Source organism: Pipistrellus kuhlii, unplaced genomic scaffold, assembly GCF_014108245.1.
Source record: "Pipistrellus kuhlii isolate mPipKuh1 unplaced genomic scaffold, mPipKuh1.p scaffold_m20_p_6, whole genome shotgun sequence".
In the NCBI taxonomy this organism is placed as follows: Eukaryota; Metazoa; Chordata; class Mammalia; order Chiroptera; family Vespertilionidae; genus Pipistrellus; species Pipistrellus kuhlii.
In genome coordinates, this window is record NW_023425562.1 from 3,252,901 (window position 1) to 3,324,989 (window position 72,089).

The window sequence follows — 72,089 nt, forward strand, 5'->3', positions numbered from 1 at the left end:
GGCCCCGGAGATACGGGGAATGAAGCTCCATGCCGCCTGCGGCCCCTCCCACGCCTCAAACTAAGCTGGCGAGTCTTCTCGGGACTGAGTTTTTGAGAAGGTTGGCGGGACAGGGTGCTCATTTCTGAAAGCAAGTCAGAACCAGAGCTGTCCTTCAAGAGATGAGCCAATGGCCACCAAGGGCCCGTGGGGCACATCCCACAGCCTCGCTTCACAATCTTCCAATTCCGAAAAGTAGAAATTAAACTTATCAAAGACAATAAAAACTCCCACCCCTCACTGATGTGTACTGGGCAGCTCTCCCTGGGCTCCCTGATTCCTCCCGTCCTCCCACTGCTGGACCTGAGTGTGGGGTGGGGCGGGGGAGAGGGAGGACTCCACAGACATTGTATCCTCAGGGCAAGTCTGTCTCGGTGGCGGTATATGGCGAGTGGAGCCCAAAAGCGAGTGAGACTCAGACCTCAGGGAGGAAAGCAGAGGAAAGGACCTGGTCTGGTTACCTTGAGGGGAGAGGAGGCAGGGCACTGTCTGATGCCTACAACCCAGAGAGCGCAGAGCGTGGACCTCTCAGAGACTGAATGATGTGTTAACATGGGAGCCATGCAGAACAGCCTGGCACAGTCTAAGCGCTCCCCCAGGTCTGACCCATCTCTCCACAGCCCACTCACGCTCCCCAGCCCTCCTCCCTCCGACAGCTCCCTCGTCCTGACCCCCAGTTCCTCTCCTCAGGCCCAGGCCCAGGCCCAGGGCTGGCCGCCAGTGTCAATTCACTGATCTCTCTCAAACCCTCTCCTCCCTTTCCCCTCAACCCCAGACAACCCCCACCTCGGCTCACAAAATCACATGACCTGTCCACTAAGATGAGATGCCACCATTTGTGCTGAAACGTACACAAATATTTTGTAACGAATCCTTTTACAAAGGGGGAGGAGGGAAGAGGGGCCTTGATCAGTAAAAAAAAAAATATTTATTTTTAACGCTGTCTATATTTCTTTGAAGTTCTTTTTTCAAAGTTGGCCTTGATACAACATAGTGTACTCATCAAAATCAGCTTCCATTGCTTTTCAAAGTATATTTTTGAACTACATAGGGATAAAGTGTGAAATAAACTATAAATCAATTCTTTTTAAAAAAATATATTTTATTGATTTTTGTACAGAGAGGAAGGGAGAGAGATAGAGAGTTAGAGACATCGATGAGAGAGAGTCATGGATCAGCTACCTCTTGCACACCCCCTACTGGGGATATGCCCGCAACCAAGGTACATGCCCTTGACCGGAATCGAACCCGGGTCCTTTCAGTCCCCAAGCCGACGCTCTGTCCATTGAGCCAAACCGGTTTCGGCTCAATTCTTATTATAATATATTTTTACTTAAATAAGATCTGCAGAAACACGCCATTAGAAACACGCCGATGAATGACTATTAGACAGTTGCGCAGAACATGCCCAGAGATGGTTTCCAGGGTCACGTCTGCCTTAGAAGATGCTGTTGATATCCCCCCGGAGTGCTCCGAATGAATATATTCCTAGAACTACAATTTTTAAAAAATGTTTGCTTTACTAATTAATTAATTTGACGTGTATTTAACGAGCACCTACTGTGTGCAAGCACTGTTCTTGACCTTGGGTGAGCAAGACACAGAGGGCCCTTGCTCAAGGGAGGTGCCTGAGGAAGTGTTAAAAGATTGGGTAGGACAAGTGCCCACCACCTGAGATTTATATCAAGCTGACTCCTGTCTGAAAGAGGAGCTTAATCTCAAGGTAAGTGCAAAATGAAATTTCAGCAGCCTTCTGCAAAGGATGAAAAACTACCAACGCAAAAACCGTGTGTCAAGATCTGCTCATGGATTATGAAATGTCACCGTCTAACTGGGCCTCGGGGCAAGAAGCTCACTCTCCTGTGAGCCAGCCCGATCTAGATCATGCTGGTTTGCGGCGGCTTTGGTCTGCTGCTTTCCCCTTCCCTGGCTGCCTCTGCCTAGGCTTCCCTCCGTCTGTTCTCACGTCGCTACACTTAGCACACCTGTGCCTTCTCAGGCCTTCGCACTCGGGGGCTCCTCCCCTCCTAGGTGCTCTGTTACCTGCCTGCACTCTTCCGTCCTGTAACTATCAACCATTACTTTCTCCCTAGCCCATCAGACCCTCTCTAATCAGGTCAAATCGTACTCTTTAAAAACAGTCGCCTCTTCTTTAGACATCTAGTCACAATTATAATGCTCAATCGGTGAGAGTAGTGACTGGATCTATGTTTGCTTCTCAGCAAGGACTGGACATGTTCATGTATGCAGCGACCTGCCCTTTCTGGCCCACCCCTGTGTCCCTACACCATCCATCCTGAGTCCTGGCACACAGCAGGCACCTCATCAGTATTGTGAATGAGTGAGCAAATGAATACATGAACGACTTCTGAGGATTTGGGGCAGGTAATTCTTTGCTTTTGCTTTTTCTGTCTTTAACGTTATTTTGAATGACTAATAAAATGATGTCTTAGGTCAATTGGCCGGGTGTAAGGTCCGCACTTGCTCCCAAGCACGAAGGCACGTGCTGGGACATGAGTTAAAATGTGAAGTGGGTTTGCCAAGGATTCCCAGTGCGGGCTTTGCACAAAAATGGACAACGAAGCTGGTGGATTCTAACTTAGAACCCAGAGAGAGGCCACTGAATCCATGGGAACTTATAAAACTGCGGTGGCACACCCCACTGAGAAAAGAGATCGTGAGGGGTGGCAGGGACAACTGAGTCATCGTTAGAGAAAAAGTGAAACTGGTCCCCTGCTTCACACACATGCACAGTGCTTTCCCGATGGGTCAGCCTCCCATGTGAAGAAAGAGACAAAGTCAATGGCAGACAAGATAGAATAACATCCATGGGACCCAGATGTAGACAGAGGTTTCTGAAATAAAACTAAAAAAGCATTTACCAGAAAAAGAACAAAAAGATTCATTTAGTTACGTTGAAGTCCAGGCTTTCTATTCAACAAAGAACACCAGGAATAAAGCGAATAGGTGATAGATGGGGAGAATAGCTTAGTTATGACTAAACGGAGATGGAGATAATATCTGTAATTTCCAGGAACTCCTCCACCTCAGTAAGAACATGACAGGAACCTCAAAAGGAAAAAACAACAGGTTGGAAGTGCGGCCAGGCATTCAGGAATTGTAACGCCTACAAAGCATATTTTTAAAAATCAGAGAAGCACATACTAAAAATCATAAAATATCCCTTTGAACCTGTTTGACTGACAAAAAAAATAAAAAAAATACAATAGAAAGCTCTTTCTTTTTTGTCAAAGTCACTCCCTGATTAAACCTAACTCTCCACCCTCCCAGCCGCCTCCCATTTAGGACTGAATGTGGCTGGAGATAAAGATCAGCAGTCTCACTTGACAGCCATGGTCAATGTCTTCAGTAGATCCCCATGCTGCCCCGCAGTCATCCTGTTCGCCAAACCCACTCACTTCCCCATTCTCCTGGGCCCTGTCTTCATCCCTCCCACCCTCTGCTCAGACCTCCCGTGCATCCTCCTCTGCACTCACTCGCGTTACTGACGTAGCTTTCTGTTTCACAGAGAAAACAGAAACGACCACGGAGAACTGCTGTGAGCTTCCCCACTACCCACCTGCTCGCCTCTGTCCCATGTCCACAGGCTTCTCTTCGATGCCCCGGAAGAACTGCCTCTGCCTGCGGCCAAGGGCAACTGCTCCACGTGGCCTTCATTCCCATCCCCCCCCCCCACCTGCTCAAGGACATGCTCTCTCAGCTCTGCTCCTTCCTTCCTACATCATCAATTGGATCCACCTCTGTCTCCGCCAGTCGCATATAAACCAAACTAAACTTAGAAAGAAAAACACCAGAAATCGCTATCTCTCTCTGTCCCGTTTCTCTCCCCAGCTACGACACCCCGTTTCTCTGTTCACCTTTACAGAAAAATATTCTGGGGAGAGCTGGTCTATAGGTACTGTCTTCAGTTTCTGTCCTATTTCGCTGCGGAACCCTTTTTGGTCAGGTCCCCTCTCCTCCCACCTCCCTGAAGGCAGTCTTAGAGAGTTTGCCGAAGTGCCCACATGGCTGAGTCTGGTGGCCATTCCTCACCATCTTGTCTTAATGGCAGAGGCCTGGGCACCATCCTGGAAACACATGCTCCATTCGTTTCCGGTTTTCCTTCTCTGCCTCAGCAATTGTTTCCTCCTCCTTCCTTTAGCTCTTGCTAGTGCACTGCCCCAGGACTCGGTAGTTGAGTCTCAATTCAGGTTCCATCTATCCCTCGCTCCCTATTGATTTCATCTGGTCTTCAGGCTCCCACCGGCAATTCTAAAGCTCTACCCCAGGCCTCTCCCCTGACCTCCAGGCTCCTACCGACCACCTTATGTGTCTAGTGGGCATTGCATAGTTAACCTTCCCAGTTCTAAGCTCCTGATCTTCACCAACAATGCCCGCCAGCGCCTTTTCCCTTCCAGTTAATGGCAGCTCCATCCTTCCAGTCATTTAGGCCAAAATACCTGCAGACTTCCTTGGCTCTTCTCGAAATCCAACCTGTCAGTAAACCATCTAAGCTTCACCTTTGAAATATACGTGGAACCCACTCCCTTTCCACCATCTTCATCCAGTCCAGCACACGGTCATCTCTCACTGAGTTATTAAAAACAAGCAAACAAACTCGTCATTGCTTTCAGCTGCCAACACCACGTACTTCAGTCAATTTTCAACCCAGAAACCAGTTTGTCCCTGGTAATAAATAAGTTGGAGCATGACATTTCTCTACCCAAACTCCATCAGAGTTATTCCAAAAATATATAAGGCTTTATTATATAATAAAATATGCCCTTGTCACTGCCTCTCCTCTCACTGAGACCAAACCCGGAGTATTTCCAGGGGTCCCAGGGCCTTCCTCCACCTGCATCTCGCTGACCCCAGTTTTACCTCCCTCCCCCTCACACTGGCCACAGCATCAGCTCTTTCCCTCCCTCCCCCTCACACTGGCCACAGCATCAGCTCTTTCCCTCCCTCCCCCTCACACTGGCCACAGCACATCCATCAGCCCTTTCCCTTCCCTGGAACGTGCTGGGCTCTCTCCTCAGACCCCTGCTCCCACGGGCACCCCTCTCCTCAGGCAGCTGGTGCTCCTCTCCTCCTCACGTCTGGCTCCCGCGGCTCCTTCTGGAGAGGCCCTTCCGGAGGTCCTGATTCAAATGGCCATCATCTGCCTTCCTCTCTGAGGCCCTGCACTGAGAGCCTGCGGGGCGGGCTTTGGAAGGGCGCGACCTCGGTCCTCTGGGCTAGGCCTTGGCTTCCTGCACCAGGAGGCTGGGGGAGGCCTTCCTGTGGAGCAGCGGGGCTGCCTTTGTCTTACTCCCGGCCCCACGACGGTATAGGGCTCAAGAGCTCTCTTGGAGGAACCCCCTCCGAACCGCCCTCCCCGCCCCCCCAGTCTCCCAGGTCGTCTCTCCAGCCCCACACGGTGGCTGGAAGGTGAAAGGTCCACCACCGTCTCCCTTTCCAGGAGGAGGCCTCCGCCGTGGTCCTGCTGGATCCTCGCAGTAGCCTGGGCCTTGTGTCTTCAAATGCTCCCCGGGGCCAGGGGAGGGGGCAGGGGAGTTCTTCCACAGACATAAACGCACCTTCCCCTGGCGCCCTCCTCTCTGCAAAGTCAGCCTCTCTGCTTCTGGGGGCGCTGCTGCGTCCTGGTGGCCCCAACAGTCAGATTCTGTTTTACCAGCTCTTCTGCTGGTAGGGGCATCGGCAAAGCTCTCCATCCTACCCTCTCTCTCTTGACTTTTACTTGTTTTTCTCTCTGAATCTGTCCCTCTGCATTACAGTGTAATTCTCATGAGGTCTCACCTTGGCGTCTCCTGTTAGTGCCCACAGCCATGCCTGTCACCGAGGAGCCTCGGTCAATGTTTGCTGAGTACAATCACAGGCTAATTATTAACCAGTCAGGGGCTGCTCTGGGATCCCCATAGGTAAGACAGGAATTCACTCCAGGCCCCTGAGAAGAAGCCCCGCTAGAGAGGCTGCGACCCTCCAGGACAGCTGGAAGGGGAGCATTCGAGTTCTACAAGGGGAGGGAGATAATGGTCACACAGCCACGCTGAGTCAAATCGGAGCGCCCCTCTAAGAAAGAGCTAGGTTAGGGAACATGTGTTTGTCAGTAACAGGTGTCCTCCTAACCTTAACTTCAACATTAAAACACCAATATAAAATTAATATTAATCAATATTTTCTATAGTGATAATTATTTATATGTATATTTATATTATACTAGAGGCCCGATGCACAAAATTCGTGTATGGGTACGGTCCCTAGGCCTGGCTGGTGGTCAGGGCCATCTTCCCACTGCCACTGCCCCTGGCTCCCCATTTGCCATTGGGCGATCGGAGCCTGCCCGCTGAGGGAAGCGTTCTCCCACAGATGGCACTAGTAAAGGCACCTTTCCCTGGAGCCCTCCTCTCTGCAACGTCAGCCTCTCTACTTCGGTGGGTGACAACGAACATGCCTTTTACTTAAGTGTGGTTGCCTTGTGTGTCATACCCTCCAATGTATGGCATGCTTAAAAACAACGTTCAGAGTCAGAATCCGGCTACATAAGAAGACAGAGTGGGGGGTTCTGCTCTGCGTGGTGAGAGGCAGGATGGTCTTGAACTTGGGTCACTCTACACAGTGGCCGTAGACCTGCGGCCCGAGGCCACCTGTTCCTAGCTCTCATTGGCTGATTGTGTTGTTTCCTGTTAGACTCTGCAGGTTCCTCTCAGGGCCCCGAACAGTCAGATTCTGTTTTACCAGCTCTTCTGCACAGAGTTCTATGTGCAGTCTTGTCGAAAGGCAGGTTTTGGGAGGTGGGGCCTAAACTCCCTTTCCTCGCAAGCTCTGAGGTGATGTGGACCACACTGAGCAGCAAAGAGCCGGTGGTACAGAGACCTCACCAACACCTGCAGAACCTTACCCTCAGTTTCCTGTTTCGTGCATCTGCGGGGTGGAACCCAAGAATTAAGCATTTCTAACAAGTTCCCAGGTGGGGCTGTGGCTACCAGTCGAGGAATCATATTTCAAGAATTTCAGTGTGGATCTCACATAGGTAAGAGGTATCGCAAATAGGTAGAACAGCAAGCGATCCCTCTTGTAGAATACCTCCTATCGACAAAATGCCTTCCTGAGTTTGGGTTTTACGTTTTTATAAGTGACCTTTGTAAATGCCATCCACCCCGAATTCCAAAATGTTCTGTGTACTTTATAGCAGAGGCGAAGTTAGAGTTCCACCGTGCGTTAGAGTTCCTTTTCTTGAACTGTAGCTGGCAGGAAACAAGTCTGCATGAGTTCTTAGAGTGAAATCAAGGTAAAACTTTGACGTTCTTTTTAAATTAATAATTCAGTGTTACTATATTTAAAGGTCCCTAAACATGGGCAAATAAAAAGACTGCAAATAGGTAACTGTTGCACAGTAACAACTACATTTTTTAAAAGTTTAAGACCCTGTATTGTCTCAGGCCAAATATACAGAAGAAAACCATCCTTGTTCATTGTTTTCCCTCTAAAGTTATGAAATACACAACTTTCAACTCTACAGGTTGGTTTTGTTTAAGGACATTTTATTTCTTTCAAAAAACTTACTGTGAGAAGTAGAGATTTTTAAATAATTTGATCTATCTTTGCAAATTGTGCATTATAAATCTACTTTACACATTTGTTTTTATAATATTTCTTATATACTTAAATTAGTCTATGTATTTGAAAATGTCATTATTGCCGAAACCGGTTTGGCTCAGTGGTAGAGCTTCGGTCTGCGGACTGAAGGGTCCCGGGTTTGATTCCGGTCAAGGGAATGTACATGGGTTGCGGGCACATCCCCGGTAGGGGGTGTGCAAGAGGCAGCTGGTCGGTGTTTCTCTCTCATCGACGTTTCTAGATCTCTATCCCTCTCTCCTCCTCTCTGTAAAAAAATCAATAAAAATATATTTTTTTTAAAAAGAAAATGTCATTATTTTATTGTTAGTAGGAATTTGAGGTCAGAGTGTGTGTTTTTTGTGTGTTTTTTTTAATGCAACATTATCCTTCTCAAAGGGTTTTTTTTTAAAAAAATGGTATTTGCTCAATTTTATTGGGCCTTCCATAGTATAAGAGTCTATCCATTCTTAGTGATGCTTTCTCCTGCTGTAGTTCTATTTTCTTTCTCCTACATAATTAGAAAGACAAATGTAATGTCTGGCCAAATGCCAAGTTCCTTTAGATTTATTAGAAAAGCAGATAAAAGAGACCAGAGATATGAAGTGACATACATTGTTTACCTGACTGCCTCACCTAACTGGTGATTTTTAACGAGTAAAGGACTTTACAACTAACGCACTACAGACAGGCAGTCAGCTTTTCCTTTCTAGGATAATAAAAAACCTCAACTCCAAAATATCTATTGTGTACATTTTCCAAATAGCATAGCACATTCCATTTTTAAAAAGTAGGTATATGCCTACATATCAGTGTTATAAAATATTTTAATAAACTCAGGAGGAATTAAAAACTCAGTAAAGTTAAGACAGTATTTAACGAAGCTCATGTATAATAATTATATGAATTTTCATCTATTTTTATGTTTCCATGGAATTTTTTACATGAATCAAGAAAAAGAAAATTTAATTTTACCTAACTATAGAGTTAGTTATAGAAAAATAATTGATAATGATTCAATTATTGACAATTACTTTATATGGAATAATACATAAAATACAATGGTTTAATAAACTAAATTTGTAAACAGTCCAGTGGAGTTTCAGAATTTTCATCAATCATACAATTAACATTTCATCTTGAGGGTAAACAGAGAATGACTATGAATTTCCTACATAAATCAAAAAACAGTCACAGTTTCTCTGTGAGATAAATTTCGCTGATATTTGAGAACATTTTTAGTAGCCAACACTTCTTAGTACAAATTCATTTGCCACACTTTCTAATAATTCTGGCAATACTTCCAGTGACCAAGCAATCTTTCTTTGGCCTTTAACTGTACTTTATGTTCAGCTATAAGTTTTCTCTTCCATATTGAAGCAAAGTTAAGAAATAAGAAGACATAAACAAACACATATAAGTTAATGTTTGGTTAGCAAATTTTAACCATTCAGAAAACAGTCTCACCTACATTAAAGAGCATTACTTATCATGATAATATGATATATTTCCAAAATTTTAATATTACATTTTAGAATTTCAAAACTGGCATCACTGTCAGAGTAACATGTATGTCAGACTACAGAAATTGTATTTCCCTCCAAAATTATTTTCCTCCCAGTGACTATAAAATCATAGAGTATGGACAGCTTATGAAATAAGATCTTACTTATTAAAACTACTTTTTTATTCTGCTCTAATATCCAATTTCATGCCAAGAAACACCTTTAATTAGGAACTGCTGAGAGTAAGGAAACTAATCACAAACATTTTACAAACTAACCACTCAGTTATTAATAGTTACCTAGTTTAGAGTTTTATGAAAAACCAGTTTTTATTGACTGAGAAATGTCTGTGTGATGTATGCTGTTATTGCTTATAAATGTATGGTTTGGCACAGAAAATTTTTAAAATACTACTTAAATACATGGTTTCTTTCTAAATTAATAATATATAGTATCCTATTAAAATATTAGGCATTTAAAATATGTTATTAACGTACATGTTCACTCATCTATCATTCAATGAATGTCTGGTAGGTATTGCTTTAACGGATCTCCGTTTTTAACATGCAATCACCGGACATGCCTTCTTCCTGGTTTCCCTCTCCCTAGAGGTCATTGCCAATGGAGCTGTGCATCGTGCTCCAACAGGAATGAATGGCCGCTCGGTCCACAGCATATCGGTGGGTCCCAGCTGCAGGCCTAATGCTGCAGGGCTTGTCCCACACAGGCCTGACAGGGGGCCTGTGGTCCACACGGGAGGGCGCCTTCTTGCCAAGGTGTTTGTATTCTTAGAGGCAACTAGACGTCCTGACGAGCAGGCAGAATGGATGTGTGCGTCTAAGCCCACCTCCGGCCTCAAGGCTGCAAGTCTTTCAGGAAACCCTCTCATGTGATCCCTGTCAACTCGCTGGGAGCTTGTTCTGCTCCAAGCCCTCCCCCTAACCCGTGGTCTGCAAACTGTGGCTCTCGAGCCACATGTGGCTCTTTGGCCCCTTGAGTGTGGCTCTTCCACAAAACACCACGGCCTGGGCGAGTCTATTTGGAAGAAGTGGAGTTAGAAGAAGTTTAAGTTAAAAAATGTGGCTCTCAAAAGAAATTCCAATCACTGTGCTGTTGATATTTGGCTCTGTGGACTAATGAGTTTGCCAACCACTGCCCTCACCCCAGAAGCTGTGGAAGCGGGAAGGCACTCACAGGGCAGAGACCAAGGCCCGGACCCTGCAAGTAAGTGCACAGCGCAGGCAGCCACTGTGCCCCAGTGAAGGCTGCACCCAACACCCACCCCCCTCCACCTCCAGCCCCGGGCCCAGCAGCAGCGCGCTGGCACCAAAGACAACATCTCGGAAAGCAGAAGTCTCCCCAGGTTTGATAGAAAGTGTTTAATTGTCATCTAAAATAAAAACTCATTTTTATTGGACTCCGCGGTACCCAGCTCTCTCTCCCACACCCTCCAAGGACACAGGGAAGGAAAGATGCTGCGGGGGATGTACAGGCCACGGGAGACAGCGGCCCGGGAAACGGTGACGTCTAGAGAACGCGGAGGGAGGGAGGCTGTCAGACAAGGGGGGAGGGAGCGTGGCACGTGTAGTAAGTTCTCAATCATGGATCGGAGTTATCCTGATAGACACATGGATGCATCGGCAGGTGCAGGGTCACGTTCACATCCAGCGAACGCCTCCTCGGCACCCTTGGGGGCACCCGGGCCGGGCCCCTCACTTCCTTACACACGTCTTGGCCAGCGTGCGGAACTTGGGCTCCAGGTGGTCCAGGAAGTCCAGCCCCTCCTCCTCCTGCCGGTCGCTGCAGCAGCCCACGGAGCCGGCCGCCGAGCCCCTGCCCTCATAGTGGTAGGCGCGCACCTGGTCCTCGCAGAGCCTGTGTTCCTCGTCTTGTCCGCACAGGTACACCTTCTGCGGCGGGAAGAGCACAGATTATTATTTTTTAAAGACACCTGAACATATTAGCGTAAAAAAGAATGTCTTGGATTTACCTTTCACTGTTTAATTTTTAATCAGAGTGTGTCCTCTAATGGATTCCTACATATAAAAAATGCACATGGTTGGTCTGTATTACAGTCATTCTCAAAATATAGCAAATACATCAATGCTGCCAGGGAAGACATTGAGGAAAACTAAGACTGCACATTATCACAATCCGACCTACTAGCTCCGTCTGAACTTCACATTTGTATCATTGAGATGGGTCTCCGTAACTTTGAGTATTCTATTAAACTGGCTAATGTTAACCAGCTGATTAATCTGGACATAAAACAAAAAACTGAAAACCCCAAACAAAAGTTTATCCGACTGATGTTGACAGCCAGGACTTTATAACCATGCGAAGGACTCAGCACGCCAAGAAATGGTCACCATTTACGATGTGGGCACTGCTCTCCAACAAACGCCTCGCTCGGTGGCCTTCCTTGTGACGTTTAGGGGAGATGCTATCAGTCTTTGTACACTTCCTACACGTGTCTGCACAAGTCACTCCTAGATGAAAGTTTTGCAAACGTCATTTTAAAAAAGCGAGCTTCATGAAATCCTTTTTTCCTTTGGGATTGGACTTGACATCCACGTCTCTAATAACTCGACATCTAAGAGACGATGAATTCAGGGTGGGCGAAGAGTAAAACTTTGGGGACGTCCTGATTGACAAGCTGTGTGAACTTCACATAACGTGAACCGAAGACACGGCACTCACCTCGCCAAGCCGGGGCTGGGTAAAGCTGTGCCAGTCGGTGTACGTGTATCTGCCAGCCTCCAGCACGCCCTGCCCCGCCCCCTTGACAGAGTCCAAGGTCTGGTGTCCGCCTCCGCCTTTGACCATCTCAAAGCTCTGCTGTGTTTTGACTCCCTGGCCCCCGAGAGTGCCCACAGACATGCTGGTGTCGCAGACGTTGGAGGTCTGTGTGGGGAGTCTGATGTTTGCCTCCTACAAACAGAGGGAGGGTTAGAACATGAGTGACTCTGATGGAAGCTAACAGCTCACACTCATGGCTCTCCCACCCCAGGCAAGCCACTTCCTCCTGGGCCTCTCAGCTCCCCATACATTAAGCCAAGACCATCACGGACCCCCTGGCGCAGGGGTTAGGGGTGAGGGGTGGCCCCCAATATGTTTATGTTGAAGCCCTAACTCTTAGTGCCTCAGAACAGGATCCTAGCTGAAGGCGGGGCTACTCGGGTGTCACTATGGTAGTTAAATTGAGATGAGGCCATCCTCCATGAGGGCGGGGCCCTCCTAAGGTAAAATCTGGACAGAGACATGCACACACACAAGGAGAATGGCGGTGAAAGGCCCAAGACAGCAATTCTCAGACTCCGTCAGAGGGAACGTGTCCCTGCCAGCACCCTAACTGCTAATCAGAACTGTGAGACCATAAATTCCTAACGTGTTTGTCACTCAATTTGTGATACTTGGTTATGGCAGCCCCAGGAAGTGAATGCAGTAGAACTATGGGGTTTAAATGACTTAATACATGCAAGGCTCGTGGTGCTCGCTTAGCATAGCAAGCGCCCAATAAACAACATTTGTCGTATTATTGCTACTAGAGGCCCGGTGCATGACATTTGTGCACAGGGGGAGGGGGTGTCCCTCAGCCTGCACCCTCTCCAATATGGGATCCCTCTCACAATCCAGGACTGCTGGCTCCCAACTGCTCACCTGCCTGCCTTCTTGATTGCCCCTAACTGCTTCTACCTGCCAGCCCGATCACCCCCTAACCACTCCCCTGCCAGCCTGATTGATGCCTAACTGCTCTCCTGCCAGCCTGATTGCCCCTAAGTGCCCTCCCCTGCAGGCCTGGCCACCCCTAACTGGCCTCCCATGCAAGCTTGATCGCCCCCAAAAGCCCTCCCTTGCAGGCCTAGTCCCTCCCAACTGCCCTCCCCTGCTGGCCATCTTGTGGTGGCCATCTTGTGTCCACACGGGGGCAGAATCTTTGACCACATGGGGGCAGCCATCTTGTGTGTTGGGGTGATGGTCAATGTGCATATCACTCTTTTATTAGGAAGGATTGTTATGTAATCCGCTGTCATCAGTGTATCACCGTACAAGTGAAAGCCCTGAAATATGGCTCACCATTACTTCCTCTCCAGGCCCCTCAGTATTTGACACAATTAAGTTTTGCTGGGCTACGTCTTCTGGAATGCATTTCTTCACTGTTCTCTTAGTAGCAACACAGAAACATGTAAACAGAGCACCTGAAAAATAAAAATATTTAGGTAAGTAATATCATTTCTCAGGCTGACATATATTAAATCATTTGAATCATACAACTGTTCAAAATTCTCTTTCCAGAACTTAAATAAAACACACACCAACCTATCAGGGTTTTTATTTCATAAACTGAGATACCCTTGGGTCATAAAATTAAAACAGAATATTAACAAATGCAGATAGATTGTGTATAGTTAAATAGATTGTTAATAGAAAAGGACAAAAGGGAGGTGGGAGGTGGGAGGGAGGGCAGCATGGGCAGAAATTTCCATTGCTTTTATAGCTCTAAAAATAGTTGGCAGAATGCAATGTCTTAGCATCTTTGCATGTATTAGTCTTCCTCAGTGGCTCACCATATGACCATTTCCACTCATTCCACTCATTGGAGTATGCTACATCGCTTCACTAAGAACACTCATAATTCGCTTTTCAGGAATTCTTTTTGTGCACTCACTACTGCGTAAACTTAGTTGGTTAAAAGAGTAATATTATATATGAGAGGGAATCTTAACATTAATTGTATCCAACCTCTTGTTTTACATCTGGAAAAAAGAGCTCAAAGAAGAAGAAATGGCTTACCCAGTGTCTCACTAGAAGAACTGTGGCTATCCCTCTGAAAATCATTCTAATCTGCTTTTATTGACACATTTTTTTTCTTCCGTGACTCAGAACCCTAACTTATCTAGTACATACAAGATTATAAAAAGGGTACATTTAGCAAAGGCTATGCATGTCACCGATATAAAGAACTGCATGTATTTCCTAAATAGTAAGAAAACGTGCAGCTAACACAATCTAGGTAAGTGTACTCACATAACAACAGTGCGGAACCCAACACCATGGCAAGAATTGCCCATTTCCCGAGGATCACATTGGGGAGCTTGGCATCTCGGTCCCGCACTTTACTGGTCATTCTGCAGTCAGACGGAGTCGTGCAGTCACACACTCTGACTGACAGCACGTGCTTTGCAGCAAGACCGTGTCTATCTTTTATGGTGATGGGCACATTGTAATAGTTATAATCCATGTGTTGTTTGGCACGAAGAACGGCAGTTTTACCTATTGGGGGGAAAGAAGACAGAATATCTGTTAATGTGACCGCAGTATTATTCTGACTTGGAGTTCTTACGGCGGGGAAGAGGAATAGGAGGCACAGAATTTAGCTTAGACAAAAAATTCTAGTGATTCCTCTTTCTTTCTTAAAAATGATTTGAATTCTTGAAAAAAAGGATACTTGATATTGTTTATGCTTATATTAGAACAATCCATACTTAACATGTTATTCAACTATTATATTAAGATTAATTTATGTTTTCTTACAATATATCCAAAACAAAATATATCCTAAACTTCATAAATACATTACTTATTGCTTTAAGGAAAGCAAGGTATTATTCTTTGGGGGGGGGGGGGGGAAGTGGATCAATTAAAAAAAAAAACCTCCCTAAAATGAATATTTATATATTTATTTATTATCATGATATTATGTAAAAGTTAAGACCAGCCGTCATCTTAAGTTTCTGTTGATGACAAGATTTAGCATAATTACACACCATCTTTTGATCCTAAGGTCCAATGTTTGCTGGCGGAATTATCCAGAAGGAATACAAAAGGTGGGCCATTCTCAGGCCCATCTGCATCATTCGGTGAGAGAACAGCAAAATCCTGAGCATGCTGACAAATGGTCACGTCCTTGTCAACCTGTGGGGGGTGGTCATTGTTGTCTTCCAAAAGAACCACCAGTGTTCCAGTGCAAGATCTGCCGCCTGAGGAGAGTAAAAACAAGGCATGTCCACTAAACAATGTGTTTCCCACCATCTCTGTGACACACGCATGGCTGCTTTCTACTAACTGCCTCAACTTGGGTATGGCAGTCACATTCCCCTCTCATTTCTCACTGGCTGGTCACTGACTCGCTAAACTGTGAGCATCGGTCATTTTCAGAGCTCAGTCATATTCCCCAGGACAGCCTGGTGAGATGCCTGGTGTGTCCTGGCTAACATATAACTTAATACTAACACACCAAACAGAATTCACTTAATATTTTTATACATCTGAGCATACCTGGGATTTCCATGAGGCTGGGACATAGATTTCTACATTTTAGATTTGCCATGTAGTTTTTTGTGTTAACACTATAGACAAATTTAACATATTATATCTCTGTTCTCCATGTTTTCCAGATCTCCAAAGAGTACTTCATTCACCAAGCTTCTGTATTTGTGTGAAATCTACTTTTATCTTTTAATCTAGGTAGCTCTTAACTGATTTACACTTCTGATGATATCCATACTTTCTTTTATACCATGGAACCTACTATGAGAATATACTAATCTTTTCATTGATATCATGTGAATTTTTTAAAAATCTTCACCCAAGGACATGCTTGGAGAGAGGCAGAGGGGGTGGATCCAGAGGGAGGGAGAGAGAGAAACATTGATGTGAGGAGAAGAGAAAGAAAGTCCACGTGCTTCTGTATGTGCCCCAACAGGATTGAACCTGAAACCTAGCTATGAGCCCTGACAGGGAATTGAACAGTCAACCATTCTGTGCACTGGACAACACTCAATATACCGAACCACTCCAGCCAGACAATATCATGTGAGAGTTTGACCTTGACTTATAAATTCTAGTTTCTATTGTAACTTGTCTAGCTTGTGGAATATATGAGTAGATATAAATTCTTGTTTGACAGCATAATTATGGTTTTGAACCATTCAGATTTCACTTTTACTTATCCAGGAGCAGAAATTCACCCAAGATAATGGAATGATGGCAACATTAGTTCTGTCTCTCAATTCATGGTCTCCTCGTTCTTTGGTAGTTTTTTGTTTGTTTTGTTTTGTTTTGTTTTCCTATATTGAAGAAACTACATTAAAAGTAGGTGAGCCTGTCTCAACCTATGACTGATCAATGTTATGGCTAGACAGCCACCATGGTTCTTATTAGGATTGCAAAATGCCCTCAGGAAACTCGGAAAAAAACAAGTCTTTTACTTGTTTTTAAAAAAACAAGAAATTCCATGGTTCACAGGGGTGGGTGGGGTGGGTGGGGTGGGGTTGGTTGGGGAAGGAAAGCCTGAGGTCAGGGTGAGGGGGATCTGAGGGGCTCCCAGGCTCATTCTTTAGTGATAAATTTAAAACGTAAGTGCAGGGATGTAAAGAATGAGGAGTGGGGAAGCCGCCTGGCAGGCAACATATTGATTCAAGGCAACCATGTTTGAAGTAAACCTCAAGTCAGGGACCTGCACTATGCAAAGCAAAGCCAACAGCCAGTGAGCACACTAACTACCCAGCACTGCCCCATGTTCAAGATGGCTCACATCTGGAGCATATGTTGACTAGGTTTTGAGAGGCTACTTTATGACATTTGAAAAACATTTCTTCACAAGACAGGTAGGTTCTAGAATTAACCTTGGCAAATGACTGCAAATTACAGCAAAAGACTTATTCAAGATTCATTGCTTGATCATTTCTTTGGGAAATAGGACAAACATTTTATTCCTCATTTAGGACAAACCTACCCTGAACCCAACTGTTTTCGGTGGTTGGAACCTTTTCACCATGATCATAGTAATCTTTTCAATACCTGTCATAGTAATCTAGTCTGGACGTGGTGGCTCAGTGATTGAGGGTTGACCTATGAAACAAGAGGTGACGGTTCGATTCATGGTTCACATGCCCAGGTTGTGGGCTCCATCCTCAGCGAGGGGTATGTAGGAGGCAGCCAATCAATGATTCTCTCTCATTACCTCATTATTGATGTTTCTATCTCTCCCTCTCCCTTCCTCTCTTAAATCAGTATGTATATTTTTTAAAGACGTAGTAATCCAAATGTATATTCCTAAAAAAAATAAAAAAATAAAAAAATAAAAAAAGTGGAAGTCCTGGAGGAAGCCAGAGGTCAGAGATCAGTAATATGGAATTTGAACTTTGGACTCCCACCTCTGGTTTTGCGTTACTGGGGCCTAAATTGGGTGGTCTCCAAAAAAAACAATGCAACCATAATGCAAACAATTTTTGCAATAAATTTTGGCCTGGAAATAAGCAAATTTAACCCTAAAATTTTCTTTCAATTATATCCCATGTTTATATGTTATTTCTAGAAAGTTGCACCTACCTGCATCAGTTGCAACCACGGAAACATTGTACTGGTCATTTTTCACAAACTTTGATTCTCTGTCTAGCACTTTCACAGTTCTCAGGTCGCCAGTGTTTTCGTTAATTTCAAACCAGTTATCTTCATCTCCTAACTTCTTGTACCTATTTTAAGAAATCAAATGTATCAATAAATGCTCACACCGAAAATGGACATCATCTCAATACCTGTCATTTTGAAAAATACATAGAACTTTCCTAAATTTGAAATCAACTGACATCCCAATTAAAAATAAGGAACTTTCTGAAAAAAAAAAAAAAAAAAAAAAAAAAAAAAAAAGCATTACCTTAAGCCTTCCCCACTGCGTGTTTCCGGATCCATTGCTTTGTACCCCAGCAGCTCCTGGCCGGCGGGGAGGCCATCTTTGCTCTGAATGACCTTCACCGGCGGCTGGCACTCGGGGCCCTCGTCGCTGTCTTTGACTTTAACGGTGACGGTGGTAGTGCACATGGTAGGAGGTTGTGAGTTCGGTACGCTGGAGAACTGTGCCTCGTTAACCACACCGATTTGCAGAGTGACTTGGCGATTGACTTCATAGTTCAATGGCTGTTAGATAAGCATACTTAATTAGTCAGCATATAACACTACAGAGAGAAGGCTTCTAACCATGATTCCAAGTTTTAACACAAAAAGGAGCATCATTTTTATGCATACAATGGTACCAAAAAGAAGGTGCTAGTGTGGTTGAAGACTAATAATTAGCTTCCTATAATGATAAATGCTATCAATGTAAAATTTCTGTTTTTAAAACTTTACTAATTTTCCTATTCACTTTTCTTTGGGAAGATCCTGCCTTTGTGTATGTGTGTGTGTGTGTGTGTGTGTGTGTGTGTGTGTGTGTGTGTGTGAAGTTTAAATATTAATAGGAATACAGAATAAATGTTTGACTAAATTCAAATAGATTACCATTTATGTTATTACTTATCAACTGGCATAACAGTGGTAACCAAAACAGCAAAAGTCCCTTCAAGCTCAGTGCAAGAAATAGATAGACTGCTGGCATATGAGATTGGCTATAATGGTGCAGTTATCTGAGTATATGAGTTAAAAGACATAATCATATTATTTAGCAGCACCTTTCAAAGGACATTATATTTGGTTTGCTTAGTTCCTAAACAAAATGCTTGGTCTTGAACTGAATAATTAGAAAGAATCCAAAACAATAGTTAAATAATTAGAAACTGGACTTTAAAGAAAACAATAGACAGAAATCTAGAAGTTCCCCCTTCAAAAAACAAAAACAAAAACAAAACAAAAAAACAGAGAGAGAGAGAAAGAGAGAGAGAGAGAGAGAGAGAGAGAGAGAGAGAGAGAGAGAGAGAGAGAGAGAGAGAGAGAGAGAGAGAGAGAGAAAGAGAGAGAGAATAGGTGGTATAATCATTAAAGGTCCTTTTCTAAAAATCTTATGAGGAATCACAATTTGTACATAAAGCTTCAAACACAATAGAGTCTCTAAGAAATGAATGAGGAAGTCTATAACAGGTTAGCAAGACCTAATAGTCCAGTCTATTCTGGACTTAGAATAGAACCAGGTTCGGTTAAAGTAATCATTGTAGGTGCCAGTAATTATAATTAAATCTTTAAAACCCTAAAGCACTGGCCATCCCAAATATAGGGGGATTAGTGGGAATGGCTGCTTTATATTCAGTAGATTGTCTTATAAAATGCACTACGGAGAGCCAACAAAATAACATGAGCATAAAGGGAATTGGAAAGGCAAGAGGTTTGATTTCAAAGAGTGATTCTCTCTGTCTATTGTTCTAGAAAATGAGGGTTTTGGACAAGGGTGTGTCTGAGAATGCTTCTCAAGCTAATCTCCAATTAGTAATGCAGTATCTCTCTGCCTTGGCTTGCCTCACCTATGGAACAATGAGTTTTGTGCCTGCCATGCCTTTCCTCTAATAGAGAAAATAATAATAATAAAAACAGCAGTAATAATTTTTAAACCAATGTAATCATTTCAACATTGCATTGACATTCTCTGGTCACATACACACAGGAATGTATACACATACATATACATATATATATAAATGCCTATACATCAGCTAGGATACCAATTAGAAACCAATTAAAGCATTGCTAGATTATTATTTTTTGTTTGTTTACCTTGACAACACACAAGACTGCCTCATTTGTATTTGGGTCCGTGCTGATTTTGAAGTTGCCATTCTCGTTTCCCTGCAGGATTGTGTACACAGCCTTGGAGTGAGCAGTATTTGGCAGATCCAGGTCATGAACCGCCATTCGTAAAATCTCAACGTCAATTCTGTTTTCTTCTACTTCTGCAAAATACTAAACAAATTGCCTGCTGTCATTATAGATTTGTAGCTTTAACAATATGATTTTCTCCTCTAAAACTTATATTTAAAGTAAAAGAAAGCAAAGTAATATGGAAATGTACACTATCTTATTTACCCTTGAAAGACTAACTTATATCTTAACTCTCCTACTTCTCTGAGGCAATTTTCCTACTCACATTTGTGTCTATTCTGAATCTGCAACATTTACAGTGTACCCCCCTTCAGATATAGCAAGCACTTAAGAAATGCTTTATGGTTATACATTTTAGCCTTTAATATTTATAGATAATTATAACCTACATGCATTTCTTATTTTACTGGGCGATCTGTTTATTATGTCAATTATTTAAAAATTTACTTTTGATGCACTGGCACACATTTTAAGGAAATAGTTTTTCTTTTTTTTTCTTTTTTTACTTTTTAAAAAATTAAATCAGAGTTTCTTCCCACCTCCAAAAAATAAGTAAGGCTAAGGGAGCATATAAAATAAAAGACTAAAACAGTAGTAAATCAGAATCTTCTAGAGATGCAGGATGAACTCAGAGAAGGATGTCAGCCTCAGAGCCTTAGGAACAAAACAGATTTTGAGTCTAAGTCCAGTTTTCCTCTCACTTGGTTTACACCAATGAGATCAGGAGCAAGTCACTTAACTGGCCTTCCAGTCCCTCATAAGAAATATGGAGGAAGTCCTATCCTTACAAGTTATAGCAATCAGTGTAAACAGTTGTATGGACGGCCCATCACTGCAGGTGTTCACTTCTCTGATTTGTACTCTGATATTTATGAATGGAAAGATGAAGGCCACTTTCTAAAAGGATAAGAAAGAAGGAGTAGTTCCTGGAATCTTCCTCCTGCCTATGCTTTCTGTCTTGTGTAGCCCGGAGGGAACATTTGCCCTGTATGAGACATGTGAGGGGTCTGCACAGAGATGGCGGTGGGCCAGCCTAGACCACTGACCCCCCAGCAGAGTGAAGGCTGGGACCTGGGTTTTCCTTCATCCCTCAGGTGCTCAAGTACAAGTGACACCGGAGAGGGCCTCTCCTTCACCCCTTGAGAGGCGCTTAAACCCAAGGACTCTGATGCCACTGCAGGGCGTCCAAGAACACGCTGACTGCGTGAACGGCTTCGCGGGCCAAGCAGCTTTCATGTGGCCGAGGAGACAGCCATGTCCCTCCACCCGGGAAAACGGGCCCCGCAGTGATTTTTAAAGAAATCCTTTCATTTTTGCCTATTTATTTTGAAGTGGTAGCTATGAAACCAAAATGTGCACTTTCACAGAGCTAGCTCATTCTAGATTTGTGTTTTTGAAGAGGTAAATGAACTCAGATACACAGATACAGAGATATACTCACAGAATTTTCTGTGAAATACGGTGAATTGTCATTTTCATCTTGGAGTGAAATGGTGATTGTTCCTGTGTTAAACAAACCAAAATGTTGGCCGCCCATGTCTCGCACCTCCATTACTAACTGGTATGTGTCACATTTCTGAAAAAGGGAGAGGGAGCACTGATGAACATCCTCCCCCACAAAAAGAAAAAATGAGCATAAATAACAACAGAGCAAGAGATTGGTCAGTCAGAACAATGGGAAGGTGATAACCTTTTAAAACTTAAAAGCCATTTTTTTCCATTTCAGCACCCGATCAAGCCAGCAACCTGAGAGGAGACCCCGTCTCACACCGTGTCTCCGCCCAGGCCTCTGCACAGACACAGAGGAAGGGGCGTGCGAGGGGCCCTCGCCACCGCCCGCAGGAAGCACGCGTGGGGCGGCGGCCAGGGCCCTGCGTCATTCCTCCCGGGGCTCATTGTCAGTTCAAACGCAGGGGAGTGAGTGGGAAATTAATCAGCTCATTACTTCTCGGTCCAGTAAGAGCGAAGTGGTGGTGATGACGCCTGTGTCCGGGTGGATGGAGAAATGCTTCGGGTGATCGGGGATTTGCTGTAAGATTTTGTATTTCAGACGAGTGTGCAGAGTGTCAGGCTCGTCGAGGTCGATGGCAGTCACTTTCCCCACTGAAGTTCCTGTTTAAGGAAATCCAGTGTTGTCAGTAATCTAAAGTAGCAATACTGCAAACAGAAATAAAAGCAGTGCGTTGCTATACATGTTCTCCCCCAGCCACGAGTGTATGTGTTACAGGTAAGGGGAGGAGCATGAATGCTCTTCAGAACGCTGGGCTTCCCTGGCTTTGGAAGTCCAGCGAAGGGATTCCTGTGAAGAACAGGATTTGTGGCCACAGCTGGGAGAAGCCCACCCCCCCTCGGTATCTGTGGTTCTCACTCCCCCCAAGTTCACGGGCCACTTTTAGGTGGGACCGACTCTATATCTTGTTTCCTTTAGAGTCCAGCTTGATGATGTTAACTAGAGGAATAGTGCAACTGTGCATATGATGAAGGATTTGTGCTTTTATGTTTTAATAAATGTGCTGAATTAGACACAAACCTTTGCCTCAGGCTGAGCTTTATGGCCCAGAAATCCGTGTACTGAATATGGCTTTCACAAACCACTTGTTTTAGGAGAATAATATTAAATATACACATGTGATGGCAACAGACTAGAGGAGCTAAGAACAACATTTCTTGCAGGTTTTTTTAAAAAAAATTAGGCAGTCTTGTCGGGCCCCTGGGTATACCAAGATCAAGATTTTGGCAGCCCAGAGCATCAAACAAGTTTAAATTATTTTTTTCATTTTGTCTGGAAAAATATACCAAGTAAAGCAACGTATATTGTTATAAGTCAGATTCGCCTTTCCATGCTATAATATAGTTCTAGGTCCTTGAAAACGTAGCGAGACTTTATAAATATTCAAATTATTCTGTTTTATAAATACATCTGCGACAGATAGGTACAGGTCAAGTTAGAAAATATAAATGGCATTTGTCACACATTCATATTCGTTGTGGATTAATCTAACAAAGTTAGTGACTTTATGCATTAGCTGGCTCCTGTATGTGCACAGCAAACTGAGCACCAACAGGTTTGCATTTGAAGAGTATATGATCTCATAAACATTTAAACATGTTTAGCATAAACTGCTTAGGACAGTAATGAGTAAAAAGCGAGTGTTTTCCTAAACTTGACCTTACCAGTTCTGCAGTTTTCAGGCACAGTAAAGATAGTCACTTTGTTTTCAAAATACGGGGCATTGTCGTTATCATCCTCAACCTTGAACAGTAAGGGGAGTGGGTACTCTGGTGCGTAGCCATCGGCGGTTGTGGCGTAGGCGTACAGCTGGAAGGCAGGCAGACACCACAGCTTACTCTTACATAGCAAATAAGCACAACATCAAACCTGGCCGCTGGGGAAGGACAACATTCTAGAAGGTCTATGTAACGAAGAACATAGGCCGCAGAGAGACAGCACACCAACACCGTGTAGGCCGGGCGTGTGCCTTCACCTTCCTTCAACACCATTATCCCCCCAGTGCCATGCTGAGGAGGCAGTATCTTCCCTGAGTTAACATTCCATATATTCTAATGTTCCTCTCATGAGAATACATGCAGACTTCCCCGGTTATGCTAATAACTAGCATTTTTTTAAGCTTATTGAAAAAAACAACACAATTCTATTCACTTCCAGTTAATATATCAACTATCTCTGGGTGACTCAATTATTTTTTTTCTCTATTTGCTTGAGCTTTCTCATTTTTCTACCAAAAACATGCATTTCTTATGTAATAAAAATGCTAATAAATACACATACAGCTCAAAATTATATATCTTGGCCGAAAATGTCAGCAATTAATGTCTTTCCCTTTCAACAACACCACATTATTTCTGCACTTTTATGTGGCTTGTGCCTGGTTCAGTGGTCAGTGAATGGCTGTTAAGTTGAGCAGGTTTTCTTCACTGACAGACCAACCAAACCTGCCCACAGTGAAGTCTGTGCGAACTTGGTTCTTCTCCACGCAACCAGCTCTCCCTGATTTCCCCACTGTGCCCATCTTCTAAAATGAACCAGAATTAAAACTCCAGGTATGTAAGTTCTCCCTTCTCTCATTAGCCTTTTCAGCCAGTTGCCAAGTCCCAGCATTTATGGCACTTCTATGTCGCTATCATCTGTCTTGTCTGTGACTGGGCCCCCTCTCAGAACGATTACATCAGGATTTCTTGGGATAGGCCAGAGCAGCGTAATTTTTTCTAAAGTTCTCATGCCATATATACAGTACAGGCAGGGTTGAGAATAACTGAACTATGTTGTTGTAGGGAACTTTGAACTCAATTAAATGAACAGGTGTGGTCCTAACATTCCCTGGACCTAAACCTGCCCTTTAAAATTCTGTCATATTTTCTATAGTCCCCACCCCCCACTTTTCTTCCCTTTTCTACCCAGTATGTCCCATGTTTTTAAAATTCTTATTCATATTCTGAATGTACAAAGTCACAAACTCTAATGCTCTGGTTTCTCTTCAGATTGCATAAATCTTTCACCTTTTACAAAGTCACAAACTCTATAAAGAAGACTACATATCTGTTGTCTGTCTTCATCAATGGCATCAATAAACATTTGAAGTTTTTATTTCGCATTATCTATATCAGATATAGATAATAAATTATTGATTCTTTTAGAACATAATCAAACAATGCTGAAAATATTAAAGCAGTCCTAAACAACATAATTCTTCATGAGAAATCCAATAACCTTACCGGAAACTCTTGATATTGCTCGCGATCGATGCTTCGCGTACAGAAGATGTCGCCAGTGTCTTTATTAATGAAGAACAGATTGAAGGGCTCTTTGTCCACCCCGGGCCCACTGATCGAGTAAAAGATGGTGTAGTTCTGTGCCGCATCCGATTGGACCTATCGCAATGAGTGACAACTTAGGACAAGAAATAACTTCAACCTAACATCTTGCGATGGTTGATATTTTTATCACTTGCTTTCTTTCCTACTATTCTTTCTTTTCTCTGTTCATCTACCCAGTATGCCCCAGGTTTTTTAAAATTCTAATTCATATTCTGAATATACAAAGCCACAGACTCTACCACTTATTTGACCACAAATTGTTTTGTTATCTGCATATTTATGGACAATTCATGGAGTTGAATATACTTGTATAATTCTTGTCCACTTGTTCCTATTCTTATATAAGTGATAGCAATAGTTTTGGTAATTTTAAATTATTTGGAATGAAACACTTCATGATGAAAAAAAGGAAAAACATTACAAATTTCTTCCCGCAATTAATCTTCACTAGTTTCAAAGCTGGCCTATGTTTACACACCAGCTATGTGGCAGTGACGCTACATGTGTGATAAACAGAAATATCGGAGACTCTTTTGCAAGGTTACATGATAAGTAGAAGGTTAAGTTATGCAAAATGGGTAAGCATGTCCTTTGCACGTGAGTGCCAGGATGGTAGGGCATTTAGGAAAATCTGGGTATAGACCTAAGAGCTCCAGAAACTCAAAATATGAAACTCTCATAGTGCTAAGTACGTTTTCTGGAGGAAAGCAACAAATTACACTGACTCACTCCTACAGGCCCTTATTCTGGTGAATAGATGGTTGGTACCAATCGATTAGTACCAATAAGTCCAAGCCCTCCTTCAAAACACTGCGCAATTCAAGTGGGCAATGCAAGAACAAACAAACAAACACCCCCTCACGTGTCAGTCAGACAACATGCATGTACCTGCTGGACGTGCTGTGGGAAGGGGCCTAAGGAGTTCTCCATCAGGGAGCACGGGATCGGAGCCCAGCGCCGCTTGCTGCGCTTGAGGGCTGCGCTTTTGGTGTGTCTCTTTCTCAGAACCTGCATTTGGGGAGAGAGAAGTGTGAGCTGCTTGTCATTCCGAAAGCTGTGATGCTAGCATTTATGTCAACAGGAAAATAGTAAGGGTGTCCGTAACACTATCATGGATAACCAACCCCAAACTATTCCTGTTTTTCATTATTTTATTGATAAGATACAACAACACACACACACACACACACACACACACACACGAATAAGAACCAGTTTCACCAAATTCCAGTTAAGTAACCAGAACTTTATAAGGCATTGGTATAAGAGGTCATCTTGAGAAGTATAGACTCCCTAAAAATAGCTAATTTATTAATGAATATTTAAGAATTGATTTTATCCCATTAGAAAAGGTACAACCAATGTTTAAAAAATTCTAGCTGCATTTCAAATCATTTGGGTACCTAAATATATAAAGATACAGGTCGGCATTCATTCAAGTATGTTTTATTTTACGTGTTATGGAGATTCCTTACAATTTTGACGTAAAACAATGTTTTAAAAACTCTGAGCATGTTCTAAATTTGATGAAGAGGAGTCCTTGTGATCAAAAGGAATTTAGATGGAAAAGTCTCATAAATGGAATCACTTATTAACAACTGACTTTATAAGACCAAGTTCGTGTGTAGAGTTGGCTTGAGGTGATTTGTGTGAATTGCAGTAACCTTCGCCTTTCTTACGCCCTGATCACCACCAATTGCTGTAAGAAAGTGAGTCTGGAGTCAGAACTTTCAAACCAACCTGGTGGCCTGGCCATTATCCGTTTCTTGAAGAGAAGGAGCCCCTGGGGTTCTCAGTTAAGATGGGAGTGAGCCTGAGACAATCCCTTCCCTCTGTAGAGAGACTCACCCCCAGTCAGCAGGGAGAGAGCCGCTCGGGTGGAGCGCCACACCACCAGCCTGAATCCATCTGTTTCAGGCCCACCCGGTCTCGTTCTGCAGGTTGGTTGTTCTTGCTGCCACACCTCAGAGCGCTCTCTGGAAGCTTTGATATTCTGACTTTGCTCCCTGGCTACAGAGATGTTCATTTTCACACCACTTTGCAAATAGCTCCACCACTCCCTAGAACAGTCTAGTATCTGCACATGTTCATTACCAGTGGGACAGACAAATAGGTGAGCATTCAAAACCATGATTTTAACAGGGAAGGAGGCCTAGGAAATGAATGACTCACATAAGCAGACCAGTATGGTCAAACCTTTGCCTAATATACCTTCTTTCCTATTGCTTCCAGCACGATTTCCATCTCCCTCTGCTCCCGCTGCTGACTGTCTGAGAGGAAGATGGAGAAACTCTTCCTCGGAGGAGACAAGACGAGGTCGTGTGTTGTGTAAACGGAGCCATCTTGTAGAACTCTGAAGTCGGGATCGCTGGCTCGGATTAGGCTGGCCGACTGGAGACACTCCCTCACATTCACTGGGAGAAGAAATATCACAGTAATTTGTAAGATGAAACAGCAATAGAACACGTTTTACAGGAATGGCAACGGCAAGTTAGCACATGAGAAGCAGAAAGTGACACTTGGAATTTGTTGAGTACCGGCTGCTCTGACACTGAGAAGCCATGAACATTAAGTAATTAATTTAATGAAGTTATATTTTCCACTGCTTTCATCATAAGAGTCAATTTATGAATAGACATAAAACATTTTATTAGTGTCACCAAATTTATTGTTTCCACTTTACATTTTACTCATGGATCTATGCATACATATAAAATTTGTTGGTTTATATTGTATTAGTAAGCTATGACATCAGTAGAGTTTGAACATGTTTGCAGTAATCTTTGATAGTTAAATCTTGCCCACACAAAAGTACATAAAACTGGTCTGTACTTATATAATACTTCTCAGTAATATTGCAAATAATCATTTCATAATGTCTTTTGAAGGTTTAATAAATGAAATACTTTGTATGTATTGTGCTTGTTATCAAAATGTTTCTTTTACAGATTTATATTTAATATATTTAGCATATTTATTGTGTGTCTTTAGAGTACAGACTGTATTTCATTGAAATGTTCTTTAAAAAAAAAATATATATATATACATATGTGTGTGTGTGTGTGTGTGTGTGTGTGTGTGTGTATGGAATTAATGTAAAGCCCTGGTCCAAGCAATCTCTATCTCGCAGAGAGCAGCACCTGTGCATTCTGAGAGCGTTTTCCTAAGTGTAACCTTGAGCCAATGAAAGTCTGGCGGGAGGAATGTTGTCTTTGGACTCAGAACAACCAACCTACGCTTCCGATATGGCTGCGATAGTAAGACCAGTTCCAATTTCGTTTGACTGTCACAAGATGGTCTGTGAAGTAGTTCACATAACTTCTTGCGGGGTATGGCTCATCGTCATCAATCTCAAGCACACTTTCCATCGGAGGCACAGAGGTTTGGACACATCTGTTTCACACATTATCAGTGGAAGAATCTTGGCTTTGGAATTTGGGCAGCAGGTTAGTCAACATGAACTAAAATACTCTTCTGCTTTTGGTGTCTTGCTTTGCACTAAAGGAAGATAATTTAGCCCGCTGTTGTTCACTAATTTTTCTGGCATGAAAGTGTACAACCTACTTGCATGTTAGTTGTTTCTAACCACTGTCAGAAAACAACCACATCATCTTTCATTTCATGTCACATGTATCTACTATATGGCTTCTATCCCAAACTAACAAGAGCAGCCGGAAGTGAAGTGCAGCATCAAAGCTGCGGAATTCTTAATGCTGGTTCTCACCTTTGCCTACAAGTGTTTCAGCTCGAAGATGAGAGGGAACTTGAAGAGAAACTTTCTGACAAGCATCGCAAAACAGTATTAAAACCTCAAAAGAAAGAAAAATCAAGAGTTACATTTGATGATAAATGTTCACATTACAGTTTTGTTTTTTTGATAAAAATATTGTCAATTTCAGCAACAAAGAAATGTCCTAACCCTTCATTAGTCTCATCTTTATTTTCAAAGGGAAAAGCAAAGAAAGAGGCTTGAGGGACACCAGGGTTATGTATTATCAATGAAATAATTAAAGTGAACAGTAGTTCTTGGCACCTAAATCACATTAAAAACGCTAAGAAAACTTGTTACCAACCACTGATTTTATATGGAAATTATCATCTTTAAGGTCATTTTTAAGTGTCATTCTGATTTTTTAGCATAAAGCACATACTTAACCCTTGAATGTAATGGAAACATACACAAGCCATCATTTTCACAGACCCCAAAATTTGAGGTTATAGTTGATTAAGTCTAGAAAATATTTAAAAATTATTTAACAATACCCAAAATATTCACTGATATGAAATCATTCTTTGGATTGGCTTAGCACAAACATCAATGTCTAACTAGTCTCACTCATCAACTAATCTCAAAATACAGAGTGTAGCCTTCAACGGAGTAAATGATTCTAATTAAATGTAAGACACAACTATTGTCTCAAAAAGCCATCAGTTCAAGGAAAGAAGCTTTATTTGCACCAACATCAGTACAGAAATGTGAGTAATATGTTGTCTGCAATGTTAGGACAGCTACAATGTCACAAGGCAATTAGGGTCTTATGGGACCACTGTTATATATGTGCAATTAGAAAATATTTGCCTTCAGTTTTAATTTAAATAACCGCTTTTTAGAACATGATATGTTTTAATTTATTTGACTTTTCAATATTTTTCTTCCTAATGCCAAGGAATGAACTAAATTATGTCTAAAGACCTTTCTGAGCATAAAGAAGTCTATTACTAATCATCTAATTATATACTGTGAAGAACATTTTATAATTAGAAATATGTATACATATGAAATCGACACATATTCATACACACACACACACACACACACACACACACATTTTCGCAGGATATATCCATATTCCCATTCCTACACCCATCATCTCTCCTTCCCGCCCAGAACCCCCAACTGTTAGCTCTGCCTTTGCCAGCAGAGCAAGTGGAAGGCTCCAGAGCTACCATCCCAAGTGCTCAGGCTAAGTTAGCAGCTTAGCGATGCAGAGGGGGCTGGGGTTAGACACCCTCTGGTCATCAGGAGGACAAGGGATGGATGGGCAAGGGATGGACCAACGGAGGCTGGACCGACAGAGACTAAAAGACCCCTGGAAAGCGTTCACCACATTTTACCCAACTAGTGCTAACTCAGCTAGGTCTCCAGGTTTCATCCCCCTCCAGGCAGTTACAGGACGAGTACAAACCATCAGTCCCACATCATGTATTATTTATACGGAGAAAATATTTGTCCCCATACAATAAAATATTTACATTCTGAAAATACAATTTGAAGTTAAAATATTTTGCCAAAACGTAAAGAGGAGGAAATTCAGTGCTCAGAAATGCCAGATATGTGGGAAAACTCACCTCTACCCCTCCCCACCAAAACCAAAAGTAGCACCGAGTACACAGTTATAACGTTAAGAACCTAAGTGGGCCCTGGCCAGCGTGGCTCAGTTGTTTGAGCATCGTCCCATGTACCAAAAGGCTGCCTGTTTGATTCCTGGTCAGGGCACATGCCTGGGTTGCAGGCTTGATATCCCCAGTAGGGGGCGTGCAGGAGGCGGTAGGTCAATATTTGTCTCTCATCATTTCTCTCTCATCGATATTTCTCTCTCCCTCCCTTCCTCTCTAAAATCAATAAGAACATTAGTAAAAAAACACACACACAAAGAGGAGGTCAAGTTAAGGTTATTTCTTCAATGACTATCACATTATTATTCTTTTTCTCAAGTAACACCCTTTTCCTTAAGAGCTCCACCCTTCTCTCAGCTCTTCCCAAGTTAAGAAAGTCTTGAATAATTCGCATCTTCACCCAGAATCCTTTTCATCCTCTCCCAGCTTAACAGCACTAAGCATGTTAAATAACCGCAGCTTATTTAGTGACTGGTAGCCAGAGCAAACCTCGGAACCTTCCAGGCCACATGCCTGAGGAGTGACCTCACCCACTGTCCTCCTTAGACATCGCCACAGCCAGACTGCACCGGGGTTCCCTTCGGACACTAAGTGTGGCCTGGGCCTCGGAGGGTCAGCGAAACACCTGCCCCCCGGCCCCCACGCTCCCCACGCTCCCTGGGGTTTCTCTCAGATCTGTTTTCTCTCTCCCAGCTCACTCCTCTGCCCCCACCCTGTCCCCTCCTCTCCCAGGCCCAGCGGGAGGGGAAGCTGGCGCGTGGTGACCTGCCCGAATCCTTAATCCCGGCTGTTACTCACCAGGAGAGCGAGCAGGAGCTGCCTGCAGAGGAGGCTGCCCGGGGCAGCGGAGGCCTCAGCCATCACAGCGGTCCCGGTGGCCGGGGACGGTGGCCGGTGACAGGGCAGCTGGGGGTGCACCAGGCGCCCAGCAGGCTCCCAGAGGCTGGCACTGAGCAGGCACTGCTGCCACCCTGGCCCACGCCAGCTCAGTTCGGAGCAGAGTCAGGAGAACTGCTTCCCGCCTGTTCCTGGTCAGCCTTTCTCCATCCAATTCCCTCTGCATGTAAGAGGCTTGCCCGCGAGTGGGGCGGGTGGGGTACACCTCAACCCAGACCCAGCCACTGGCTCCTCCTCACTGCAGCTTTCCAAACGTCCCCGCCACTGACACATCAGCAGAAGGGGGGAACTCCCCAGCTCCCGGCCCTCCTCCCTCCCCCCAGGTTGATGCTCTGAAGTCCTCCCCAGTCATTACCCCTCCCACGGCCTCCCCTCCCCCCTGGCCTTATTAACCTATCTTGGCCCCGGGCGCAGTTGTGCACAGCTCCGTGCGAGGAAGCGACACCCACTCAGCTGCATTGGCAAATCAGGGGACACGGGCCCTGCAATCGCATCAGCAGCAGCTATCTCCCCATCTGAGCATCTGGGTGGAGGCCGGCTCACCCAGGCGGCAGCTCTGAGCAGGCACTCCTGGGCAGCTCACCACGCAGCCTGTCTGCTCCCTAGCTGTCTGCCCTCAGAGCTTACCAGAATGGATAGAGTCCTCAGAAAAGTGAGAGAGTAAAGAAATGGCTGGGATATGATCTTCTTGTTGCATTCTTTTTATTGTGCATGAAGCAATGTTTTTTTCTTGAGTATTTTTATTCAAAAGCAACAACTGTCTGAGACGCACTGTCTTTAACATCACTCCGTTCATCGAATTACTTGTACATGACATGCAGGACAGACTAGCCTAAAAGCAGGAAATGCCATCAAGATTATTCTTTTAAACACTCATGACCCTGCCTTAGCCGTTTGGCTCGGTGGATAGAGCATCAGCCTGTGGACTGAAGAGTCCCAGGTTCGATTCCGGTCAAGGGCATGTACTTTGGTTGCGGGCACATCCCCAGTAGGAGGTGTGCAGGAGGCGGCTGATTGATGATTCTCTCTTATTGATGTTTCGGACTCTATTCCTCTCTGAAAAAAATCAATAAAATTTATTTTTAAAAACAACACTGATGACCCTTGCAGCGAGGCCTTTAGCACCAGATCTCCTGCCACAATGTAGTGAGCTCAGTATCAATTGCACACGACACCCGTGATGGCGTTTGAGGAAGGAGGGGCAATGTTTTCAAGTGGTAATTGCTTAATTTGGGGGGGAGAGAGGGAAGGAAAAGTAACCATCATGGGCATTTCAGTGAGGACTCCTTTTAAAGGATGAAGCCGTGAGAAAGCAAGCATCCTTGGCCCCGTGACCCCCCAGACACTGGGAAGTGCACATCTGGACCGGCTCTCACGGCCACTGAGAGCAGTCACTCAGAAAAGGAGCAGGAATATGGATCGGGTTCCTAAGGAATCTGCCTGGCTGGACAATAAGCCAGTGTGAGACTAATAAAAGGTCTTCAGAAACACCCGAAATCTCCTATTCTAACCGCGACCGTGCTAGAATACCCCATCAGGGCTCTTGCGTGAGAATCATCCTGCAGCGAAGTAAAACGGATGGTAAACCAGTTACTTTCTAAGTTTTCATACCAGAAATTACTCTTCCTGCTCTTGCTGCTCACATTCTTTCCATCTCGTGCTCAATGAGGAGTGAGGGGTCCCAGGCACAGAGGAAAGAAGGACGGACGTTTTCTCTGGCTGGTTTGACAGGAAGAGCAATCCGTCCTGTATGGGAGGTGAGAATAACCACGTTACTGCTTCTCTGCGGTTACGGCCAGAGAGATTTTGGAAATAAAAGCTCTGGACCAAGAACTAAAAGATATCTTTGTGGTATTTTATTGCCAGAGGGATAGCCACCAGTAAGTATGCATTGAAATTTGATTTCTCAATAAGAAAATAAAATACTTTAATGTAGTTCTTTTATATCTAATAATTTGGGAGAAAAGAATGGAAATGCAGCAATAGGAATAATCACTGAAGTGGGTAAGTATAGACCCATGTGTAACTCTGTGTGTGCATGTTTCAGCGTTTAATTATCTAAGTGTGTATCTAAGTGTATACGTCTGTAGCTTAAAGATTCAAGTTCTCCAGTCCTGGACAGTGGGAATACATGTTCCTCTAATGAAGTCATTGCTACATCTTCCTGTATTATGGACATGGCAAAGGATACATTACAAAAACCAGATTGGCGGTGCTGAAAAGTGAGCACGCGTTGCCTTCTGGAAGATGCGCGGATTGCTAAGTTCTTGTGAGTCCAGAATAGTCTCCCCAGTTCTGCAAAGTATCATAGATTCCTTTGATCCCACTTCTTTAGGCTGCCCTTACGTTTCTTCTCCCATTACGCACCTCAAAAGTAACTTTTAAAAATTGTGCCTACTTTCAACGATAAAGATGAACAGAAAAGAATCTTGACAACAACAACAAAAACTTATACAAAACCTGATTCCAAGTCATTGGTTTGCTCACAGCAAAATTATTCCTCCCTGATTTTCTACTTACACACAAAGGTGTCCTTATCTAAGTACTTTATAAGAAAATGACTGTAACAAAATTGATTGCCTTGAAATCATGTTAAATAAAAACAAGATTGATCTCTTCCAACTTCCTGCCATCAGACTCCCAGAGAGAGCACTATGTTATTTTTATGTGTCTGCTTGCTGTATTTGTTTGTTCTAATCCATGTCTAACAACATAGCTGAATAACTGTCCATGTAGTGCAGTGGCTAAGAGCTTGGTTCTGCAGCTAGACAGCAGTGTCTTGACCCCTCATGCCTCAGTCTCTTTATCTATAAAGGATGAACAATAATAGCTGTTAATTCCTAGCTTATTATGAAGGTAAATGTGATACTACCTAGAAAGCACTTTGGACGGTGTCTGGCTCATAACAAGGACTAATTTTTATAGCACATACTAGTAATTGCCTAGGTGTGCAATAAAAAGTTAAAGAGATTGGACTTAAAATGAAACAAGATTATTGCAAACCCAAGGTCTGTTAGGTAATAGCTATCCAAAGATATGCAAGCACATTTACTCATTGAACAAATATTTAAAGTCTGGCTTGGCAATGAGTACCACATACAGAATAAAGAAGACAGAAATCACTTTTGTTTTTTTAAAGGCTTACATTGTAAAGAAAACTGCAAATGTAGTTCTCTTTCCAGTTCAAAGTGTGGGGGGAAAGAGGCACTATAGAAAATACTAAACATCTCAGCAATTGAGAGAGAAATTAATAGACAATGATCGAATTTCATAATGCAGAGCTTCCTGTAGAAGAGAATTTATTATAAATATGTAAATGTTGCATGATCTGTCTCCCAGCACCTATTTATGGTTGTACAGAGAAATATTTGAATCTAAAAACCCACATGACCTTTGCAGTTCTTTAGTTTTCATCTTAAGGCGTGTCAAGAAAATACACTGTCCTATGAAGTCCAAAGTTATGTCTCTTGTGGAAATACAGCGACAAAGTTTATGTTTATGCACAACCAACTTGCAGAAAGTGCTGGGTATAAATAAATTCCAGGCCTCAAAACAGCTGCTTACTGTAGAATTATTTCCTCTGGCAGGGACCCAATCTGATAGAAGATTCGGGCTGTAGGAACGCTGTGCACGCTAAGGAAGCCACAACAGGCTCTTTGTGATAAAGAGACAGGACAGGGGGACACCGGATGTGATCTTCCTATGGGAGAGAAGAAGTGTTTGAACAAAGAAATGAAAAGTCTTGGCGACTGAGGGCCTCTTGGTCCCATGAGTTCCATGTTCTGCAGTGGAAAGCCCCTTTCATCCCACAGGACTCACAGACTCCTCTCTGGGTAAAAGGTTATTAAAAATTAGAAGTAACACGTGGGTACTAATAATTACCGGCAATGGGTTCTTAAGGCTGTTTGCATAGCATACTGATTAATTTTACAGAAATGACCACCTCCTGTTAGCTCTTATCAGCACTGCTGCAGCCCCGTGAAAAAGAAACGCCAGCACACACCTGCGTATGATGTAGAGCTAGCTCCCTCTCTTCAGCACGCACGCCTAATCCCGGCTGGCTAAAGAGAAACACAATAAAATGGTGGGGGAGGGAGTTCTTTAGACCGTATAATTGAGAAGTCCAGGGATATTCTAAGTCCAGGCGGAGCTGGAGCCAAGTGATCAAATGACGTCACCGAGGCATTGTCTTTCTCCGTTTCCTAGTTTTGTCTTTCTGTGTGCTCGCTTTGTTTCTGTTCAGGTTTCTCAGTGAGGGGGCAAAGATGCCACCAGAAGCTCCAACATCACACCCTGTTGGCTTAGTTGAAGAAGCTGGGTTTGTTCCCAATAGTTTGAGCAAAACACAATCTCACTGGCCATCTCTTGCCATTATTAGCCAAAAGTCAAGGGGTGAGCCAGACACATCGGCAAACAGTGGTGGAAGAGGACATTGCCAAAGACAGCTATGATCTACTAACAGAAAAAGGAGGAACAGAGGCTAGACGGGCAAATCAAGATATGTCCACAAACTAACCTTTCCAAATTTCCATTTAAAAACAATACCAGCCTACTATCCATCAATCACTTATTAACACCTTCTGTACCCTACGCATTACTGGTGACCGAAAGCAGAAGAAGACATGATCCCTGGCCTCGTGGAGCTTACAACCTACTATATGTTTGAACATGAGTGAAAGTATTTCATATGATGTGGTCGAGATTAAAATCCTGGTGTGGTGAACATACTGAGTGACTTATTCACTTCAAGGTATTTCCTCCAAGTATTATTTTCTTTGGTGGCCTTCAAAGTTCAATGTATGAAGCATTGTTGTTGTTTCTAATGATAAATAAAATCCTACTGTCAGTTATTAACTTTATATATTAAAAATCATATTATTGAATGTTAATTTTAAATATCAATATAGATATTCAGTACCTAAACTTTGTTAAGATTAAAAAAAAAAAAGGAGGGAAACTTTTATCATGACCTAAGGGATGCTAATCTTCCCTGAGAAACTCTTGGTGTTTCCTGAGGTAACAACGATGAAATTCTCCCAGAGCTTTACCCATGTGTTCATTGGCTAAATAGAAATATGTGTTGTCATTTCTATATAGCAAACATGATACATACTCCAAGGAACCATCTCTAACTTGCCTGCTATTGAACTAAAAGTGAAATCCATTCCCTAAGTTCCTGTAGCTTGCTTTCAACAGAAGTAAATGTCTGCTCTCAGGTTCTGCACAGTTTCATGAAGAGTCCTAAGAATCTGTCCCTACCTCAGGTGACTCACTAACAGCCACTCATTTCGGTGGCCTTGATGCCACTCTTCAGGCCTAAGGATGGAGATGAGGATGGGGACTGCTGGACTTGACAATGGCTGCTATGATCGTGACTGTGCCACATGAACTGGAAGAGGAGAAAGATGGAACTGCTCTGTGTGATCAAACACACTCCCACCCGTGTGGACAGAGAAGCACTTTGTAAATCGACCGTCTTATGGTAGAATTTTCCCCATGTGAACTTGAACTAGAATGTTCCTGAGAATGTTTGCCTGCGCCCTGAGATGTGGGTGGGTATTCACACACTGCGTTTCTCCTAAGACAGATCAGAGGTCTCCAGTCCAGATAAAAAGCTCAGCTTTACCTCACCTTAGTTTCTATGGTCACGCTGACTCTTGATATTTACCACAATTCTGAAAAGGAAGCACTTTGTTGCATGTTTTCCCACGGGCCTGGAAGTGTTACCTTAAACCAAAAAGTCTGAACCCTGTGGAGTGCATTGTTTCACACTATGCCCTGTGACCTGGTCTGGTGGGGCAGGAGGGTGCATATTGAGCTTCATGAAGAGGAAGGACATGGGGATTCACACCAGGAACAACTGAAGGCAGGACATGGGCCAGGCTCGGAAGGAGGATCAATGAGTAACTTCTGGTAACTTTTTTCCTTTTCTTCTTCTGCTTGGACTTGAGAGGAATATTTACATGTTAAATTGTTTTAACTTTTCCCGAAGGTGTGACATTTCATATATATTACATATTTATAATTTTAAGTATATATGTTTTAATTTACATATCACATATTACATATGGGGAAAGAGAGAAAGGAAAAAACAACAACCCAAGCCTAGGAAGAGAATCATAGGAGGAACAGGCCGCAGACAAAAAGCAGGCTGCAATTCCCAATGGCTTATGGGTAGTCTGCAAATACCTTATTTATCCAATATGCTAGAAAATGGATACTAGCAAATGAATACAAGCTTGAGGGTATTGTTTAGTTGTACTGTTTTTAAAATGAAATATTAAGTATTCCAAAATTCTAGGATTTAATTAAGATACTTGCAAACATCTCAATGTATCAGAACAAAACCACAATGTCCATGATTTTCAAATTCTACAGCACAGAATTAGACAATAGTGAGAGCAAAAAGTTACTAGCAAACATCCAAGTTTATAAATGTTAAAATATTATGCTTGACAAAAATATTAAAGATGAATAAGTGGTAAGAAGACTAGAGGAAAGAAAGAGAGAGAAGACATGAGCAAAGATAGAAGAGGATAGAAAAAAATGATGGATTCGGCTACTTTTATTGAATGCTTATTATGTCCCATGCACATGTCCCATTCAAACAAAGGTGAAAAGTTATCTGATTACAATAAGCTTTCTCTGATGAGAGCACAAAGGAATAGTAATTAACCAACTCGGAGCAGAAGAGGCAGGGAGATCTTTCCAGAAACCTGACATTTGGAATGAGTCTTGAGGAAGAAGGAGAAGTTCATCAGTAAAGGATGAAAGACAGGAAGGTTTCTGGTGTTGACAGCAGAATAAACAACAGCACAAAGAAGAGAGGGTAAAAGAGTTACAGCCTGATCAGAGCAGCTCAGTGTGGCTGCGACTAAAGGAAGCACAATCAAGCATGTTTACTTCATAAAAAAAAAAAAAACTAGAGGCCCAGTGCATGAAAATCCATGCACTCAAGGGGGTCCCTCAGCCCAGCCTGCGCCCTCTCATAGTTCGGGACCTCGTGGGTAGGTCCATAGGCCTGGCCTGAGATTAGAGCCTAGAGGCTTTCCCCCCCCACCGCTGCCACTGCTAGCCATCTGTGCAGTATTGCCACTCCCCCCCTCCCCTGCCATCAGTGGCCTCCCGCTGTGGCAACAGGTGTGGAGTGCGATGGCTTGGCTGGCCTGGGCCTCCCTCTGCAGGGCAATTGCTGGCCAGCTGCACACCTGCCACAGAGTCACCGCCTGGGCCTCCCTCTTTCTTTGCTGGGGGGTGGGGCCAGCCATGCGAGGGGCCCTCTGCCTACCTGACCACCCCTAACCACTCTGCCTGCTTGCCTGACCACCCCTAATCACTTGCTTGGGGGTGGGACCACCCCGGCAAGGGGCTGTCTGCCTACCTGATTGTCCGTAACCACTTGCCTGCCTACCTGATCACTCCACCCACTTGCCTGTCTGCCTGATCTCCGCTAACCACTTGCTTGGGAGCGTAATGACCAGAGACCAGAAATGGTGGTTCTGGTCTCTGGTCATTCCGGTTGTTATGCTTATGATGGCTGGCCTTTTATTGTATAGGATTACCATAAATCCCCTGGAATAATGCCCTGTGCTGTGCACCTGGCATCCCGACGGAACGGGGAAAGTCTGAATGAAGGGAAAATTGCTTTCACCAAAGAGGACTCCATATTTTGTTCAATTGATTTGAAGGTCCTTTGAACAATGGAGTTCCTATTCATTACTCAGGCTTTCCTTTTCTTCCTTCAAATTTTAAAATGCAGAATGAGTATCTTCTTAAAAGTATTGAAATGTTATAGTATTACAGTTTACAGCACATGTTCATGTACATTATCACATTTAGTGCTCCAATTCCAAATGAGAAAACTCTGGGAGAACAGTTATATGTGCAGGATACCTCCATTTATCTTAGTTGGAGCCAGATTTAGGTCTTTCTAGAAGTCCATAGGTCTGGTTTACTGATTTGGATAGTAAATTAGTAAAAATACAATAAATAAATCAAAGCTGTAAAATAGTTTTTCCTAGTTATAATTTCTTGAATTAGATGTTAGGTGCTTATGGTTATAATACAATATATTATTCAGATTTCTGCAAGCCGCATAGTGAATTTCAGTTAAAAGAAATGGCAAGCCTGGCCAGTGTTGCTCAGTGGTTGAGTATCAACTTAAGAACCAGAGGTCATAGTTCGATTCCCAGTCAAGGCCCATGCCTACGCTTTAGGCTCAACCCCCAGTGTGGGGCCCATGCAGGAGGAAGCTAATCAATGTTCTCATCATTGATGTTTCTCTCTCTCTCTCTCCCTCTCCCTTCCTCTCTAAAATCAACACAAAATATATTTTTTTTAAAAAGAAAGGGAAAATATTGGGGAAATCTCATGCTATCTGTTGAGATTTTTGTCTACCTATTATACAAAAGGTAGACAAAACAGATAATGGAAAGAAATATTTTCTTATACATCTATATTTCTATCTTTATTAATAAAGTATATAAGAACTTTTAACTTTCAAATATGATGCTTAAATTGTTATAGAATGGAGATAGGGAAGATAGTAACCCATAAATATTTTTCAACTCAACTACTTTAAAAATATGCTTTACATTTGTGTTAACTGTGGTTTTCTTTATGTAATTGAATTAAGAGTTATTAACATTGAACAAAAGAAACTACACCCTTTAAACACACTCCCTTTATGAAATTGCCTCAATTAGCCATTGGGCTCAAATTATAATTGCATTAGAGGGCTTTTGCAATCAAGTATCTATAGACAATTCTCCTGCAATGCGATAATGAGGGAAAGTGAGTGGAAAATGCTGGAACTTCCAGATTCCATTCTCTAAGTCTGGGTTTGATTGAAAAAAGCCCAGTATTTGGTCAGGGCCTCTGAGAGTGACAATCACACTTGTTCAAAATCAGAATTGTTTTTAATTTTAATTTTTTCTAGAGAGTTGGTCATTAAACTATCAACAAGTATAACATATCAACGTTTTGTTTTTAGACCTGGACAGTGTTACTCTATTTTCAATTGTGAGTAACAAAGAAAAACAAAAGAATAAGAAAATATATCAGTACATTTTGCTGAAATCAGTTTGGCTCAGTGGATAGAGTGTCTGTCTGCGGACTCAAGGGTCCCAGGTGTGATTCTGGTCAAGGGCATGTACTTTGGTTGCAGGCACATCCCTAGTGGGGGGTGTGCAGGAGGTAGCTGGTCAATGTATCTCTCTCATCGATGCTTCTAACTCTCTATCCCTCTCCTTTCCTCTCTGTAAAAAATCAATAAAATATATTTTTTAAAAAAGAAAATATATCAGTACATTTTACTTCCTAGTAGAAAATTAAAACAAAATAAACAGTGAGACTAAGTTAAAAAAAAAAATCTAGCTACAGAGGGTTTGAAGATCTAGTGAAAAATATCCACGGGGGGGTGGGGGGAAGAATGTATAATGAAAAAGGGAAATAAAGAAAACCTAATCTGTCATTTTATCAAATTTTTGATTTTGTTATTGATGATAATAACATATTATTTACTTGTATTGGTTTTGTTTGTTTGCTAAATGTGGAAACACTACTGTCTCTGGAGCTACAATATCATACTTCCTGAAAGTAAGTTACAAAAAGGTCTTCCCAGATGACAGGTGTATTTCTAGAACCCTGTGTCAACTTGAGAAGTACAAACATGCATAACAGATAGTGTGCCTGGAACACTGCATATAATACTGTATTTACATTATGAAAATCCAGGAGTTTTTCACACACACACACACACACACCCCCCCCCCCCACATGCTTGTAATCCGATCCCTGGCTGAAAGCGACCATCTAAGCAGCAGCAGCAGCCCTGCAGTCTCACGGGGCAGAGCCCCTTGGCTAGGCTGCCAGCAGGATGGCACTTCCTTCCCACCAGTTAGTGCTGTTCCCTCCCAATGAGGAAGGGGTGAGGGTGCCAGCAGGGAAGACCCGGAGGAAATGGAAGGACAGTGCTGGAACAAATGCATTCTAGGCCCAAGGCGTCACTCTCAGAATGTCAGTTAAGGGTACCACATTTGTCTAGAACACGGCGATTCAGAATTGGCGAGGAAAGTAGTATCTGATTGTAAAGAAATCAATGCTCCCCAAAGAAAAATATCATTTTAAAGGGTTCTTGCATGTGTGTGTTTAGTGATTTATAGAAATACTTTACCACTATGCATATGTTTGTATTAAACAATATTGCAAATTGGTTCTTGAATACTCTAAAGGGATTGGTGGATAGCTAAGTCAAATACATATACACAAACACACACGTGGAAAAAATATAAAAAGTTAAAAAAAAATGTTTTTCAATGACAGGGAGTAAAGTTAGTCGGAGGAAATTTCATCGTAAAGCAAAAAGCAGGCCAGCCTGGCTTGTTCTGTATTTGTAATGGATGTCCTGGGTGTTTCTCAGACCTGGCTAATTGTCAGAGCACCCAGGGTGCCTGTACAAGTGCCAGCTCCCTTCGTCCACTCAGAATTCTGGTATGGGATTCCGGAGGGTGTGGCCTATGAACCCACATCAGCAAGGCCCCGGGCGATTCTGATGAGTGGCCAGGGATGAGAAACACGGCCTCAGATCAGGTTCTCATCTTTGGCAACATACTTCCATCAGTTGTAAAGTTAAAAAAAAATCATATCTGAGCCTCACCCCAGCCAATTAAATCAGAATCTCTGGGATTGGAACGCACGCACATCCATTAAACACACACACACACACACACACTCACACACACACTCACACACACACACCCCTCCCAGGTGATTGTATGTGCTGCCAAGAGTGAGAAGCACTGACCGCTGGCCCACTTAAACAGTGAGCTGGCAGAGCACTGCTCTCAGACAGGAACCCAGGAGTCATGAGAACAGCTTTGTTACTTATGCAGCGAAATAGAGAAATGATATAGTTGTGATATAGGTGCTACTTACAAATCTTTCGTATTTACCTGTAAAGATTTTCTTTGCACAGATAGGAGAAATATGCTTTGTCACATACTTTGTGGTATATTTTAACTTACAGGCTCTATGATCAAGGTGGGACATTTTTAATAGGCTTTGTTTTTATTTTTTAATTTTTTTAATTTTTTATTTTTTTAAATATATTTTATTGATTTTTTTACAGAGGGGAAGGGAAAGAGATAGAGACCTAGAAATGTCGATGAGAGAGAAACATCGACCAGGTGCCTCTTGCACACCCCCTACTGGGGATGTGCCCACAACCAAGGTACATGCCCTTGACCGGAATCGAACCCGGGACCTTTCAGTCCGCAGGCCGACGCTCTATCCACTGAGCCAAACCGGTTTCGGCTAGGCTTTGTTTTTAGATTCACAGCGATAGTGAGAGGGGAGTAGAGATTTTTCTTATACCCTCCACCCCACACCTCAGATTCCCACTCTCACTGTCCCCTGAAGAGCGCCTCACTCGCTATCACTGATAACATAACATGCCGACACAGATTCTCCCCCTCGGCCCGTTCACAGAAGTCACGCCTGGTGGCGTGCACTGTGTTTGGACAGATGTGTGGAATGAGTCCCTCTTCTGGTCTCATACAGAGCAGTTACCCTGCCCCACACACGCTCTGTGCCCTGCCTAAACCTCCTGTCCTCCTCACTTCTCTCTCTCTCAGCGTTGCCTCTTCCAGAATGTCGGACAGTTGGAATTCTTGGAATTGGCTCTCTAGGGCTGCAGTAACAAAATGCCACAAAGTGGTATTGCCGCATGGTTTACAAGCTGTCAGCAGGCTGGTGCTTTCGAGGGAGGATCTGCTCCAGACCTCTCTCTCTGCCCTGCCTTTTCCCTCTGCCTCTTCACACTGTCTCCCCTCTGCATGTCTGTCTCTGTGCCTCAATGTCCCCCTTTATCTGAATATCAGTCACATGGGATTAGGTCCCATTCCAGTGACCTCATCTTAACTAATGGCATCTACAGTGTCCCTGTTTCTAAATCAGGGCCATAGTCTGAAGTACTGGAGGTTAGAACTTCACCATCGGAATTTCCAAAGACAGTCCAACCCACAGTTACTAGTATGTTGAGGTTGTGTATTTAACGCTTCCAATCCAGTGAAAAAGGACAATTGCATCCGTGCTTTCATGCCCTGCTACATGTAAGTCCCATGTGTGTCCCGGGTTCTGCTTAGGCATCACCCGGGTAGGCAGCCTTTCCGGTTCTGTTCCCGAACCCAAATCGGTGCTCGGTGCCATCTCGGGCAGAGCCTTGTCACTCTGCTTAGTCAGCTCCAGCTGACTTGCAGGTTTCCTTCCTGGCAGATAAACTGTGTGTTCAGAGACTGTATTTCCTCCGGCTGGACTCCTCCTTTTCACATAGAGAACACAAATAAATAGTTGTTGAATGGGGAAAAACAAACAGGATTAAATGTTGAGGAATTAATTTGCCAGAGGAGACCACCCACGTCAGCAGTCATTTCTCCTCTCGATTAGGCCGCTGCCTGTCCTCGGTCTAGAATGCCTACCCACCAGCCAGCACATGGCGCACCCATTCTCATCGGCATGAATCAGCTTCAGTCATCTTCTCGGAGTTTCGGGCCCCAGCTCACAGAAGATCCCAGGTTCCCATTATTTTCTCTTATTTGTTTCATTCTTAGCAGCTATTACAACCTAATATTATATTTTACTCAGTTCATTTCTTTTTTAATCTCTTTGTATTTCCTATTAGATTACGTCCTTGAGTTACAACAACTTGAAAAAATGAAATAATTACATATTATTGGACAACAGCCCCAAATTAAAATAAACATTACAAGCCCATCCTGATATAAATAGACCAATAAACAAATGGCAGTAAATAGACAATTTTTCTTTACAGATGGACTCGGATTAATAAATGTGCATGGAAAGAGGAAATAGAAAGTCACCTTAGAATACCAAACAGTAACTGCCAAGGTAAGACCCTCCCACCTCTGTTTGTGGGAATTTGCAGATTTAAGCACAAGTAGCGTATCTGTATAGCCTCAGAGTATCTCTACAAAAATATTGATTATAAAAGAAAAAATTGCCAAAACCGGTTTGGCTCAGTGGTAGAACGTCTGCCTGTGGACTGAAAGGTCCCGGGTTCGATTCCGGTCAAGGGCATGTACCTTGGTTGCGGGCACATCCCCAGTAGGGGGTGTGCAGGAGGCAGCTGGTCGATGTTTCTCTCTCATCGACATTTCTAGCTCTCTAGCTCTCTCCCTTCCTCTCTGTAAAAAATCAATAAAATATATTTTAAAAAATTAAAAAAATAATAAAAAAGAAAAAATTGTGACTTTAGAATAGAATCCTGTCACATTAATTACACAACAAAGCTTAATATCATCAATATCAACTCCATGTACTTTTTGATACAATGAACTGAGAAGGCCACATCCCAGTGTGGTATCCTTTAAAGAATGCAGAACCTCAATCTAATCGTGAGAAAATACCACACAATCCTAAATTGAGGGATATTCTACTAACTAGTTGATTAGTATTCCTCAAGAGAGGAGGGTGGTTTTGAGGTAGTCCATGTCAGGATTTTAATTTCCACTCAAAAGTAAGAGCATTATTACAGGACAGAAATGAGAGTAGGACAGAAGCTATCCAGGGACCTCGGATAGATATAAGCCTCCTAATCCTTTTAGATATTTAGTAATTATATATAACTCTGCTCTAGCAGTCCAGCTGAGATGTATAGACTATAGATTTAGGTCTAAAGTTTCTTGGTCAGGGCCAGAAGAAACCCAAGAGTCATAAGGTAAGAAAGCAGATGAAGTGATGAACTATGGGAACTAAGCTGGACAAATATCATTATTATAATCACCATCTCATCATAATAACTACTATTTGGTGTCTGGTATCTATGTCGCAGACAGTGTTAAATGTTTCATATGCATTATCTCAAATCTTGCTCATAACAACTCCAAAAAGTTGGTGCTGTTATTATCATCTCATTTTATAGACAAGAATACTGAGGCCCAGAGAGCTCAAGTAACTTCCCCAGGGTCTGGGAGCCAGTAAGAGATCGGGACAGAATTGGAACCTACTTGAAATCAGCAGGCACTGTGAATGGGACAACGTGTAGGAATCGGAGCTTAGGAGTTAGCAAGCAGGCCAAAGGGAAGTGATAAAGTGAGAGGATTGGATTACAGGAGATGGTTGTGGTCAGAGAAGAGAACGTTTGTGTTTATTATTTTACCTCCCGGTAGTTCTGCGTGACAAGTTTCAAGGTTCACTGTGGAAGCTCGGTGTGGAGCACAGTCTTGAACAATAGAGGGTGCAGGGTGATGAGTAAGTTCTAAGGCAGTTCAGGAGCCATCTCCTAAGGCTCCCTGTGCATCAGCCCCTGTGCTGGTGACAGACTCAGCGATGCACCTGAGGATGGCCTTTTTCTCTTCCCATGTTTCTCTCCCCTGACCGTCACTCCCGTTCCCTGAGATTGCTGCCTAAGCAAGCAGCCTGAACCCAGGCTCTGTCTCACCTCAGGCTCAGCTCCAGGGAGAATCTAAGCAACGACAACAGGAAGTGGCCCTAGAAGACACACTCTCAAGATGAACACTCCTGGCCGGAAGTGAGCATCCTCTTTCAACATCCTCCCTGCCTCTCCTCGTTCTCCTCAGGCCTTTAATTAGACTTGGGTTTTGTGTTTAGTTCTGCAGAAAACTAACAGAACCAAAATATATCCAATATGGTGTGTGTGTGTGTGTGTGTGTGTGGGTGGGTGTGTATGAAGAGAGAGCGAGAAAGATTCGTTTTAAGGACTTGGCTCATGTGAAATTGAGATAAGAGTTGATGTCTTGAGTCTAAATTCCACAGAGCAGCAATCTAGAAACTCAAGCAAGGTTTGCATCGTCAGGAGAACTCCTTGTACTCGAGGGAAATTCTGACTTTGTACTTAAGGCCTTCAATGGACTAGAGGAGGCCCACCCACATTTCAGAGGGTAATCTGTTTTATTTAGTCTACTGCCTAATCACATCTATAAAACACCTTCATCACAACACCTAGACCACTGTTAGACCAGGCTGTCTGGTCAAAGTCCTCAAAGAAGTAAGATTAGAAGACTGGGATGCCGAAACCGATTTGGCTCAGTGGATAGAGCATTGGTCTGCAGACTGGAAGGCCCAGGTTCGATTCCGGTCAAGGGCATGTACCTTGGTTGCGGGCACATTCCCAGTAGGGAGTGTGCAAGAGGCAGCTGATCGACGATTCTTTCTCATCGATGTTTCTAACTCTATCCCTCTCTCTTCCTCTCTGTAAAAAAAAAATCAATAAAATATATTTAAAAGAGAAGAAGAAGAAGAAGAAGAAGAAGAAGAAGAAGAAGAAGAAGAAGAAGAGGAGGAAGAGGAAGAAGAAGAGGAAGAGGAAGAAGAAGAAGAAGACTGGGAAAATTTGAGGTGAAGGGTGGTGGTGACGGTGCAGTACTGGTAAAAATAAACAATAATATATAGTCTGATCCTCTAATATTAGTTCCATCTTATGAACAGTGTTGGTCCATTTGTAATAAATGCTCAGCCTCGCAGCTCTCCCACCCTGCTCCTTGTTGCCCATCAGTAATCTCCGTTTGGGAGTGAGTGCTGGTATAAACGGGAGAGCTGAAGAGGGCATATATTTCTGCGGGGCGGGGCTGTGGTCAATAAATGTGTTTTCTGATCTAAGAAGCTCCTTGTGGATTCCCCTGGCTTCTGCAGCGGAACAGTATTTTCCAAACACGGGAGTTTCCAAAGCCTGTCACTATTTGCATGGCTAGTTGATGTCTTTAAAATCTTTAATTTTTACATTTAGGTATAAGCTATATGTTTATCAGTAAATTTTTGCAATTTTCTTCCTATAGATTACCCATATACGTTATTCTGGTCAATCCTAATGGTACGTCATTTATTGTACTGGTTGTTGTTGTTGCTAATAAATCCTCTTTCCAAAAATCTAATCCATCTGTCCACTGGGGCTGCGCCTGAGGAAGTGCCCGGAAGGGTGATCGGGTGAGCAGGGATGGGGTGAAGCTCAGCCCAGCCTCTGGCTCAGCTGGGCCCCTGGCACGTGGTGTCTGCCAGGAGAAGAGCTTCCTCCACTCTTTCACGTGAAGGTTCCTTCTGGACCCCATGGCGTGTGTTCCTGTGTTTTGAGGAGGGGAGATTAATCGGGTAATATTTATATTTTAAAACATTCAATTTTTTATATATTCCTTTTCCTTCTAATCCACTTTCACAAACAGTAAGTTTAGTTTTTAAGCTATTCTTTCCCACGGGATCCCAGTGCACTTGCTGAGAACAAAGGGCCAGGGGGACAGAGGTACTAGTGGGTGCTGCTTAGTTTGGGGCATCAAATACTTTAAGGATTAAACTTCAAACCTTACAAAGAAGGCAAAGGTGTTTATAAGAATGACCAAGCCTCATTTCCTAATCAGAACTCTAGTCAGCTTATGATAAATATTTCTATAAAATGAACAACAAAGCTGTGTTTCACAAACATTCCTGTGAACAACCGTCTATTAAGTGTCTACTAGTTTCATGCATGGTGATGTGAGATTGAAATGAAAATGTATGTGCAGCCCTAACCGGTCTGGCTCAGTGGATAGAACATCGGCCTATGGACTCGAGAGTCCCAGGTTTGATTTTAGTCAAGAGCATATACTGTGCTTGCGGGCACATACCCGGTGGGGAGTGTGCAGGAGGCAGCTGATCAATGTTTCTCTCTTATCAATGTTTCTAGCTCTCTATCCCTCTCCCTCCTTCTCTGTGGAAAAGCAACAAAATATAATTAAAAATAAATAAATAAATAAATAAATAAATAAATAAATAAATAAATAAAATGTATGTGCAAACAGCAATTTTCATGTACTCTTCTGATCTTTTCCTATTTTGCATGTCTTTGTTGTTGATGTGGGTCTTATTACACTTAGAGTAGTATTAGAATACTGAGATGAAGATTTTTTTTTCATTTCTGAATTTGGGGCAGCCTTGGGTTTCTCATTAAAGATATTTCATGCTGCAAACGGAGCTGGCCTTCCAACACATCGCGCCACGGTGAGCTACAGGAATCCCAGCCACCAGGAGCGCTGTGTCTGGAACCCCAGACTGCTGCTCGGCTGCTCACAACCGTCACCAGCTTTAAGCAGCGGCTCCCTCCTGCTTAACCACTCAGGCCACCCCATTGGCTGTGTGGCCTCAGACCTCACCCGCCCGCTCTCCTCCTCCCACCTCCAAAGTCAGCCAAGGCATCCCATGTGTGGTGAGGCCTCTACCGTGCTCGAGGCCTGGCCGCCTTTGGTACATCCTGGTTCCACCAGTTCCTGGCTGTGGCGCCTTGAAAAAATGGATCAGCCTGTATATGCCTCGGTTTTCTTGTTTACATAAAAAGCATCATAGTCCCTACTCCATTCCTGGGAGGCTTATGCGGTAACACATGTATGCATAGTGCATAATTAGTGCATAGCATGCAGTAGATGCTCAATAGATGTACGTATTATGGGCTAAATGGGGAAGGGAGAAGGTGGTCCTGCCCATTCCCCTGTCAGGGCGGCTCTGCAGCTGCTTTTCTGTCACCCCATCACCTGTCATTCGCTTTCCTGCAGCTCACCAGGGGAATTCCTTGGCCACTCCTGCCCTCTCTGTCAGCGCCCAATCAGCCACATCCCCTGTATGTTCCCAGCCTTTATCCCCAACGCCACTCCACAGAAATACCTGTGCGTGTCAGGCTTCACTGAGCTTAGAGAGTGGTTGTTAGAAACCAAGGAATGAAAACAATAAAGCAAAGCCAAACAATGCTGTAACATTATACATGTGTCTTAAAGATCTAAAAATCTTCCCAACCATGGGGGAGGAATTGCTTAGTGGCTTCTGCTTAAATTCCCTGCCTTTTCTTTCCCTGTCCTCCCTCTCCCCTCCTCTCTAAAGTCATGCTCCTTTCTAAGGTAAAGTGCTTTATCCATTTCTTTATTTCTTATCTCCTTGGAGACCTTGCTTCCAGTCCTTTATGTCACCAACAAGTTTATCAAAGTATTTCCCTAAACAATGACATTTCTCTTCTCAAGTGAAGCCCTCAACCATCAGCCACCTGATCTCATTCCATACCAGAGCCATCTGTCCTGGGATGGGGAAGGGATTGAAGAAAATGCATGTTTAGCAAAATCCCTATGTTGTATTTCTTCACCCTAAAGTTTGGAAACTACTGGTTTAAAACTTTCTACATCTATTTTTTTATTTTTATTTTTTTTGCATAGATACTGAAATGGCTACAAAGTAATTATCTTTTCCTAGATTCTACAGTCCTGGGATCAGACACCAACACACAGAGCAAGCTCGCTTACCTGAGGGCTCGATTTTTCCTTGGATATGGCACAGATTGGAAAACATAATCACCTTTTTTTCCTGTGAAAGAAAGCCAAAATTGTACCTCAAAAAACTGGTATAACCGACCTAACCCTAATAAATGTATAGGCAGAGAACTGTACAAAATCAAAAGTCTATTTGTCTGTTCTTATAATATCTTCTATTGGTATTTTAAGTGCTCTCAAGTATCTTTCTTCATTTATGTAAGAAATGTTTGTATAAATATCTCACTATACATCCTCACAATCAAGTATTCTGTTCTGGAAGTAGGTTTTGAGGTTTAAGATATATTTTAAAATGCCAAACTATAAAAAACATTCATAAGCATCAATATCTGTTGCTAAATTCAGTAACATACAGAGTCGGGCAAAACTAGGTTTACAGTTGTGAGTACATAAAACAGAGAATTTAATCTTAAATTATTTACTATTGTATTACAACTGCCAACCCTAAGTAATGACTTTTACCACTTATCACAGCACCAGATCATCCAAAATATAATTGATCCAAAAGAATATTTCTCAAACCTGTCAGTTGAGGAAAATTGAGCAAAAGAGATAAATGGAAATCATTTTTCCACATTGAATTTTATAATATTACATATTTAATTGTCTAATGATACATTTATTTAATAGAATATGGTTAGCATCAACTTCCATGTTCTTTAGTTTAACACAAAATGACAGCATTCTTTTTAAAAGTTGCATGTTTTGAGAGAGCAGAGTAAAACTGGACAAGATTCTATTAATTTGGCGTTCTCCAAACTTGAGTCATTTTGGAGAATGCTGACAAACTTAGTCTTCGGTCTGGTAGTTGGCTCCTCCAAGGCAATTCGAACAAGTTTCCACCTGAATTATTAGTGCTTATCCCAACTCAAAGCCTGAGTCAGTCTATCTGTACGTGTAGAACAAGTTTTAGTTTCTCATTAGGTAACAATCACACAGAGCGCTTCTCACAGGGACTGAATAACCATTTGCTGATCCAATGAATGAAAGTCGTTGGGAGGTACCACCAAGTGGGTCTTTGAGGTTCGTCTCTTCCATGGCACTCACCCTGGGAGAGTATCCCAGGGTCTGTTTATTTTAATGCCTTACACTGTCAAACCATCTTTCCTTATGGATCTTAAAAGGAACCTACAAACATTCATTTAACCTTTTCCGGAGGTATGTAGGGATGGCAATCGCACAGGATTAAGCGAAGCGCTGGAGAACAGCTCCAACCTGTCCAACCCTTGAGCAACCGAGTGGATGGGAAGCCAAAGGGGAGCGACCAGTAGTTGGCACCACACCATGCAAGACTGAACTTCACCCCAGCGATTGCCCTGGAGGAGATAACCAAGTCCCTTTGGTTTGGAATTTTTTCAGGAATTCCGGTGAATTGAAATAAAAATATACCTTCTACAAAAACAAAACAACTTCCTGAGTGAATGCTGATATAAGCAGATGATATATTCTTTCTCATACTATACATAGAGACAAGGACCATGCGAGTCAGAGACAAAAGATAACAATTGCTGCGATCAAGTCCGTAAGCGACAGTGCTCCTAGCTAAGACCTCTGGTGGTTTAGGGTTGACCTGAAGTCATGGTAACTAGAGGTCCAGGTTTGCCCAGACAGTCCTGGTTTATACCTTTTATTGGGGCATAATTATAACTTCAATCTCCAAAGTCTTCTGGACTGAGTGAGCTATATGTATCACTAAATTCACCCTCACTTAGGTGCATAGTTCTAGACTTACAGATCTTTTCTTTAAAAGAAAAAAAGTTGAAAGTCACAGTAGGTGAAGGCAAAATGCTCAACCCTTAATGTTCATCCTCCCAAACATTGAGTTCCTTAAGGAAGACAGATAATGATGTCTATTTCACAATGTTGTTAAGAGGATAAAATGCAGTCCTATAAGTAAGTCCTCCCCCAACACACACTGCTGTGAAGGGCCTGGAATAGAAAAGCTCTCAGAAGCTCAAGTCTCAGTCCATTGCTTTCCCGTTTCCCTTTATCACAACAAGAAACAAGCACATCTATGATGGATTCCATTGCTGCTAAGAAGTGGCAGAGTTCAAGTACTGGCTGTTCAGTAACACAGGACTCCTCATACAAGGTCCCTCCAAGGTCCCCCTGTCTCCTTGTTGGGAGGAAAGTGAAGTGAGAGGACAGGCTCAGGTCCTCCTGAGAAAGTGTCAGTGTGTGATGAGCCTGTAGATGGTAGGGGCCCAGCTATAAAACAGGGCAAAACTTTCAGCCCAGATTAACCTCTAACATAAGAAAAAACTTCCAACTATGGGTTTCCTACCAGGCAAATTCCTTGCAACTAATGAGGACACATCTGGGTGGGGATCAATCATATGATCAGGACATTATATGGGAGGATTTTTCACAAGGGGAGGTTAGCTCAGTACTGGGACTATCTTCCCATTTTTCTGTCTATACATGCCATTCACTTGAGTACTATATAGTTCCTATATTTTCCAATAAAACAGAGTTGGCCCATATTTTTCCTTTTTTTTTTTTAACTTCTAATGAAAAGTATAATGTAACATGGATGGAGCTGGAGAGCATTTTGCTAACTGAAATAAGCCAGGCAGTGAAAGATAAAGATCACATGATCTTACTCATTTATGGAATATAATAAACAGCATAAACTGATGAACAAAAACAGAGGCAGAGACAGAGAAACATCAATCAGACCGTCAAACATCAGGGAAAGTTGGGAAGGGTGGGGGTAAGGGATAGAGATCAACCAAAGGACTTGTGTGCATGCATATAAGCCTGACCTATGGACACAGACAATAGGGGGTGAGGGCATAAATAGGGGGTTTGGGAGGGCGGGAATAAGGACACATATGTAATGGGGGAATAAGGACACATATGTAATACCATAATCAATAAAGAAATTTTTTAAAAAGAAAGAAAAGTATAAGGTAGTCCTACTGTTTGCCCATGTTTCTTATGTACATTGATTCATAGGGACCATGCCCTACATGCATTTTGACTTACAATCCCTCTCAAATGCTGAGCATACAGTGGCTGCTCAACAAGAAATGCAGACGCATTCCTGCCAAGATTTTCCCACGCCTGACACAGACACCAATTAGCACTCTGTCAGCATTACCCATAGACATACATCATTTTTATGACTTCCCATAAGGCAAGAAACACGCTTTTAAGAAACTCTGAAAATGAAATGATCTTTTGATTATGGCTCCAACTTTTGACTCTCAAAACTGAAACTATAAAAGTCTGTGTCAGTTGGGCTGATAATAAATAAAAACGCAATATACTGAAACATTATAGTAAATATTTCAAGTCAAGCCTGATAATCTAATAAAAAATGCAAATAAAATCATTATAATTGTTCAAAACATAAGACATCTGGAGATACTTTGCTCTTTTGAAAGTTTAAAATGTTTAATATGTTAGGCCAAGTAATAACCAAAACTAAGATTATAGATAAAATGGGAGGGAAGTGGTGGATTCTGACAAGTACATTGATTATTTCAAATCACTTAGAAGGTTTTATTACTATAATTAACTAAAAATAAAATTATCTTGAATTGAAGAAAAATGTATCTCACTCCCATCAGAACTTTCAAATGCTGGAATAATAAATTAAGCTTACTTGGGAAGCATTTTCCAAAATCACTAATGTTTTGAATTCAAAATACAGTATTAAATGTAATCTATACAAAACTGAGGTATGAAAATATTGACATTTATGTAAATGATAAATACAAAATACATTCAGTTATAATTATTGCAATAGACTCATAGCTATTATCCCTCTGCTGGCTCAATCTCACCTTTCCTAACGATGCTTTTTTGTTGCCACTGTTTTTAGTTTCTTGTCTTTCCCAGAGAGTAGCCAGCAATAAAAATTTAAGTGAGAACAGCTAGTAATAAAATTACTTCTGCCATCCCCTCTCTCTAACAAGTGCCTTACGTGAGAACGTTAAATGATGTGATTTTTCCTCAACACTATATGAAATCTAAGGGCATTTTGAGTTTTTTACTCAATTAAAACTCTTTTGGTTGCAAGTTATAGAAACCCAGTAAAAAACTGGGTTTTGAGGCCAACAAGAAAAGCTTGTTGATTCACAAAAACAAAGGACTGGGTTTGGGGAGGCGAGGATGAGGCCCACAGGGTGATGGGCGAGGACTCTGACTCCTCAGGGCTCTCCACGTGCCCTATTTTTGTGCCTCTGTTCGCCTTCACTCTCTGCAGAAGATTGCCTTGTTCCTTTGCCAGCAGAGACGACAGGTGTTTTTCTCCTGTTACTGCCATTTTGATTAATCCTGAGATATTGTGCAGCTATTCCTCAGTCATACATCCACCCCTGTACCCGGGTGAGAGGAATATTAGGCTGAAAATATCCCTCTAAAAAGACAGGCTTACAAGGAAAGGTGCATGAATTCTCAGAGGAACAGGAGTGTCGCTCCCAGGAGAATGAAGGAGTGAAAGAGAGAGAGCAGTAGTTGTCCCGGAGAATTCATGACTGTCATTGGAGGCCAAGGTATCTGGCTCTGGCCCAGGTGGGACCACAAAGTGTAACAGACACCATCAGAAACATTTTTTTCTTGAAAAAGGAAAAGCAATTGTAATAATCTGAACAATAAATATTTATTCAATTTTAAAAAAGAAAAGGAACATTTTTCTTGGTCTTTTAATTATGTGGTTTGTTGAAGTGATGAGCAGGTGCACAATTAGAGAGAGAATAGAGAAGATCTTGGTGCTTATAAAATAAGAATCTTATGAAATAAAAATCCTGTGTGAAATGTATCGTGTGATATCTGTCTGTCATCCATGGTGCCATTTCATCAATAGCATGGTCTAAGATGTTGTGGTTTCTGGGTTTACTTTATGCTATTCTTGGACATCAATTAATTACAAACATCCTTATACTATTAACTTTAAAATGTAGTCTTCATTCATCTCTATTGGGTATTTATTCAGGATTTTGTCAAAGCACTCAGTTATCAATTTAAAATCTTCCAACATTTATTTTGATCATGAAGTCAGTTGTAAATTCCTACATAAAAATTCAGTAGACATGACTTGTAATAAAGCTCAGAGGTTGTTTGACATTCACCATCAATGAAATAATGACAGCAAAAAGCCTTGAAAGAAATAGCTTGAAGTGAAAATCATTGGGGTTTTGCCAAGCTAAAAGTTTACAATCATACTTCTAAAATAGCTGGCTACTTTAGCTGGTGGCTTTAGTCTACTTTCTGTTGAACTGTCTTGGTAAGCAATCATGTGCTTGTTTAATACCCACTATCTCTGAGGCACTGGTTCACACTTGAGACTTTAGAAACACCAGGAGAGTTTTTTAATGTAATATTAATAATGCCAACCTTACCAGATGCTGAGTCAGTGGATCTGTGTTGGGTCTTTTCACTGTTTTATTTTGTAGGTTCATGTTTTAAATTCCTCAGGTGATTCAGAGTCACTGCCACTTGGGAAACCATGAATTTAAACTCAAATGCCTAATATTTGTGCCTATTTTATGAGCAATCATTTGCAAAGTCTATTCATTTTATATAACTCATGGCATAGTTGTTGTTAAAAACTGAACTGTGAATAGAGGAGACCAGATTTTTGTCCTAACAAAAACCCAATCCTGTGGTGGCAAATAAAGCCTCTGTTTTCTCACTGACAAATTGAGGGGTTGAATGAGATGGTTCTTAAAGTTGCTTACACCATAAACATAGTTAAGCTATGTAGTTTTAAAAAATGGATTGTAAAAAGGGAATGTAAATGTAAACATGTCTGACCATTTTCTTCAAAAATATACGGATCATAAAAAATGTAGTACAAGTCAGAAAGTCATAAACACATGAGTTTAGTTCTTGAATTTAAGACAAAAAAACAAAACAAAATCACACTCCTACTTGAATCTCCCTGACTAGAGTCATGGAATGACTAAACCTGCCCTGGTCAGCATTTCCATTCAGTCTCCCTGCCAATCCAGAGTGAGCAGGGGACATGTCTAGAAAGAGTCAGATGCTGAGTGTGAGCAAAGAAGCGTGGCCAGGTGGGTGGGGTGAACTTATTCTTTCAGAAGTCACGCCTGTCTGATTAGGACGCTGACTCACCTGCAGTTGGCACACTCTCAACTGAAACACACCTGCCTGTCCTCCCCGCGGTCTCTCCCTCACTTATCGCCATGGGAAAATGCACCAAGTCTAGATAAAGGCACTTCTCGAAAGAAACATCCCATCTCGTATACACATCTAACCTCTCAAAACCTTATGTTGGTGGGCTATTTTCAACCTAAAAATACTATTTCTTACCAAGGCTCTAAGTTATTGCATTATTCTTTTATGTTTCCTACTCGTTACCTGTACTGAGCATACCTACCTTTTGTCCCATTGGGAAATGGCTGTATTAAGTGATGAGTGGCAATACTACAAATCCTGTCCTAAACATCTGAGAGTATTTGGTCTTTACTCTCTTATACCCTTAAGGACATACACAGTACCATGCTTCTGTTCCTCTCCTAACAGACAGACATTGACCCCACGGGGAGAAAAGGAGAGATAGCCACGTGTTTTACTTAGGCTAAAATCTTTCATGCTGTGTCTTACATTGTCTACTTTTCATTGACTTTGAATGAGAGCGAAAGTCACCGTCTTTGGAATTCTTCAACAAGAATCTGGCTCCTCGTTGCAAATTTGACTTTGGACCTTGGCGATAAATTGCCCTCCACAAACAGGTGCATTGAAAAGTCCTCTCCCGCTCTGACCGGCTCAGACCTAAGCTCTCCTCTTGGGGCATCAGAGCTGCTCTGATATCAGCAGCTCCCTCCTTCTCTGGGGTCCTGACTCTTCAGGTGCAGATCTCTCCCTGACCCGAACAGCTCGGGAATCGGACACTGGCTTTTAGACTTCTCCTGGCAGATAACACCTGACCTTCTTCTAAGGCTCCGGCTGAGTTTTGAAGCTCCTTTCATCAATGATTGGCTTTGTTCTAAGTTCCCCAGATGGTGACAAGTCCAAGGTTGCCAGGTCAGAGAACGAGGCCACCTCTTCCACTAAGCAAAAAACACTCTGCTGGCATACTCACACCCACCTGCAGGTCTGGATCCAGCAGTCTGGCACATTTACTAAACGTTCCTCATATTGTAAAAATCCTTCTAAAAGCAAAACTTTTAGACTACCCTAAAGCTAACAACATATTTGCCACATGAATAGAATGCATGTATAGTGTTTAAAAATGAAACGCAGACTATAGGTGCTTGCTCATATGTACAGGGAGGGAGGCAGGCTGGGTGCCTGGCCTGCTGCCCAGGCCCGCTCTCTGAAGCATCAGCGGCGCCCGGTGGTGAGGGCAGCCTCTGGGTGTCTCCAGGCTTCCTGCTGGGATGGCGTCTGTGCACCCGTCCCGGGAACATGCCCCACCCCGGGAACAGGCCCCACCCCGGAACATGCTCCACCCAGCAGCCAAGCCCAGGCTCCTCCATGTGGAGACTCGCCCCCTTCCTCTTCTGAGGTCAGACCGGATCCCGGCGAAAGTCCCGATTGCTGCTGAGATAGCGCATCTGGAATGACTTGACTGCATTTTGCAACTCGCCGACTGGGTGGCGGCGGCGTTGCAGTCAGGCTAATGGAGGGAGGGATCCCAGCACGCCTTCCCAGAGATAGGCGTCCGTGTCCAAACCCTCCTGTTACCCTGACACTATCGATCTGTCCGGAAAGTGTAAACTCTGCAGACCTCAGGAAGTCTCTGATCAGGCGAGCGGATGGCTCTGTGTACGTTAGCCTGGACCTTTGGTTGAGCAGAGAAAAATGACTTTATTGCCTCCGGAGGGAAACATCGCACAGAGAACTATGGACATTAGCACATGCAGAATACACAGCCGGGAAGCTGGCTGCTGGAGCTGCCTCTCTCCGGCTCTCACGCTGGAAGGCAGTTCGGCCCTTTGTCCCCGGGTCTGAGGTAGAAGTGTCCTGTTAAAGGAGCATGCAGATGGAAGCTTTTAAAAAATAAGTTGAAAATGAAAACTGGGACTTGGTGCCATCGATCTGTGGGTGGATTCTTGTTCTCACTTTAAACGTGTGGACTTGTCTGGCCTGTAAGCCTCAGAGCTGTGCTCAGTCAGACCCTCATGAGGACACATTCTGGGCACTTGGATGGGGAGGCTCTGCGGCCTTGCGAGGCTGGGAGATGGCAGTGGCTAGACCCCCCCAGGGGGGAGAGCAAGGCAAGGAGGCTGGGCCAAGAGTCTTTTTTTTTTATTTTTATTTTTTTGCTAGCATCAGATGCAACCTGGTTTAGAATCTGAGAGTGGGTGCAGAAGGCGAGAAATTACTGAATTTTAAAATGGTTCGCACAGTCACCCAGCCTCTTCGCTTACTCATGGCCACCTCGGGCACTGAACGACAGAAGTTCCTTTTCTTCACTTACTAAGTGAAATCTGGCTGCAGTTGTCTAACTTCCTCCTTTCCGGACGCACTGAATTCTCCGAGGGCGCAGGGAAGAGGGAAGCGTCTGCATCTGTGCTCATCCGCCTTGAATTATGCATTCAGCCAGGAAGTGGGGTTTCTTGGGGTGAGTCTCACTAAACCACAATATGATTTTATAAAACTTCAACTGAAAGAAATGGGGAAACCGTATCTTTTGTTTTGTCTTTAAATGCCCTCATCGGAAGCAGAGAAAAGCAAGAGGCCCTGACAAGCGTGAAATCACTGAGAAGCGCCGTCAGCCTCAGAGATGCCTGCATGGGCCCCGTTAGGAGCCAGCCGTGCGGTCACAGAGCTAAGGCCGCCGCGGCGAGAGCAGGTTCAGAAAGGAGCTCATTAGTGCACACTGTCTGCTTCCTCCAGAGAACAGGGACCGGTGAAAGGCTGCAAGAAGATACTAGAAGTCTCAAACGTTTTCTCAGTCATACTACCTCATTTGAAAATTCGCTTCCGAATTGGGAAAATGGCAAACGTGTTTCCGTGTGTTTTACAGATTCTATAGTGTCAGTGACCAATTAATGATTCTGAATCACAGGCTCAGATGCGTCAGTGTTATGTTATGTAAGTAAGTAGATCGATTGTGTTTGTAAATATGTTATTTCTTTAATAAAATATAATTTTAGTACAATTACATTAAACTATAAATAATCCACACTAATAAAAGAGAAAGATGCAAATTGACCATACCTTCATGACACCCACCAGCCAATCAGGAGTATGCAAATTAACCCAACAAAGATGGCGGGTTGATTTGCATATGCAGGCGCCACTCAGGGCCTCTGGGCAGCATGGGAAGGTGGGGCTGGAGCGGAAAGAGGCAGCTCCGGGGCTGGAGCGAAGGCAGTGCCAGCAGCCAGGGGAAGGAAGGCCCATTCTTGCATGGATCAGGCTTCTAGTCTGTATATAAAAGCCTAAGCAGCCACTATGAGCAAACAGCCAGATCCACCAGTCGCTATGATGTGCACTGACCACCAGGGGGCAGACACTCAATGCAGGAGCTGCCCCCTGGTGGTCAGTGGCTTCCACAGCCAATCTCTCTCAGCCACCCCTAGCCGGCAGGCCCGGGCTGGGACTGGAGACCGCGGGACTGGTGGTGGCAGACATGGCCCCTTTCCCAGGGAGGCCACAGGCCAGCTCCCTCAGGATCCCTGGCCAACCTCCCATGCTGCATTCCTCCCCTCGGTCGGCAGATTCCCAACGGCCTCCCACCCACCTGCCCTGGTGGCGAGGGAAGGAGGAGGGGGGGAGGGAACCTGGCATTGGTGGGGTGCCAATGATGACAGCGTCCAGTGTCCATTCCTTCCTCACCCAGCCCAGCAACCATCACCTCCCCTCCCGACCCTGCTGGGGCCTTCGGGCCCCAATTGGCCGGGCCCTGATCGGCTCGGCCCTGACCATCGGCCAGACCTAAGGACCCCAGGTGGGGCCTCTAGTGGATAAATAAAACACGTGATCAACCTTTTTGTCGTAAATGTCTCATTTGCATTTACTTTGTGCTCAACGCTGGGTTGAACGATTTAATTCATTATGAGGAACTGTCCTCAGAAACCCCCCTGAGTTAGTTATTATGTTTTACTGGCGAGGAACCTGAAAGGCAGGGGTTAAGTAACTCGCTCAGCTCGCTCAGTTAATCACAGATGGAGCCAGAATCAGGCCCGGACATTCTGTTCCCAGCAGTATGGCACCCTGATCGATGCTGATAGCCAGCATTCCGGGTGCCACCCAGCGGGGTGCGCATCTGAGTACAGCAGACAGGCCTGTGCCCGGTGCCATGCCGCCTGCTCGGCCCCTGAGTCAGAGCTGCCCCAGGCTCACGGTCTCTGAGCGAGCTGCCGCCCCGGGCGGCCCTGTGTCCTTTCCGTGAGGTGAAACGTGAGTGTGGCCCTGCAGGCCGGCAGGAGGGAGGAGGAATGTGACAGCGCCTCCAGCACAGGCTCTGCCCATGCCGCTGGCACCCTGCCCCCTCGGCCCGAAGGACACGCTGGTCTGCGAGGAGGAAAGGAGACCAACGCTGAGACAGCCAGGCTCGCTCGAAGGCACGGGCTCCACCAGTACAGCGACGTGAGGGGTGGCGGCGACCTCAGGAACCATTGGCGTCACTTCAATGTCCGGTTTCTCAGACTAGTTAGGCCCCCTATAGGCAGAGCCGTCACCAAGTGGGGCGCCCTTCTGCATGGGACCCCCTTGCTGGAACCCGGGGGTCCGGTCAGCACAGCACGTCACAGGTGCAATGAGCTTCTTTGTAGACCGTCTGCTCTTCACGTGCTTCCGGCTGCAGAACAGAGGCTTCAGCCCACCTCCTCCCCCCATGCCCATCCCTGTGCCCTGGCCCTTCCTCTGACACGGGGGTTGCTCCAGTGTTCAGTGCGACTGGAGAGGGGGTCCATGAAAAGGCTCTCAAACCAGAATGACTGCCCGCGGCCTGGACCCTGTCACCCCCTCTCATGGAATTAGAATTTGGGGTGCTTGTTCCACCGGGTGGTGAAATAAGGCTCTGGTCTGAGAAAATGCTGAGCGGGGCCTTGATTCCTGCCTCGTGTCTTCATGTCACAGATGGGAAGGGCCTCGGGTTAGAGATCAGCAGGCTTGAACTCGACTTCTAGCTGTACCACGCACCAGTGCAGTGATTCCAGCAGTAGCTCACCAGCTACGGCCTCGTTCCCCTCCTCTGAGACACGGAGCCGCACTCCTGCCTGGAGAGCTGTGAGGGCCGAGTGAGAGAACTGAGGAAAGCACCTGAGAACTGAACCAGGAACAGCAGCTGGCATTGTCAAGCTGGCATTTCCTCCGGCTCCGTTACGTTCTTTATTTAATCCCAGAACAGCCCTTGGTAGGTAATTCATTTCCCTCTCTGTGGTGAGGAAAGCAAGGCTAAGGAGGGTTGGTAACTGGCCTCAAGCCGCCCCGCGAAGAGGCAGAGCTGGGGTTTAACCAGGGAAGCCACGATCTTCACTCCGTGGTCCTCGCTCCTCTCCTTCCCCATTTCTTACAGATCAGCCACAAAGCGCTACAGGCCATGATTTAAAATACTGAATAAAAAATGTATTTTATCACAAACGCCTGAGCACATATTTATGTATGTGCCAAGCACATAATTTCATGGGTAACACGTTTTTGCAATGTGATTAGTCCAAGCAGTGATTCTGTCCCGCCCTGCCATTATGTTCATCCCAGGCCGTTGATAGCATCTTCCGAGTGGCGAGGGGCGGAGATGTGCAATCCGGCCTGTGCTTGCTCAAGCCCAGCAGGGCCAGCGTCTCCGGGCCTCCCAGGGCAGCGGCCGCAGCCCCTCGCTGAGCATGGAGTGGCTAAAGCCCACAGCGAGGGGGGATGGTGCCTCCCAGAGCCAGGGCATAAAGGAGGCGCTCAGGCTCGCGCCCCAGCGATTGCCAATGGCATTTGTAGTTCCCATCCTGCCCCTCCCAGACTCCACCCTCCCTCGGCCTGCCATGACCTGCCCAGGCACCTCCCTCTTTCCAGGTGCCTGCACCAGGCCTGCAGCTCGCCCACCACACCCGTCTGCGCCCAGGCGCTGGCTCCAGCAGGTCCTCTCTGTCCGCCCTCGGCCCCCAGCTGGGCCTCAGGGAGGCCTCTCATTAAGGTGTCCTCCTGCCTCCTCCAGACAGCTCCTCCCGCATTCCGCAGCCAGTCTGCCGAGTGCTCCCAGCTGCTTTCATGGGTCTTTTCAGCCCGCGGCAAAGCAGAGGAGCTGAGTCAACCTGGGAGACGCTCCCAGAGGTCCCTGCACGAATGGACTGCTGGGCTCCTGATTACCCGGCATTCCCCGGTGCCAACGCCTCCTGCAGTGCCTGCTCTGGTACAGACCGGCAGTCACCACTCCCGAGGGGCAACGAGGGTGTCCTGTCCATCATCACAATAACACAGTGACAATGACCCCCATGGCCTGGCCCAGAACTGGCCGTGGGCGGTGCCGTCCCTGTAGTTGGCTGCTCACTCAGTCCTCCTAGCAATCCTGTGAGGCCGGGGTTTATCCTCAGGAGAGAGAGGTGCAGATGAAGGCAGAAAGAAATGAGGACGCTGTTCGGTATCACAGGGATGAAGTGCCAGAAACACATCCTCACCCGGGCTCTGTGAATGCGGAGCTGCCCGCACTCCCAGCACCTGCCCTCCCTTCGCCTGTCACTGCCATTCCCACCCCGGTCACCACAAAGCGGGACCTCACTGGCCTGCTGCTTCTTCCTCATTCATCCCCTTCAACTTTCCCTGTTGGGATGCTGCAGGCTGTATCCACTGAACACTGCCTTAGTCGGTCTCTCTGCTCCCTCCCACCAGCCACCCCGCTCAGGCCTTCCTACCTTCCTCCTAAACTACCGCATGCCCTTCTGCTGGGTCAGAATGTCTCCCTCTCCTTTTCAAATCCACTCTTCACATGCTGCAAATTCCTCCTGCTTAAAACCAGAGCAGTGTCTTTCTTCCGCACCTCAGAAAAGGGAAACTTTTTAATCTAGCACTAAAGAAAAGAAAAGAAAAGAAAAGAAAAGAAAAGAAAAGAAAAGAAAAGAAAAGAAAAGAAAAGAAAAGAATCCTCTATGAAATCTGACCTAGTCACTGTCATATAGGATACGGACTAAAACATCTAGAAGACCCCAATTCTAGCCAAAACCGGTTTGGCTCAGTGGTAGAGCGTCAGTCTGCGGACTGAAAGGTCCCAGGTTCGATTCCGGTCAAGGGCATGTACATTGGTTGCGGGCACATCCCCAATAGGGGGTGTGCAAGAGGCAGCTGGTCGATGTTTCTCTCTCATCGACGTTTCTAGCTCTCTATCTCTCTCCCTTCCTCTCTGTAAAATATCAATAAAATATATTTTAAAAAAAATAGAAGACCCCAATTCTAGAAGAAGCATGCTGGGCAGGAAGCCTAGAAACACCATGCAGAAAACCGAAACACCAATCAGAAAGGATATATGCACCCCTATGTTCGTAGCAGCACAATTTACCATAGCTAAGATTTGGAAACAACCTAAGTGCCCATCAGCACATGAGTGGATTAGAAAGCTGGTACATGTACACAATGGAATACTACGCTGCTGGAAAAAAGAAGGAATTCTTACCATTTGCAACAGCATGGATGGACCTGGAGAGCATTATGCTAACCAAAATAAGTCACATGATCTCTCTCATTTGTGGAATATAATGAATAACATAAACTGATGAACAAAATCAGATTCAGAGACAGGGAAGTATTGATCAGACTATACAACCTAAGAGGGAAGGCTGGAGGGTGAGGGGGTAAGAGATCAAAGGGCTTGTATGCATGCATATGAGCAAAACCAATGGACACAGACAGTAGGGTGAGGGCTTGTTATTGGAGAAGTCAATGGGGGAAAAAGGAGACTCATGTAATACTTTAAACAACAAAGAAAAAGAAAAAAAACTTCATCAGAGAGAGTGTGAAGAATTGGGGCCCAGAAAGAGCACGTAAGGTACATGCATTCGGGAGATACGGTAGACACAGAAGTGGAGCCACGCAATGACAAACAGGGTGGCGGTGCAGGGAGAGGGAAAGAATGAGTCAGCCATGGTGTGGCTTTGAGTCTGTATGAATGAGAAGGTGTGTGACACAAAGGAGGAGCACCACAGAGGGCCTTTGATCTAGAAAGACGGGAATTCTGCTTGGGACACGCAGCTCTAACCCCATGAACCCTTAATCTCCAGGGAACACGTTCCAGGTGTTACTGACGTGGCTCCATACAGCATCAGAATGGATTAAGCATATATCAATATAAACGTTTGCCTTCATTGTCTCAGAACGGTCTCATTTTTTAATTGCATGTTGATCCTAAATAGTAAGTCCTAGATACTGTATTAGAAAGAAAACTGTTATGCTTCTGCCAGTCAGAAATTCATTGGCATATTTAGGATCCCTTTTTGTCATTTATTTCTGTGATTTCCTTTGTCTTAAATAGCAGGTGGAGGGGTTTTCTCCCAAAGCTTTTTGGGGTCACTACTACATTATGGGCTGGGAAAGAGAGAGTCCCACCTCAGGCTCCTGTCACCAGCCTCCTCCACACTTTAAATGCAGTATTTGCATGAACCGCTCTAGATTCTAAGGTTACTGATCAGCAACAAGAGGATAACTTTATTTATAAGCGATGAATTCTAAAATGACACTCGTTGAAAAACAGCTCCCACAATACTAAGAAGTTTCCACTATTTGATTCCTTTTCAGCATGTGTGCACGTCAATCAAATAATTAAGGATGTATTTGAAAGGATTTTTAGAAATATGAGTAAAGCTACAATATTTATAATTTAAAATTTTTGTCATTGTTCCTTTGGAGAGCAAGGCAATGAGGACTGAGTAGCTGAGCCATGTAATCATGTCACTTGGAACACACTTAGGTAAGGACAGCATGCTTCCAACATACCTCACACCTGTGGTTCCTCTGCACTCCCACGGGCACTCTTCAATGAATTAGCATTCAGAGCCCTGGGAAAACGATGGAGAGAGAGCATAGCAATGAATATCCGGGGGAAGAAGGAAAGGATTAGTGTAAATGTTAAGTAGTTAAGAAACAAACTGTTATTTTAACTTAGTAAATATAATAAATGCACATTATGTTGAACGTGGCTAGGTCACAGATCAAGAGACAAGCTCACTCCAATTCTATTTTAGTGTTATGTTAGGGAAAGCATTCTCTTCGAATTTCACCCTGGAGTCATTCAAGCATTTATGAGTAAGAACAAATTCGAATTGTACGTAGGAAATATTTGCTGAACATCACTAGCCCTAAAAATGACTTCCATTCCACACTCTGTACAGCAACACAAACAATTCACATCGTTTTTCAAACACATTTTTGAATTTACACTTCGTACAACTTAACCCCGTGGTCTTGAGGTCAGAGCGTTTTGACAAACCCACTCAGTCCTATTGTCGCAGGAGGCATTAATGAGCCAGATTTCCCGGACACGAGTGAGAATAGGTTCTTGGGATATCTTCAGAAAATGCCTTTTCTAAGCTTCCCAGGGAGGGGGGATGTGGAAGGTTTGTGGGCGTGGCTACATTTCTCTGGTTCCAAAGTCTCTGCCCTTAAGCCAGTCCTGGGAAAGGAGCAGCAGGGGCTCCAGCAGGGCCAGGAACAGAGCCGGGAACAGACAGGATCCAGTGCTGCCGTTCCATGTTGCAGCGGCGTGCCTCGGCATGCAGGCTGACCCTTCCACCCGCCCATGTGTGGAGGCCAACACGGCCGTGCACTAGGTGGGCATACGGCGCATCCCTGCCACAGGAGAGCTGGGAGCCCCGTGCATGAGAGAGATGGAGAGAGCTGCCTTTGTTTGGAAGTTTTCAACATCCAGGCTTCGCCCGGCCGCTAATGTGCTCCCAGGTGTGACTGACACCAGGTAGGTCTCTTTCCACATCACTCAGATCTACTGGGCACACATCTAAAGCGCTTTGTCCAGTCCCTCCCCCGCTGATCAACGGGGAATAGATATGGAGACTGTGAAATGCAGCACCTTGGCAAAGCGGTATAAAGGGCATGCCCCCCACCGGCTGTCCCTCCTTTCCTGCTAAGAAATAACCAGGTTTGCAGTGGCATCAATATCGCCCCACAACATTTATCAGAACAGCTCCGTCAATCCCCACATTTCTCTGTGGCGCCCTTTTGTAGTAAACCTCTATTCCAACCTTTGTCGGCCACTGACAAGTTCTCCAAAGCTAAGGTTTTGCCTTTTTCAGCATTTCATGTAAATGAAACCCTGCGGTTTTGGGGGCTTTTGGGTTTGGCTTTTTCGCTTACCAAATGCTTTCAAGAGTCAACCACACTGTCTGTGTGTGTCAAGCCTGTTCCTTCTGTTCCACTGTCCCAGGGTTTGTTTATCCCCTCATCCATGGAAGACATTTGGGTTTCCCCAATGTGTAACAATTGTGAATTAACTGTTATAAATATTTTCATATGGTTTCCGTGTGAACAACCTATGTTGGTATTCCTCTGGGCCAATGAGTGGAATGGCGTTCTGGGTCCGTTGGTAAGTGTATGCTCAGCTTTGTAAGAAATAGCCAGCCCTGGCCAGTGTGGCTCAATATCTGTCTCAGGACTCTCGCCAATCCATCTTCTCATGAGAGCCAGGTGGGGTTCCTGCAGAAGAGCCGAAGGGGGGCGGGGACTTCTCGCACTTCGATGGCCCTCAGGTCTCTGCACTCTCCCAGCTCCCTCTTGGCTCCTGCCAGGTCCTTCACTGGACTGTCACACTGGACTCTGTGAGCCAGCTGCATCCGCACCAGGTGAAACGCTCATATAACTCTCCCCGCAGGCATTTCTCTCCTCTTATCTGTGAGGCTGCATAGCTGGCCTATGACTGCAGCTCTCTCAGGGGTTTAAAGTCAAGTCATAAACGTGTAGATTGACTTCTTATCACCACTGTGATGGGGAGAGTCGTGTTCTTCCAGCTGTCGGCATCCCGGGAGTAAGCTGGGAATCTGCATCACATGTACTTAAGATTCCAGCCCTCGCCCAATACATTCACCTCAAACAACAACAGGCCTTTGCATTACTTGTTTATCAACAGATAGACTGAGTTCCATGTACACAGTGCGAAGTCTTCCCTGCCACATCCATGTTATCCCTACAGAACCTGATAGCCTTGCTCATCTCTAAGTGCCTGTTGGAACCGCATACTACTGGTACCCGGGAATCAGGAGGCCTGGCTTATCCACTCACTAACAGTGTGACTTTGAGCTCTATTTCAATGTCTTTTTGTCTCAGCTTTCTCAGCTTCAAATGGGAAAGTTAAGGTAGATGGCCTTGCCGAAACCGGTTTGGCTCAGTGGATAGAGCGTTGGCTTGCGGACTGAAAGATCTCAGGTTTGATTCTGGTCAAGGGCATGTGCCTTGGTTGCGGGCACATCCCCAGTGGGGGGTGTGCAAGAGGCGGCTGATCGATGATTCTCTCTCATCAATGTTTCTAACTCTCTATCCCCCTCTCTTCCTCTCTGTAAAAAAAAATCAATAAAATATACTTTTTAAAAAGATAGATGGCCTTTATAATCTTTCCTAGTAAAGCAATTTTTGAAATAGCCTGTCATTTTTATCATTTTGTGTAGTTTTTGGTTAAAAACGGAGTTGTGTCCTATCATTTTTAGTTGTTACCATGCAGTTTTCCCAGAGCACTGAGTCTACAGCACAGTAAGCCAGCAAGCCCAGGATTCAAAACCTTATTGTGCCACTTTGGTATTCTGTGTACCTTGAGCAAATTACTTTTCCTGAGCCTCAGTCTGCTCAGATGTGAAGTGAGAATAATGAAATAATACATAGCTGTCTTAAAATAAAGATGTCAGGTACAGCACAGAGTCTGTGAGAGCTCAATGAACATCACTTGACCGTCTTCCAAAACGGTGGCCGAATGTCACACTGGAGTCAGCCAGGTGACTGGGGTCTAACTGAGGACAGCAGAGAGGAAAAGTGACAGACACTTGTGCATATTCTAATTGTAGCTTAACAGCCAGGACTTTTAGGAATTCCCCTAATGTTCAGAAAAATCAACTCCCATGGTACTGAAGTTTTAGGAAAAGCCAACCTCAACACAGAAAGGTGTGCTGACCTTTGTATTCTTGGACCAGGCATTTGGAGCTGCTGGCCTAAAAAATGTAGCCACCATGGCCAAATGACTGTCCATATTCTCTTTCTCTTCTTGTCTCATTAAACAACAACACCAACACCTTCTGAATAGAACATCTCTTCCTGTTCGACAAAGTGTGCTTTCTTCTGATTTTAAACAGAATAATAAAAATACTTGAAGAAAGTTAAAAAGAATGACATTGGTAAATTTGGGCCAATTCAAAGAGAGGGAAAAAATGTTCTTGGAGAAGCAGAAAAAGAATTAATTTCTAATCTACACTAATAAAAGAGAAACATGCAAATTGACCATCACTTCACTATGCCAACCAGCCAATCAGGAGGGAATATGCAAATTAGAATGACAAAGATGGCAGCCATCCAGCTGCTCCAGGCATGGAGTGGCCAGGCGGGGCAGGACACCTGCTATGAGAGGGAGGGCAGGAGGCGAAGGGATCTACAGGAGTGGCACTCCGGACACAGCAAAGACCAAGACTGCAGACTCCAGAGTCTGCTGTGAAGACAAAATGGCAGACTTTGGCTGGAGTCTGCAGCAAAGCCAAAGGAAGGAAGGCCTATTGCATGAATCTCTTCATACAATGGGCCTCTAGTTTTTAATAACACTATAGATTGTGTTCTCATTTTATGGTTGTATCATTCCTTCTGGGGAGTCCAGTAAAAATACAGATTCCAGATCCTTACTCGCCAGATATTCTTATTCATTTCACAAGGTTGGCCCACAAGGTCCACTTTAACAGCCCCCCACCCCCACCCCTGACCCCTGGTCACTGCTGTCTCTTCAGGTTTGGAAGCTGCTGCTAGATTACCAGGGTCATCAATCATGCTTTAAAGACTAACTGAAATTAGCCTTGGAATAAGACAGTGTGGAGCCTCGTCTGAGTAAGGCCATCACAGAAGCCAGCTAAGACTTCCCCAAAGGCAGGATAATGAGATGTGGGCAAAGACTTCAGTCTCCTGGGTGTGTGCTGGCAGATCCCAGGCCCTGCCCTCCTCTCCCACAGCGAGGACTCATCATCCTCACTTCCCGCCCTTCATCCTGACAACCTTTAATTCCCAGCATTTTCCTAGTCTGCAATTCTGGTCTTGATCTTAAACTGAGGTTCTGATAATACCTTCTGCCTTTCCCCTTATCTGCCCTGACAAGGGATTAAACCCTCAACCCAGCTATGTGCCCTGACCTGGAATGGAACCCACAACCTTTTGCGTACAGAATGATATCCCAATCAACTAAACCACACAACCAGAGCAGAGAATGTTTTTAAGAGAGTGTTTTTTTGTTTGTTTGTTTGTTTGTTTTGTTTTGTTTTGTTTTTAAATATATTTTATTAATTTTTTTACAGAGAGGAAGGTAGAGGGATAGAAATATAGATGAGAGAGAAAGATCGATCAGCTGCCTCCTGCACAACCCCTACTGGGGATGTGCCCACAACCAAGGTACATGCCCTTGACCAGAATCGAACCTGGGACCTTTCAGTCTGCAGGCCGACCCTCTATCTATTGAGCCAAACCCGTTTGGCCAGAGAGTGTTTTTTATGAAAAGTAAATAAATCTTGTGAGTTTTAAAATCATATTTATGTTACTTTTTAGCTATTGCATTGTGATTATGTAATATGGGTGAGAATTTTTAAAAGATTTTATTCACAGCCAAGTACATGACTGGTTTTTCTAAATGTTTCAGGGACATGAGAATTGAATGCACATGTAAGTTATTGTACCATTGGATGCACTATTAAAACATGCTTACTGTTCAACTAGCCAGATCTTCCATCCTTTGTTATATTTTGCTTACTTGTTCTGATAATTATGAATTCATTCAGTATACTAAATCCCTTGCATAATTATGATTTTATCATAATCTCTTAATGTCTGCAAATTTTAGCTTTCTATTATTTGTTACATATGTCTATCATACTTATTTTCATGGGTTGTATCTTTTTTCATTATATTTAATGCTTTGAATTTTGAATTCTCCTGGGCTGGCATTCATATTGCCTCTCCTCTTGAATTGCATTTGCCTGCTCTATTACTATTGGCTAGCTTTTATGTTGTTACCCTTCCTTGTCACCTTTTTGATGCATGCATTTTTGAGCAAAAATTACAAACATGCCTGCTTTTATTTGTTTCTCAAATGTGGTGTTATTACATGTTATATTTTTGTTGTTTCCTTTTGGGCCTTTCCTTTCCTTTTGCTACTTTTCCTTAAATAGCTGTTTATATCAGGGTCAAGGCTAAGCTGGTAGTCCAGACAATTTTGAATAAACAGAATACTTAAAGATATAAATTTCTCTCTATATTATGTTACAGTGAAAAAAAAAAAAAAAAAAAAAAGTCCACCGCAATGTAGTTCACTGCCTTTTACTTCAACCCACTGAAGAGAGTGGGAATAAATATCTGCCTCCCACCTTAGGAGTGGGGGGGGGGGAGAAAGAGCTAGGAAATCAGAGCAATTCTTTAGATTTAAACAGAAATTGTCCCCTACAATTTTACACACACACACACACACACACACACACACACACACACGTGTGTGCGCACACATTGACAGGCACACAGTCCCGTCACACTGTTACATGCAAGAACTCTGGGAAGTGTACCTGGGCCAGGGCAGCCATCTGCTCGGCTTGCGGAAGGAAGTATTGCGGAAGAAGGGAGAATGGGATTTGGTGGAAGGTTAACTGCCTCAGAAACAATACTTGACTCTATCTAGCCACCCAACGATGTGGATGTAAATTTCTTTCCAGAAAGAGTGTATTCATTCCCTTTCCAAGGGAAAAGGAAAATCCAAACTCCAGTTATTTCATGAGCTCAACGTTCAGAATCTATGGTTCAAGTTCAGTCCTCTTCACCAAGTCAATATGTTACCCCCCTCCCATACCCAACCCCCTGAAGAAACAGCATGGAGGCGTGCAACATTGTCATTGACAAGAAATGCATACTTGGTTACTCAGCTGACCAAAATCTGTTTCCCATGTAGATTTGGTCTTTGCTCATGGTTCTTGGCTCCCAGCTCCCAAATCCTTGGAATTTCCTAAGCAGTAAGAACCATGGAAGCATCTTTTGTCACATTTGGCCTCTTGTCTTGAGGTCGTAAAATCACATCAGAGCCACAGAGATGAAATGAGTGTCATGTTAATTATAACAAGCCTCTTTCCACCACCGTTGGGTTTATGCTAATGAACTGACTTTTGGGTAGCACCTAAGGATGGAGAATGGTTGTCAAGGGAACCAACCAGGAATCTAGGGTTAGAACTTTTAGTTCCATCCCTTGACCTCTGAGGAGGGGAGAGGGGTTGAAGGTTGGACAGATCATCAATGGCCTACAACTTAATCAATAATGCCTGTGTAAAGAAGCCTCAGAGAGAGAGAGAGAGAGAGAGAGAGAGAGAGAGAGAGAGAGAGAGAGAGAGGGAGAGGAAGGATTCAGAGAGCACCTGGGTGGACCCCTGAGGCGGGGAGCATGCTGCACGTGGAGAGGGTGTGAAAACTACATGCGCCTTCTCCCACTTTGTCCCATGCACCTCTACCTTCTGGCTTTTTCTGAATGATAGTTTTTTACAATAAACCAGTGATCTAGTGAGTAAAACGTTTCTCTGAGTTCTGTGAGCAACTCGAATAAATTATTTAAACCCAAAGTGCTGGGTCATTAGAACCTTTGATCTGCAGCTAGTTGGCCAGAAGGTCAGGCAGGGACCCGGGCTTACAACTGGCATTTGAAGGAGGGAGGGGACAGTGGTGTAGGACCGAGCCCTTAGCCTGTGGGGTCTGAGGCTGTCTCCAGGCAGATAAGGTCCAGTTGAGTTGAGTGGCTTGGAGTGTGGAGGAAATCCCCACACCCACACATTGGAATTGATGCCAGAACCTTTTTAAAAATATATATTTTATTGATTTTTCACAGAGAGGAAGGGAGAGGGATCAAGAGTTAGAAACATCGATGAGAGAGAAACATCAATCAGCTGCCTCCTGCACCCCTCACCCCCGCACTGGGGATGTGCCCGCAACCCAGACACATGCCCTTGACCAGAATGGAACATGGGACCCTTGAGTCGGCAGGCCGACGCTCCATCCACTGAGCCAAACCTGTTAGGGCGATCCCAGAACCTTTTAAATAGAAACAGGGTAACTGCAATAGAAACGCCATCTTGGACAAGGAAAGCATGAGAAACACGCTGGAGAGAACGAGCTAGGACAGATGTCGCTCTGCTGGGCAGGCGTCGGTTGTCTGTCTGTCCCAGTGGGGGAGGAAATCCTTGGCTGGTCCCTCTGGCGGCCGCTGCTCTGCTAGAGGAACTCCTCGTCCAGGGCCAGGCTGGCCTCTGGTGCTGCCTTCTGGGAGCTGTTTCTTGTGTCTTATTCCAGGTCACTCTTAGTGAATGTTGGATTGCGTGCATTTCTTGAGGACTGCTTCCGGCTCCACAATTTCATTTTTACAGGCTGTGCTGATTGCTAATTGGATAACACATTCCTTAAAAACATAGAGATCTGCAGATTTATTTGCGTATAGTGTACTGCATGTTCCAATAACCACACCCAAACTTTTTGTGTGTGTGCCTTTTTTTTTTTTTTTTTTTTTTTTTTTTTTTTTGTCTTAAGCATATTTGTTTTCTGAATTCTATGCTGTAAACCATTCTTCTCGTTTAATCTGTCTGGAAATTTCCAATTACTTCATCTACAGATACAAGTTCAGTAGGAAATTTGTTTTTCTCGTAAATCATCGCAAGTAATATTTTCAAGGGGAATCATTTTTCCAGACTACTATATTTGTGTCCTCACCGTATAATACCTGCTTTTCATGCCAGTATCACATCTTTTCTCACTTTTCTAATGTTACAGAAAAGGCTAAGCTACAGGA

General features: G+C 43.8%; 1 protein-coding gene across 3 annotated transcripts; it reads right to left on the reverse strand.

Annotated features, from left to right (window-relative positions):
* Positions 1-10,790: 10,790 nt before the first annotated feature.
* DSC1 (desmocollin 1) lies at positions 10,791-31,006 on the reverse strand. Of its 3 annotated transcripts, none has more exons than XM_036417900.2 (16): positions 30,780-31,006; positions 28,309-28,393; positions 26,796-26,998; positions 25,473-25,592; positions 24,483-24,638; positions 22,923-23,067; positions 21,694-21,860; positions 21,190-21,324; positions 19,644-19,829; positions 17,821-18,080; positions 17,496-17,638; positions 14,930-15,142; positions 14,190-14,435; positions 13,239-13,360; positions 11,862-12,092; positions 10,791-11,071 (listed from the first exon to the last, which is right to left on the reverse strand). In XM_036417900.2, exons 1-16 carry the CDS (start codon positions 30,840-30,842, stop codon positions 10,874-10,876), a joined length of 2,673 nt encoding a protein of 890 aa, XP_036273793.1. In that variant the 5' UTR covers positions 30,843-31,006; the 3' UTR covers positions 10,791-10,873. The 3 variants fall into 3 exon arrangements, with proteins under 3 accessions (XP_036273793.1, XP_036273795.1, XP_036273794.1); XM_036417901.2 differs by lacking the exon at positions 10,791-11,071 and adding an exon at positions 11,157-11,197; XM_036417902.2 differs by lacking the exon at positions 28,309-28,393 and having other exon boundaries at positions 30,780-31,005.
* Between the last annotated feature and the right edge of the window lie 41,083 nt (positions 31,007-72,089).

Excerpts from the sequence above, each read along its gene's own strand:
- DSC1 (XM_036417900.2), bottom strand. The coding sequence starts at position 30,842 with ATGGCTGAGGCCTCCGCTGCCCCGGGCAGCCTCCTCTGCAGGCAGCTC. Across the intron at positions 28,394-30,779 it reads AGCTCCTGCTCGCTCTCCTG|GTTTTAATACTGTTTTGCGA; the intron begins GTGAGTAACAGC and ends CTTTCTTTTGAG. Across the intron at positions 26,999-28,308 it reads TGAAACACTTGTAGGCAAAG|TGAATGTGAGGGAGTGTCTC; the intron begins GTGAGAACCAGC and ends TTCTTCTCCCAG.